General features: G+C 35.2%; 2 protein-coding genes across 5 annotated transcripts; one reads left to right on the plus strand and one right to left on the minus strand.

The window, feature by feature from the left end:
• Nucleotides 1–40,939: 40,939 nt before the first annotated feature.
• LOC120084760 (pectinesterase QRT1) lies at nt 40,940–46,544 on the plus strand. The gene is made up of 5 exons (XM_039040581.1): nt 40,940–41,301; nt 43,527–43,722; nt 43,809–44,012; nt 45,674–45,909; nt 46,136–46,544. The coding sequence occupies exons 1-5, from the start codon at nt 40,940–40,942 to the stop codon at nt 46,281–46,283; spliced, it is 1,146 nt and encodes a 381-aa protein (XP_038896509.1). The 3' UTR covers nt 46,284–46,544.
• LOC120086023 lies at nt 45,482–50,608 on the minus strand. 4 transcript variants are annotated; one of them, XR_005484111.1, is made up of 7 exons: nt 50,432–50,608; nt 50,090–50,342; nt 49,450–49,645; nt 48,175–48,876; nt 47,651–47,862; nt 45,999–46,233; nt 45,482–45,819 (listed from the first exon to the last, which is right to left on the minus strand). XR_005484111.1 is itself a non-coding variant. In XM_039042418.1 (6 exons), exons 2-5 carry the CDS (start codon nt 50,242–50,244, stop codon nt 47,671–47,673), a joined length of 1,245 nt encoding a protein of 414 aa, XP_038898346.1. In that variant the 5' UTR covers nt 50,245–50,342; nt 50,432–50,608; the 3' UTR covers nt 45,482–45,819; nt 47,651–47,670. The 4 variants fall into 4 exon arrangements, 2 of the variants coding, with proteins under 2 accessions (XP_038898346.1, XP_038898345.1); XR_005484110.1 differs by having other exon boundaries at nt 45,987–46,233; XM_039042418.1 differs by lacking the exon at nt 45,999–46,233.
• Nucleotides 50,609–72,089: the final 21,481 nt, after the last annotated feature.

The raw sequence follows: 72,089 nt of genomic DNA on the forward strand, positions 1-72,089 counted from the left end.
CTTTACAATTCTTTTAACAATTACAAAGTGGGTCGTATCCATAGTGTCACCAAGATAAGGCATCCAATCTTATCCCTATACTACAAACCTTTTTTATTATTATTCAAACATGATCCAACCTTGTATGACAACCACATACATGTTTAAGTTTATATAAAATAACCATAGATCTTAGTTTATTGGATTGAGTTAATGCCAAAAAAAAAAAAAAAGCCGAATAAAATAATTCATTATTTTATTGAATAAATAATTTGTATTTACAACTTTACAAACTATGAGAACCCAAGAGATTTAGAACACCAGTTCCAACAGATAATGTTTGATTGCATATTGCCTATTATTCTAGATTATCACACCTACCTCACCTTGGGGATGAACGGTGTTCTCCAACTGATGAAATCTGGTTTACCCTTAATCTACCAATAATAAATAGTATTTTTGGTGGAGGATTACCCATTCCACCTACCTCAGTGGTTTCTTCTATTGAAATGCATGTCGGAAATATGGGTAAAAAAAAATATGTTAGGAGAAAAGATTCTACGTTGTACGATTGATTGTAAAGGTATAAGTGTTAATGTCTTTTGACCTGACTACAACTATCACATGTGAGCACAGAATCTCTAAAGAAATGAACCTTTTACACATGCATTGACGATATCGTCCAAATTACCATTTTGATGATGAATGTATGATAGTCAATTAAGTTTACTTGGTATTGTCTCTTCTTTGTCAAACTCGACAACCATTCATTGTTCCTCGTAGTTAGATTATAAAGACATAAGGTCAAAATATATCCAACTACAAAGCATATTATTTTAGTGTAGGTAGCATTTACAGCACAATCCATTATACTGCCTACAAAATTAACATACATGTGGTGAGTCAAAGACATTACGCATCGGTATCTTCATCAGGACTGACTGGGTTGACGTCTACCTAAGCATATGAGGTACCACTTCGAAGCTCAACCGACTTGCCGCCTTTCCAGCTAGTAATGGAACAATCTTGTACGTCCCCACCTATACACAACATTAGCTCAGTATTTATTATAATACTTAGTTAAAAAGACAGTCTTGATTATGTAATAAGGGTCGTACCAAGAATGCAGAAGAAAAATTAGTGAGACTTTATTTCACTTTGAAACTTTTATTTGTTGCAAACATTTTCTTATAATAGTTTAATTTGTCTTTCAAAACATTCTTCAGACTTCTCAAAGTTCTAAGAAATAGGACGCTTCCCCAATTTATGTTATTGAAAGAATTAAGGTCTTTAACTACAGTAAATAGCGATGTGTCCCACTTCATGTTCACTCGGTCCTTCCCAACCATTGCAACCTCAAAGTAATAAACAAGAGACGCTTTCATTGTATCTTCATCATCTTCAAAGACAGACTTCACTTGTTCTGCTTCCATATCTGTACGACGTATGGCCTCTGAAGGGATCGAATCCTGCAGCAGAAGCATTTTATGAGAATATCTTGTGTCCCGCAATTCGATTTTTACATAAACAAGTTCATTCTATTAAAATAGAATATAAACATGTAAATTAGCATAATTTGGGAAAAGATTATAACCATTCTTTCCTTTGTAGATTCCCAAGCTTCACGAACAATCCTCTCAAAGTTCCAACAAACAACCCCTCCAATGATCTTGATCATGAACGATTTCTTGAATAATCTCGAACGCTACCACAAGAGTAACCTCGTTATTTTCTAAGATTCCAATAAAGGGGTAGGTGGTATACAACTATTGGAAGAAGGAGAGGAGAAAAGGTTTTGGAGAGTAGAGAGAATTTTCTTTGTGTGTACACTTGTGTATTGTGTATTGTCAGTCTCAATGTCTCCCAAAGGGATCATAGGGAGATCTTTATATAGAGAAGTGTCAAACTCTTTTCCTAATCATTTTCCTATTTCCCTTTTTCACAATTAATTAATTAACTAATATTTAATTAATTAATTAGCTAAATTAATTAAATAACACTTATTTAATTTAATTTGCATATTAATTAAATGGTTGTTTTCAAATATAGAAAAATGAACCAAAATATTTACAAAATATAACAAAATTTTAAAATTATCAATGATAGACGCTAATAGACACTGATAGACTTCTATCAGTGACATTGATAAACACTGATAGAAGTCTATTAATGTCTATCATTGATAGTTATAAAACTTTGTTATATCTTGTAAATATTTTCAACAGTTTTACCATTTGAAATAATTTTCCTTAATTAAATAACTATTTATATATTCAATCTAATTTAATGTATATATATTTAATTATCTTAAACATCGTTTATATATGTGCAATACCTCTCTATTAATTCATTCTTTGTGAATCTAGTTCACTTGAATTAATTAATTGAATCTTATTCAAATATTACTTTCCAATTTAATTTGAATTATAGATCATATCCATAATCAATTATATATTAATCACATTAATATATAGTTTCCTCAAATTAAGTTGAACAATTTAAATCATCCCTCTTAAATATCCTCTAGTGAGCTAACAAAGGACCTGATAGATTTGTAGATTAGAAACTCCAATGATATGAGATTAATTGACTAAACTTATTAACCAAATTAATCAATATTCGTTAACTGTGGGTACACTCCACTAAAAACCCACAGCTGCACTTTTCTCGCTACAGATATAGGCCAACAATAGCAAGTTAGTTATTCACGAGTGTTCGTAACTTCAACTGGGTCAAATTATCGTTTTACCCTTGGGTTACCACTGATTCCATAAGTATCAGTGCTTCTCTAATAAACAACTTGTTTATGGTCCAACCAATAAACATAAACCCTTCTCAAGCCAATGAAAGGGTAGGACCTTTTGTTCAAGTCCTGAAGACACCACTTAAGGGAACACTCATCTACTTACCCTTAAGGAGGGAAAGAGTGAGTTCTATCTTGTACTATTATGTTTCTAGCTTCCCATTCAGTCTTGTCCCCAAAATGGTACGCATATTGGGTTGACGAACTGGCCACCCTCACCCATACAAATCAAAGGACAATCCCTCGTGAATAGGAGTTCATAATATACTCAGGATTAAGACCGAGTTGTCTAGGTCATCCTATTGAAATAAGAACTTAACTAGTTAACGGTGTTATATCTAAAGGCTACTATTTTACATCTAGTCTTGTGCAAACTCATTGCATAGTATACCCTCACTCGTATGTCAACTAAACGAATACGTTGGATCATTGCGTTTGAATCAAATACAAAGTGGATCATATCCTAATTTTACACAAATAAAGTACACAACCTTATCCTTATACTATAGACCCTTCAGGATGTATCTTGAACATTGTGTAGGGTTGTATCAACAGTAGCGGAAGTACAAGGATCATCTAAGTACTCAAATTCACTAATTTTGGCAAAATATAAAGCATGCTTTTGCAAAAACAAGTGAGTTTTAAGACATACCTCTTGTAAAACTTCTTCAAAGCTCCTTCACCAATTGCTATCTTCTCTAAATCTTGTTGTAGACCACCTCAAGATCTTCCCCACTATTCTCTTGGTGCTCTAGATTGAGTTGTGGGACTCAAAACAAGCTTGAATCAAGGGTAAAAGAAGAAATGCTCACTGCAGAAAACCAGCTGAAGAACCCTTTCTTCAAACCAAATTTCTCTAAAAATCTCTACAGATTGCATGCCTGATTTTTGCTCCAATCTCTTCATTATATTGCAGATCAATATACAAAGAAAAGAGTTGCATGAGTTGCAGCTCATGCTTGGAGAAGACAACGGCAAAGAAAATGTTTCATGTGTGAACAACTACAAAGATGGATAATGGAAAATCTCTTTTTTCCATTTTAGTGTTTTGTTTTTTTTTTCTTTTTATTTTTATCATAAAATCAAATTTTGATTTTAAAAAATCTATTTTGATTTTAAAAAAGAAAAATTAATTAATTTCATAAATTAATTATTAAATAAAACTTAATTAATTTAATATCAAATATTAAATTAATTTTAACACATATCCATCTTTATATATTTAAATCATATTTAAATATATATAAATTCTCCTATTTCGTTTAATTCTCAAATTAAACATGTAATTATATCTCATATAATTACTAATTTCCTTAATTCTAATTTGAACGATTCAAATTAACATATCACGTTATTCTAGAGCTAGTCCATTACGAGCTAGTAGGGGGACCTTGCGGACCTACAGATCATGGGTTTCAACGATCTGAGATTAATTGGCTAAACTCATTAGACCAAATTAATCTCCATTCGTTAACTAATGGGTCACTCCATTAAAGCCCATAGTTGCACTCCTCTCACTGTAGACATATTATGTCCACATGATTTAACCATAATCAGTAAGTCGACCCTTCACAGGTTGTTCGTAATAACAGTTGGGTCAAATATCTGTTTTACCCCCGAGATTACATCTTATTCCTCAAGTCCCTACTGATCCTCCAATGAACAACTGGTTTGTGATCCAGTCACTAAACCAAACTCTCTCAGCCCAGTGAGAGGGTGGGGCACCTTGTTCAAGACTTGGATTCAATACTTGAGAGAACAACCTTTCTCCTATCCCTAAATCGGATAGGCGTGAACTCCGTCTTGCACCCTATGTCCCCAGCTATCTATTCAGTCTTACCCCTGAAATGGGAGTCTTATTGAGCCGACGCTGTTGAGCCAACCCTCAACTTTGCAAATCTAAAGGCAATCCCGAATAAACAGGAGTTCATAGTTAGCTCAGGATTAAGATCGAGTTACCTAGGTCATCTAGGTGAAATAGTCAGTATTAAACAGTAAACAACGTTATAAAGTAAGAGTGACTTATTTCTTGGTTCTTATCTTATGCAAACTCATTGCATAGGATACCCCCACTCCTCATATCGTAACATGTACGAACTAGGATCACATCATATGTAGCACTTTACAACTCCTTGTAATAACTACAGAGTAGGCCGCATCCAATGGTATTACCAGAATAAGGTACCCAACCTCATTCATGTACCAAAGATCATTTTGACTATTTACTCGAACCCGATCCACTCTTATGTCTCCACATAAAGTTCAAGTACTCATACAATAGTCATGGATCTTAGTTTATTGGATTTAGACTTTCATACAATTTATGAAATCAATAACAAGTATATTGATAATAGAAGATGTTTATTATTTTACAAACTACGAATTTTTAGGACATAAAACCTAATAATACTCCCACTTTGACTAAAACTCCAGTGGATCAATATATACAAATATATACAATGTTGAGTTTACACGGACAGAATAAAATTTACATATACGATAAACTAGGGCATTACAATACCCATAAATTCTCCCACTTGCCCTAGTGATACAAAACTCGTAGACCTAGTCCTACTAGGTGACCCTCGAACACTTTAGCCGAGAGGGCCTTCGTAAATGGATCAGCTAATTTGTCTTGGGAAGCAAGCTGAGTGACAATAACGTCTCCTCTATGTACAATGTCCCTGATGAGATGGTACTTTCGTTCGATATGCTTTCCCCTTTTATAGCTTCGTGGTTCCTTTGAACTTGCGACTGCTCCACTATTATCACAATAGAGAGTGACAAGCAGGTGCACATTAGGAACTACTTTCAGATCTCTCAAGAACTTTTTGAGCCATACTGCTTCTTTTGTTGCTTCGCTTGAAGCTACATACTTAGCTTCCATGGTGGAGTCTGCAATACAACTTTGTTTGATGCTTCTTCACACTATTGCTCCTCCGTTAAGAGTAAATACTGACCACGAAGTTGATTTCCTTGAATCAATATCGATCTGAAAGTCAGAATCAATGTATCCAGTAAGGATCAGATTCTTAAGACCATACACGAGCATATAATCTCTCGTTCTTCGAAGATACTTAAGAATGTTTTTAACAGCAGTCTAATGGTCATGACCAGGATTGAACTGAAATCTGCTGACAATTCCTACAGCATAGTATATATCGGGACGAGTATACAACATTGCATACATCAAACTCCCAACTGCAGATGCATATGGAATTCAATTCATCTTCTTAACTTCTTGAGGTGTCTTAGGACTCTGTTCCTTAGACAGGTGAATTCCATGCCTGAAAGGAAAAGATCCTTTCTTGGAATTTTACATTTTATATCTAGATAACATATTGTCTATATAAGATGCTTGAAATAATGCCAATGTTCTGTTCTTGCGATTCTGAACTACTTGGATTCCAAGAACATACTGTGTTTCTCCCAAATCTTTCATTTGGAATTGTGAAGCCAGCCATCTCTTAACGTCAGCTAGATATTCTACCTCATTCCCAATTAGTAGAATATCATCAACATACAACACTAGAAAAGTGACAGTTTTGTTGATGATTTTCTTGTAGACACAAGGTTCGTCAATATTTTGTTCAAAGTCATAAGATTTGATCGCAGCGTCAAATCTCATATTCTAGGATCTAGAAGCTTGTTTTAATCCAGAAATGGATCAATTAAGCTTGCAAACCTTTTGCTCTTGACCCTACTATATAAACCCTTCTGGTTGAGACATATAGATATTCTCTTCAAGATAACCATTCAAAAAAGCTGTCTTGACATCCATTTTCCATATTTCATAATCATAAAATGTGGCTATGGACAAGAATATTCTAATAGACTTTATCATGGCAACTGGAGAGAAAGTTTCTTCAAAATCTAACCTCTCTCTTTGAATAAACCCTTTTGCCACAAGTCTAACTTTGTAGGCCTGTACCTTACCAGCTTGGTCTCGTTTTCTCTTGTAGATCCATCTACAACTGATGATTTTTACCCCTTCTAGTTGATCTACAAGATCCCATATAGAATTGAAATACATAGATTCCATTTCAAGGTCCATGGCTTTAATCCATTGGTCTTTGTCCACATTGTTTATTGCTTGATTAAAAGACAATGGATCCTCTAAACCATCATCTGGTATGATGACTTGAGTTTCAGTTAAACCCATGTACCGGTCAGGGTTGCACAATCCTCCCACTACGACGAGGCATTCTCAACTCTTGAAAAGGATGTGAAGTATCAATTTCATCAACAACTCTTGTTGACGGACCTACTCTATCAACAACTCTTGTTGATACGTTTGTCGTTTCTCTGGACATTTCTTTTATTACTAGCTTACTTCGAGGTTGATGGTTCTTTATATAATCTTCTTCCATTGAATTTTTCGATACAAACACTTTATCTTCTTGAGGATCATAAAAGAGACCATCTTTTGTTTCTTTTGGGAAACCTACAAATAGGCATACTTTTGAACGGTATTCCAACTTTTTAGGATTTTGCACCAACACATGTGTTGGACAACTCTAAATTCTGAAGTGATATAAATTTCTTTTACGTCCTCTCCAGAGCTCGTAAGGTGTTTTAGAAATATATTTCAAGGGAACCATGTTTAAAATATACACCGTAGTCTCAACTGCGTGTCCCCAAAAGGAATTTGATAACTAAGTGTAACTCATCATGGAATGAACCATGTCCAACAAGGTTCTGTTTCTCCTTTCTGTCACACCATTCTGCTGAGGTGTGCTAGGGGTTGTGAGTTGAGACTGAATTCTATGTTCTATCAAATAGTTCTGGAATTCTATGTCCATATATTCACCACCTCGGTCGGATCAAAGTGTTTTAATCTTTTTACCTAATTGGTTTTCAACCTCAGGCTTATACTCTTTGAACTTTTCAAAAGTTTTAGACTTTTGGCGTATTAGGTAAACATGCCCATACCTGGAATAATCATAAAACTGATGAAATTCATACCCTCCTCTCGCTCTAACATTTAGAGGCCCACATAGGTATGAGTGAATCAGCTCTAGGGGTTCTTTGGCTCTAAGACCTTTTCCAGAAAAAGATCTTTTTGTCATTTTACCCTCGAGACAAGACTCACAGGGTGGTAATGAACTGTCTTCCAACTTGTTTAAGCGATCGTTCTTAACCAATCTCTCAATCCTGTTGAGATTTATGTGACCTAGTCTCAAGTGCCAAATATAGACATTTGGAGAAATCTTCCTCTTCTTATGAGTCCCAGCAGTTTTAAACATCTCTATGTTCAAAACAGCTTTGGCCTTAGTTGGTTTTAACATGTACAAGTTATTTTCTAATTTTGCAGAGCAAATCTGTTTATTTCCCATTTTGATGAACACTTCATCATTTTCAAAATAAACTTTATGATTTTGTTCTAGCAAACAAGAGACAAATATTAGATTCCTTTTCATAGAAGGAATATAATATACATTTTTTAAATAAATATACTTATCTCTTATGAATAACTTCATATTTTCCACTGCTTTAGCTGAAACAATCTCCCTGGTCCCTACCTTAAAGATTGTTTCACCTTCTGTCAACTGTATCCAAGAACTTGTTTCCTATGAGATAGTACATACATGATTAGCGGCACCTGAATCAATTAGCTAGATTTTATCGCTTTCCATTAAACATGCTTCGATAACAAGTAAATCATATTTATCTTCTTGTTCGAATTCAGCATTCTCATCTACATAATTCATAATTTTAAATGAGTTAGGAGATAGAGGACAATCCTCTATTAAAACTCTTTTGGTGTAATCAACCGCTAGTAATTTGTTTGTTGATTTGATTTTACTGTTAATAATATCGGAAGTGAGTATTCTAGAATTCGACATGCTCATAAAATTCAAACAAATTCTAATTAGAAAATTGTAACTAAATCCAAAATCAAGTTTTAGTAAAAAGTAATAATGTACCCATAACCATTATTTATTTGCAACGATACTTTAGTGAGTGAGAATATATGCTATCGAGGGCAGTCACATACTCCTTCACTAAAACAAACAATTTTGGCCAAACACTATCTCCGGAATAACTCTTATTTCTATAGTCGTTTAGTTATCGTTTTCGGTCAAGATCTTTACTAACAACTTAGTAATTCTTGTAAGTTTGACCCGCCATTTTCAAATCCTATAGGACAGTATGAATTTTCCTCTAAGATAGAAGACAACATCCAAGACGGAACTATAAGACCCTATTCATTTTACTGAAGCCTGTGTTGTTCCAAATCCTATGTTACAACCCTCCGAAGGGATAACCGTCACTAAACGACTAGCAAAAGGCCGCCTAAAGTAAACCAGCAAGCGCATCATAGGAATCTCACGATTCAGACTAATGGAGGAGACCGTAGGATATATTGACATATATCCTTCACCCACTTACTATGAACTACTTCCTCCGTTTACTTTGATATTGACTCAAACACTTTCCGAATGGAGGTCACTCCCAGGGTGACACGAAGCATCGTATGAATCTCACGGTGTAAACTATGTGGAGACGTGGCAGTTGAAAACTATATATCGTATAAAAGACTTATATTTGAATAACTTCCTTTTATTCACTGAAATCTAGATTTAAGCTAAAAAATACTTTCCGAATGGAGGTCACTCCCAGGGTGACACGAAGTATCATTTAAGTGATAAACCTACGATGTGTAGGTGATAAACCATTTTATTACCTCATATCATTCACGTATGCTCATAAAACCAGTTACCAACGCTCAATAATTCGGCCATAATCCTCAGATAGGAGGTGTTCCGTAACCTGTCAACTTAAGTACCCCCAGTCGTAGACAGGATTATATATCGGTTGAGTTTGTAACCTAGGTTTTATAAGTTTTAACAATTAAAATAGGTGGTCAACCTACGTGAGCATGCAACTATTGTTTATGGATTTTAAATGCCTAACCAAATTTTATAACAACTTATAAAACTTTAAACATGCTAAACATCCATAACATACATGAGGCATTCAACATTTAATATAACATTTATATTAAATACAAGAAACCCTAACATGCATACTATATATTATAACAATTATAACATACTTTCAATGCATGTAACATGCTTCATATGGTGGGATTTTAAATCTAAATGGCATACTATATGCACATACAAGATTTATTTAATTATAACATATATCAATTACATAAATAATTAAACACGGACTGATATGGTTTTATTTTTGGCAAAAACAAGCAAGCAGAAGCCTGACTATTACAAATCAGCTTCAAAACCGTCTTTGAATCGCTCGAACTGCTCCAAACCGAACCCAAGCATCTTGAACCAAACCATCAAAGTCCGAATCGGACCAGCCAAAAACACTTTAAGGCTTAACCGGATTGGACCTTGAGAAAACCGGTCAAACTGACTGCTCTCGGTCCAACCTCAAAGTCTTGCAAAGGCCGATCGTGCAGCGCTGAAGGTAATCGTCTAGCTCCATCGCCTTGAGTTGTGAAAACTATATGATCGCTTCGTGTTTGCCTCAACTAAATGATCTTTTAGCTCCATCGCATAGAACTACACGATCCCTTAGTGTTTTCCGAAGCTAAATGATCGCTTAGTTCTATCGTTTAGAACTACACGATCACTCAACTCCATCGCTTAGCTATCACATATCTATCACTTAACACCATCGTCTAGCACTTCATATCATCATTTAATGTCCATCGTAGCTAAACGATCGCTTAGCTCCATCGTATAGAACATCATCGCGTCGCTTAGCATTTCGTCTACACGATCGCTCAGCGCTATCGCGAAGCACTTCATCGCATCGCTTATGGCGCATCTTAGCTAACGATCGCATAGTACCATCGTATAGTAAATTCAATGTGTCGTTTAGTTCCTATGCCAAAGCTAAACGATCGCTTAGTGCTATCGTATAGCAACTTGAATGCATCGTTTATCTCCTACAAGTACACGATCATCTAGCATTCAACATCATAACGACCAACGCCCATTGCTACACGATCATCTAGCTTTTCTTCACATCGTGTATTTTCTAGAGCTAGACGATCGTTTAGCAACTGGAACCTCAACAACAATTCTGAGCAGAAGCTGAAAAACTAGAACAGCAGCTCGGCTTCCTTCACTTGTTTCTTCAATTACATCTTAATTTCGACTCTAATGACTCCAAATAAATTACAGACTCTTACTAACACATAAAAGCTCATCAAATAAGAACCAATTACAAATTTAAATGAGAAATTAAAGAGAATAAACAGCCAAAACTCAAAAAACCATATTAGTGCATCAGTTTCATATTTCTCATATAAAACACCCACTAATAAAGATTAAACCGAATTAAATGCTTATTTGATGCTCTGATACCAATTATAGGATTGTGTCAACAGTAGTGGAAGCACAAGGATCATCTAAGCACTCAAATTCACTAATTTTGGCAAAATATAAAGCATGCTTTTGCAGAAACATGTGAGTTTAAAGACATACCTCTTGTAGAACTTCTTCAAAGCTCCTTCACCAGCTGCTATCTTCTCCAAATATTGTTGTAGACCACTTCAAGGTCTTCCTCACTATTCTCTTGGTGCTCTAGATTGAGTTGTGGGACTCAAAACAAGTTTGAATCAAGGGTAGAAGGAGAAATGCTCACTGTAGAAAACCAGCTGAAGAACACTTTCTTCAAACCAAATTTTCTCTCAAAATCTCGATAGATTGCATGCCCGATTTTCACTCCAATCTCTTCATTATATTGCAAATCAACATACAAAGAAAAGAATTGCATGAGTTGCAGCACATCCTTAGAGAAGACAAGGCCAAACCAAATGCTTCATGTGTGAGCAACTACAAAGATGGATAATGGAAAATCTCTTTTTTCTATTTTAGTGTTTTGTTGTTTTTTTTTCTTTTCAATTTTATCATAAAATCAAATTTTGATTTTAAAAAAAGAAAAATTAATTAATTTCATAAATTAATTATTAAATAAAACTTAATTAATTTAATATCAAATATTAAATTAATTTTAACACATATCCATCTTTATAGATTTAAATCATATTTAAATATATATAAATTCTCCTATTTTGTTTAATACTCAAATTAAACATGTAATTATATCTCATATAATTACTAATTTCCTTAATTCTAATTTGAACGATTCAAATTAACTTATCATGTTATTCTAGAGCTATTCCGTTACAAGCTAGTAGGGGACCTCGCGGACCTACAGATCATGGACTTCAACGAGATTACATCTTATTCCTCAAGTCCTTACTAATCCTCCAATGAACAACTGGTTTGTGATCCAATCACTAAACCAAACTCTTTCAGCCCAGTGAAAAGGTAAGGCCCCTTGTTCAAGACCTAGATTCAATACTTGAGAGAATAACCTTTCTCCTATCCCTAAATCGGGTAGGCGTGAACTCCGTTTTTCACCCTATGTCCCCAACTATCTATCCGATTTTACCTCTAAAATGGGAGTCTTATTGAGCCGGCACTATTGAGCCAACCCTCAACTTTGCAAATCTAAAAACAATATTGAATAAACAGGAGTTCATAGTTAGCTTAGGATTAAGATCGAGTTACCTAGGTCATCTAGGTGAAATAGTCAGTCTTAAACAGTAAACTGCTTTATAAAGTAAGAGTGATTTATTTCTTGGTCCTGATCTTATGCAAACTTAGGATTCCCCCATTCCTCATGCCGTAACATATACGAATTAGGATCACATCGTATGTAACACTTTACAACTCTTTGTAACAACTACAGAGTAGGCCGCATCCAATGGTGTTACCAGAATAAGGTACCCAACCTCATTCATGTACCATAGATCATTTTGACTATTTACTCGAACCCGATCCACTCTTATGTCTCCACATAAAGTTCAATTACTCATACAATAGTCATGGGTCTTAGTTTATTAGATTTAGACTTTCATATAATTTATGAGATCAATAACAATATTGATAATAGAAGATGTTTATTATTTTACAAACTGCGAGTTTTTAGGACATAAAACCCAACATCATCTATTAGGTCAATTAATAGAAGATCATCTATATTCAAGAATTAATTAGAAATTAGTTTGAAACTTGAAGGACCAATTATAAATCAAATTTCAACCTCGAGAATAAGATCTATTACTTTTACAAATTTCAAAGCTTCAATAAATACTAAACTCAAATGTCCAAGAACCAAAAATGTTAATTCTGAAAACTCATCATCTATCTATCAAATTGTGTTAGTTTTAGTATAATCTATATATAATACTCTCGTATGTCAATTGAATTATATTCACTTTAATTATCAAATTATGTTTTACTTTCACCCTTAAAAGTAATATCATATGAATTAATCTTTCCCGACTAAAATACAGTTAAATCAGTTAATGGGCTTCAAAATTAATATATAAACAAAATATCAGTTAATGTTTGCACAATTATATAAATATTAAACTAAAATAGATGCTCATTCTTCATGCCTCCATGTGTCTTTGTACGTGTTGGCCATTTGTCTTACAATTACACATTATTATGTCCAAATAGGCCCACCTCCTACTTGCCAAATTGCCTATAAATAGAGGCATTTGGTGGGTTCATATGGGTGTGTGAATATTGGTGAGAAATCCCAACTTTTTTTTTTATAGAAATTAGAGAAAAATTCATAAATTCAAAATTTTCTTATTTTCTTTATTTTATTTAAGTTAATTATTTACATTATTTTAATATTATAATTTGTCGATATTTGTGCTCCGTTGTGCTTCTCAATTTTACAACATGTTATCAGTACGAGCTTCTATCGTTTTTTTCGCTAAAGGCAGGTCCTAAAGGTATGTTAATTTTTCCCTCTTCATTATAATTAATAAATTAAATGTTTTTTTACACATTTGATTTGTTGAGATTGATGCCTTAAATCTTGTGGGTCCTATAGTTTGTAATTGTAATGTACAAATAATTTATTTATTTAATAAAATATAAGATGTTTTATTCGACCTTTAGTAGCAACAACCCACAAAACCAATAAACGTCATCCAAGGTTATCATCTATAACTTAAACATGTATGTAGAGACATTGGATCGTGTTTAAGTGATAGCCTAAATGGTCTGTAGTAGATGGATAAGGGTGGATACCTTATCCAGATGACACTATAAATACGACCCTCTTTGTAGATGTTACAATTGTTGAAAAGTGCTACAAATGATCTAATCCTGATCATTCATGTGGACGCATGTGAGCGAGGGTATTCTATACAAAGAGTTTGATTTGTATGTGAAGACAGTTCTTTGATTTGTATGCGTGAGAGTGGTCAGATCGCCGATTAAATAACCCTACCATTTTGGGGATTCGTTTGATTGAGAAGCTGGGAACACAGCTACACAAGACGGAATTCACTCATTCCCTAACGTCTGGGTAAGTAGATAAATTGCAGCCTTAAGGGCTAATTTTGGGGCTTGAACAATGTGGCGCCATACACTCTTGGTCCGAGAGGGGTTTGGTCATAGTTGTACAGGTGGATCATGTTTAATTGATAACCTAAATGGTCTGTAGTATATGGATAAGGTTAGGTACCTTGTCCTAGTGACACTACGAGTATAGCCCGCTTTGTAGGTGTTACAAATGCTGTAAAGTGCTACAAATGATCTGATCCTGATCATTCATGTATTAGACATGCGAGCGGAGATATTCTATACAAAGAAGTTTGTATAAGACCGGACCACGAAATGCTTAGTCTCATTATATAACGTCGTTCATAATAGAGACTTCCATTTCACTAGGATGACCATAGATAACATGACCTAAATCCTGAGTGCTGCCTATGAAGGTGGTCCTTTGATTTGTATGGGTGAGAGTGGCCAGATCGTCGACTCAACAAGCCTACTATTTTAGGGATTCGTCTGATTGGGGAGCTGGGAACTCAGCTACACAAGATGGAATTCACTCCTTCCCAGAAGCAGGTGTAAGTAGATAAATTGCCCCCCTTAAGGACTAATTCCGGGTCTTGAACAATGTGGCACCACACCCTCTCTTGGCTCGAGAGGGGTTTAGTCATAGTGGGACTATGACTATTGTTCATTAGAGAGACCAGTGGTACTTAAGGAGTTAGATGTAACTACAGGGGAAAAACGGTAATTTAGCCTTGTTGTACTTACGAGCATTTGTGAAAGGTCATCGTACTGTTGATGGGTTATATCCAATGGACACAAAATATATCTGTAGTGCGAAGAATGTAGCTGTTGATCTTTAGTGGAGTGTCCAACAGTTAATGGATGGTGGATAATATAATTAAAGAGTTTAATTAATTATTCTCGTACCGTTGGAGCTTCAAGCTACAAGTCCATAAGGTCCCCTTGGTAGCTCAAAAGGATTAAGTTGAAAATCAGTTTTTGGGATAATTTGAATTGTTCAAATTAATAAGAAGGAATTTAATTATATATGATATAATTAAATTGATTCAATTATATGATATAATTGACATAATGTATTTGATACATTATAGATTAATTAGAGAAATAAATATTGAATGTGATTAAAATATATTTTCTATGAATAAGATTCATAGTTGTTAAATTTAATATAAACATGATTTGATTAAATGTCATAAAATAGAGAAAAGAAACTATAGTTTATATTGTATATGATCAATATTAAAACTATAGATTATAAATATAATATGATAAGTTGGTTATCATATTTATTTATATTATTAATTATTTGATAATTAATCCATTTTTCTCTCTAACCACCTTAGTGGGAGGTTAGTTGGTTTTTTATGGTAAATGAAATAAATAAAATAAGATTTTATTATTCCAAATCTAAGACACGTTTTGTGGAGAATCTATACGATAGATTGAGAGCCTATCGATAAGACTTTACTATCTACACGATTGAAGAATTTCCTATGCAATAGAGAGTTTCTTCCTCAATCGTCTTCCTTCTCTAAACTCAAAAATTCCCTCCTAACTAAAATAGCCAGAGTTCACCACTCCTGGATTCTCACCCTAAGAATACTAAGGAAATCAAGTGGTTGTGTCTTCCCTTTTGGTTCGAGTTCTCTTGCTGTTCAAGGAGTTCGTGATTGTTCGAAGTGTTCGTGACAATTCGAGGGATTTACGTGAAGAAGAGTTCTTCAAAGGTATAATCACTTGAACCCTGTTTCTTATTCAAAAGCATGCTGTAATTTTTGTTAAGATGCATAATTTGTATGTTTTACTGTAAATGTTTTTTTTCAATCGAAATGGGATTTGGACGATTCGCTTTCGCTCATAGTTTCTCTGTAATACGAGTTCCTTCAAATTGGACTATGACTTATTGTTCATTAGAGAGATCAATGGTATTTGAGTAGTTAGATGTAACTACAGGGGCAAAATAGTAATTCTGGCTCAGTTGTACTTACAAGCAATTTGTGAAGGGTCATTGCACTGTTGACTGGTTATATTCAATGGACACAAAAATATATCTGTAGTGCAAAGAGTGCAATTTTCAGTCTTTAGTGGAGTGACTGACAGTTAATGGATGTTTAATAATTTAATTAAAAGAGTTTAATTAATTATTCAAGTACAATTGGAGCTTCAATCTACAGGTCCATAAGATGTTGGGGTTGATGCCTTAAATCTTGTAGGGTCCTATAGTTTGTAAACATTGTATGAACAAACTCATTTTGTATTTAATAAAATATTTGATATTTTATTCATTGTCTATAAAATATATGATATTTTAATTGCATTAACCACAAACCAATAAACTAACATCCAAAGTTATCTTTGTAACTTAAACATGTATGTGGAGACATACGAGTGAATCATGTTTAAGTGATAACTTAAATGGTCTGTAGTAGATGGATAAGGCTGGATACTTTATCCTGGTGACACTACGAGTATGGCCCACTTTATAGGTATTATAATTGTTGTAAAGTGCTACAAATGATCTGATTCAAATCATTCATGTATTAGACATGTGATCGGAGATATTCTATATAAAGGAGTTTGTATAAGACTGGACCACGAAATGTTTAGTATCATTATATAACACCATTTTTAATAGAGACTTACATTTCACCAGGATGATTATATGTAACCTGACCTGAATCTTGAGTGAGTTGTGAACTCCTGCCTGTGAGGGTGGTCCTTTGATTTGTATGGGTGAGAGCGGCCAAATCATCGACTCAACATGCTACCATTTTGGGGATTCGTCTGATTGGGGAGTTGGGAACATAGCTACACAAGATGGAATTTACTCCTTCCCCGAGGCAGGGGTAAGTAGATAAATTGGTCTATGATTTCAGGTCTTGAATAATGTGGCGTCACACTCTCTCTTAGCCTGAGAGAGGTTTAGTCATAGTAGAACTATGATCTATTATTCATTAGAGGGATCAGTGGTACTTAAAGAGTTAGATGTAACTACAGGGGCAAAACGGTAATTTGGCCTAGTTGTACTTACGAGCAATTTGTGAAGGGTCATTGTACTGTTGATTGGTTATATCGAATGGATATAGAAATATATTTGTAGTGCGAAAAGTGCAGCTGTCGGCCTTTAATGGAGTGTCTGACAGTTAACGGATGGTGAATAATGTAATTAAAAAGTTTGATGAATTATTCACGAACCGTTGAAACTTCAAACTACAGGTCCATGAGGTCCCCTTGGTAGCTCAATAGGATTTAGTTGATAATCGGTTTTTGGATTAATTTGAATTGTTGAAATTAATAGAGGGATTTAATTATATATGATATAATTAAATTATTTCAATTGTATATGATATAATTGTCATAATGTATTTGATACATCATACTTAATGCGAGGAAATAAATATTTGAATGAGATTCAAATATATTTTCTATGAATGGGATACATAGCTGTTAAATTTAATATCAATGAGATTTATATTAAATGTCATAAAATAGAGAAAATAAACTATATTTTATATTGTATGTGATACAATATTAAAACTATAGGTTATATGTTATATTTGATATAATATATAACTTAATATATATATATATATATAATATGATAAGTTAATTATCATATTTATTTATATTATATTATTATTATTTGAATAATAAGGAAGGGAGTTACAACTCCCTTCCCCATCTTTTTTCTCTCCACCCACATTAGTGGGGTGGTTATTTTTTATGGCAAGAAGATTAAAAAGAAAAATAGTTTTTCTTCTTCTTGTACGTTGGAAGTGTTGAACAATTGAGAGAAGGATAGAAGTGTTCTGTGAGTTTGTCTTGTGTGAAAAGGTTCTCAATCTTCTTCCTCCTCCACATTAACCTTTCCCTCTTAACCAAAATAGTCAAAGTCCACTATTCCTGGGTTCTCACCCTGAGAATACCAAGGCTTCTATTGTGGTAGTGTCCGGGTATTTGGTTCGAGGTTAGCTTGAAGAAGGTCTTCAAGTTGTACGTGATTGTTCGAGGGAAAATTCGTGAAGAAAAGGTTCTACAAAGGTAATGTTTCTTGAAACCTTTTCTTGAAAAGCATGCTGTAATTTAGTTTTAAATGTATATCTATTTATGTGTTTACTGTAAACTTGTATTCAATAATTAATGGAATTTGATCGATCTGTTTCTGCTCAAGGTTCTCCTCACACAAGTTCCTTCATAAGGTCTCCTCTATAGCTCAACAGGGATCATTGAGCATCAATTTTAGATTAATTTGAATTGTTCAAATCTATTGAGTGAATTAATTATATGTGATGTAATTAATTTAAATTAATTATATATGATATGATTAATATAATTTATTTGATACATTATAATATAAAGTTTATTTTGAGAGAAATTAAATATTTGAATATGATTCAAATACTAATTATATGGATGAGATTCATGTAATTAAATTTAGTATAAATGTGATTTATATTAGATATCATACATTATTGAGAGAAATAAGAATTATAGGTTATATTGTATTTGATACAATATAAAAACTATAGCTTATGTGTTATATTTTGATATAACATAAAATTATACAATAAGTTAGTTATTATATTTTTATTTAGATTAATTTTTTTTATTTTAATTTAAATTCAAAATAAAAGGAGGGAGTGATTAAAAATAACTTCCCTCCCTTTTTTCTCTTTATTTTTTAACCGTGTGATGGTGGTTACGGAGATGAGATCTTCTTCTTCTTCTTCTTCTTCTTCTTCTTCTTCTTCTTCTTCTTCTTCTTCATCTTTACAGAGAAGGTCAATGTGTGTGTTTTACAGAACTCCCTACAAAAGAAAATCTACTCTAAAAAATCTCTTCCCCTCTTCCTAAAATATCACAGAGCCCACACCTCCTGTGATTCGCAGTCCCTATAGAAAATACGGATGCACTTGTGGTGGTGTCCTTCTTGAATTACTGTAGGTTTTTGGAAGGTTAGTTGTTTGTGGTTGTTCGTGACCGAAGAGGAAGAAATTCGTGAAGGCATCAATTCTTCAAGAGTAAGATTTTCCTAACCCTAATTTCTTTTTCCCCTCTCTTGCATGTTCTAAATTAATTGCTTTTGCATAATCCTTGTTCTGTCAAAATTTATATTCTGTGTAAAATTTAAAAAATTAGGAACGATCCCTGCTTCCGTTATTAGAACTTCACCATTCCTTCATGATTTATATTAAATTTCTGATATAAATATAATATCTTGTAATAGTGTTAAATAGAAAAATATTACAAAATTAGAAATTGTAGCATTTGTTAGTAGTGGTAATAATTATTTGTCATTAGTGTTTGATGATTAAAATTAGAGGGACGCAATATACGATGCATGTCTAAGGTTATGTGTTAGTTCTCATGCATCGGTGGTCATGCGTTGTAATGAGAATATGTGTTACTCTTATTGTAAACCCCCGAACTTAGGTTCCCTAAATAAACATATTTATAGGAATTATAATGGAAGGGAAGGAAAAAAAAATATATCAAATGAAGAAACTCAATCATTATTCTGCTGGAGGCACTAAGTGTGGAGTGACGTGGCAAGTAATTCTTTGAACTCAGGAAGCGGCAGAAAGATTAAAAAGGGAAGTGAAACTTCAAAAGTATGGTTTTGGTAATGGACAGAAGTAAATTTAGCGAATTCGGTGCCATTTGAAAGCTGGGAGAATCTAGTTTTCAAGATTTTCTTTCTGGAGAAAGGTTGCAAGAGGAGAAGAACAAAAGTGGAGAATTTGCAGAAAAGGCAGAACTACAGATTAATTAGGGCCTGAGGTGAAGTTTGAAAGTTCCAAGCCAAACTATAAGGAATTCTGGGTTGAAATTTTAAGAAAAGGAAGCTAACTCAAATCTAAACAAGTTTGTAGAAGGAAGTTTCTTGAAAAGAGCTCTGGATTTTGAGTTATAAATTTTTGAATTTATAACAGGGAATTGGTGTATAAGTAGACAGCTGCTTATGAGGAACAAGCAAGCAGCTCATCAGGGAGAATTATATCGAGATTTGGGCATGAGGATCTCGTTTATAAACGAAATCTCGCTGATTTTGTAAGGAGGATCTCGCTCTAGGGGAAAATCTTGCTAGGAATTGAAGTGAGTATCGCTAAGAATTTCACAGGAAAAGCTTGATCTTGCTCTAGAGGATCTCACTGGTATCGCTCTAGAGGATCTCGCTGGTATTGCTCTAGAGGATCTCGCTAGCATCGCTCAGGGGGATCTTGCTGACCTCGCGGATCTCGCCAGTAAAGTTGTCTGTATTGATGGAAGTTCCTTTAATAAATGAATTATTTGAGATATTTTACTAGGAGTTCTAAGTAGTTTAATTGGGAATTATATCTTTTCAGGCCAAGAAGAGCTAGAGGAAGCGTATAAACCAATAAGAGCCTGACAAACTGTGAGTGACTCAGTAAACTTAAGGTTTCCAATACTTATGCATTTATGATCAAGTAAATCACAGTGACATTAATGATGTATTTAAATTTCCTCAAGCAACAAATGGTTGGAGAATAACTTAATGCATGTTTCCCGACTTGTATGTGTGTAACACAGGCCAAGGTATGTTGTGTAACCATTACAAAAGCTGTGTTTCTGATTTTGATATATGGTTCCTAGAGGAAGGCTATGAGAGAATGAGTTTTTGTGTAAATGAGTGGCAATGGAATAACTTTTGTGTAAATACTAGGCAATGGAACTTAATTTGGTGTTACAAAATACACATTTGATACCTAAGGACGTTGAGAAGGTATTTAACCAATTAGATACCGAAGGACATTTGAGAAGGTACCTGGCCAATTTGATACCGAAGAACATTTGAGAAGGTATCTGACCAATTTGATACCAAAGGACATATGAGAAGGTATCATAGTAGCTCGATACTGAAGGACAAATTTGAGAAGGTATCTGAGCGGAAGTACCTAAATTATTATGGTACTTAGTGTGGCCACGTGCACGTAGGCAGTTATGAATGAAAAATCGAAGTATGGGTTTCTTGGTTGGTAATAAATGTTTGGGAGCTAGAGCGTTTAGGCTCGTTCTCAACCAGGAATAATAATGTTTAATGATGTCTGAGAATAGTTTACAGCTACATATAGAGACAAATGCTTGAGTTTACGCATTTGTATATTTAAATGTTTATAGTGATGCTACGCTTGTTGCTTTACAATTCTATAGTCACTCACTGAGCTTTTAGCACATAGAATTTCTGTGTTTTCTCTTTTCAGGTAGCGGTCAGTTTCCTCAAGATTGATCATACTGCTGCTTGCCACCGAAAGACTCGGCTTATTAAAAGACTTAGGTTGATAATCCGTTTCTGTACACATGTTTTGTGAGGGACCAAGGTTTCCGTAGAAATGTTTGGGCCACCTGTGAATATTTTTCTATAAAAGTGATGTCTTGGTTGAATGCTTGTAATTATGTAATCTTCGTAAGAACTTAAGGGGGAAGTTAGCTGTCTGCGTATATTACTAATAAAATGAATAGGTTGGTAACTAGATTAAAAGGCTTGGGTGGTGAGTCCTGGTAGTAGGGCTAGTAGCAACCATAGTTATATCCTCTTCCAAAATAAAAAGGGTAATCTGGGAGGGGGTGTGACACTTATATGCAATGACCATGCATTCCTGTCACAAGTTTTCTTGCACTCTCGTCAAGTATAACGAGAACGCAAGTTTCTCGGGTGAATCGAGGTTGAACTCAAGGACTTGTAGCTAAAGATATGCGGTGATGTGTTTGCGGCGGACGAATAAAAGAATGATGGGGGTTGTAAGTTAAGCACTACTCCTACTCCTAACTAACAGATTAAGTGGTGAGAATATGATTGAGAGGTGGAGACACAGCAATTGTTGACGCGTAGTAAATGCATGAAAAAGTAGATAAAATGTGAGAATGTCTTCATCGCAACCCTAAGCTTGACCACAAGGGCAACCCCAGCCAACGTAAACTAATGCGATCATGCAATACACGCCTGATGCAGATGCACGTGAAATGTAATAGCAAACGGAACTTATTCCTAAGTCTCCATTCTTGCTTATGCGATCTTAATCTAGCTCTCCCGAGCCTCGATTCTAACCTAGCTCTTTCAAGTCTTAGGTTCTTTCTTTAGATTCTCTCTCGAGTAGCTCTAAAGGTGTGATGGACGCATAAATAACACAAGATAACCACAAAAGCCTAGTTGACATAAGATTATTCCTATCTCTAGTGAATACTTGCTTACTTTGCTTAATGCGACCAACCACTTACCCTCCCGGGCAGTTGGTTGTTGCTAACTTTACTCATAGACAAGCAATGCGTCCGCCTATAGACAGGCGTTGCTACATCTTCACACTAAGAAAATAAGGTTTTCTCACAACACTCACGCAACGCACACCTCCCGGTGGTTTGCTACATGCTTCATATTCCTATGCCATATGATTAAGTATGCGATACTCTAATAGTCTCACTAAGTGATGCAATGAAAGGTGAAGATACTAAGTAAATGAAGATGGAAATGAAATCGAAGGAAAATATAGAAATGCATTGATCACAAAATGTATTGATTCCTTAAGCCAAAATGTAATACAATACAATATAAGAAACGAAGAGAAATGGAAAGGCTAGCTAGAGGCAATGCCATGCTTCCAGCAGATGTGTGTCAAGGCTGTCGGTGGTGCCATGGAAGAACAGTGGAGTAGACTCTCTCAAGCTCTGGCTCCGAAGAAGGCTTCGGTCGTCACTCAGAATGGATGAAGAAGATGGAGAACTCTCAAGCTATCTCTCACGCTTTCATCTGGATCACAAGGATCCACCCGAAGGTAAAAACTTGGATAAAATGAAATTCTGCTCAACGGCTTCTATTTATAGAGCCGGGTCGCCGACTGCATTAAAATGGATCTACTCTGATTCTGACATTCGCGGCGTGATGGTTCTTTTCTGCATTAAAATGAAATGTCAACATCATCTTTTAATACTCCCGAGATATGCGTTCATGTTGCATTCCACCAACCTTGCGTTCATCCCTCTATTATAGTTATCATTATGTAGCCGCAATCTCCTTACAATGTCCGCATTCGCTCGATAGTCGCAACATCTCTGCAATGACCGCATTCGCTTGACGACCGCAACTTCTATGTGATGGACGCGTGCGGCCGATGGACGCAACATCCATGCGTCGAACGTATGTGTTTGCCTTTGCAATAGAGAAATTCTCCGCATGCGATCGTCTTTGCGATAGCTCAGCTTCCACGTATGTGTTCGCTTCCTTCGTTAGCTACAAAGATAGACAATTGAACGCATAATAGTGGGTTAGCCGAGATTCTTAATACCGATCGACACAAACTCATTTTCTCATGAATTCCTAACATATTTGCCGCATATTTCACTTAACAATCCTCATAATTCTAAATAAAAGGCCTAAGATGACGTGCATTTCTGCCCGTCAGCATACCCCCAAACTTAGAATCATGCTTATCCTCAAGCATGCGTTATACTCAAGAAATTCTTAACTCACCCTCTGACTTTCCTTTGCGATGACCAGCCTCTCAGAATATAATTTACGCATACCTCTGACCATGGTCACAACACTCTCCTCTACTTCGGCTGCTTCTTCAAAAAGATCTTTACTAAGTTTAAATCCGGCAAGCCTTTGCTCAAAAACGTTTTATTCATTCCCAACAACTTTGCATTCAACTTTTAAAAATGCGTTCGTTCAAAACAGTTCAAAGCTTTGCGATTTCTTATTAAAATGTGGCATTGAACCTAGTTACGCTCTTCGTTTTGGCTTACCCCCACATGTGTCATGCGGGCATCCAACTTCGGTTGCATTCCATATTCAACTCAACTCTTGTCTTGATTGATTTGACTTGCGCCCAACATAGGAGTTGTGCTTATGCGTTGATCCTAGCGACTTACCTTCATTTTGGCTTGCTCCCACGTGTGTCATGCGGACATCCAACTACGGGTAAGTGCCTTTCAAAATTTAACTCTTATCAACATGGGTTTCCCCATTGCGTTGATAATGGAGTTGTTATTCTCTAGATATATATATAATATATATATATATATATTTAAGAATAGATGCATATGTATGAACGTAATTCTCCGGGATCTGGTTGCCAACCTCCCAAAACTTAAGGGTTTGGCAGCATTCTCACCGCAAAGCTAAAAAAACAGATCAACAAGAAATGCAGTAATCAGAATGTTTTGAGCCAAAGCGTTTACACATAATAAAGCTTAGACTGTCAAAGTTTGGAGAGCTACTAAAGTAAAGAAGACTTACAATGCTTAGTTAGCAGATGCGGTGAATTCATTACGTAAACATCGTAGAGTGCATCGGCAAAGGTAACGTAAATCAAGACTTGGAGAATTTCAAAAGGATAATGCATAAAAGAACAACAAGAAAAGAACCTTAAGTAGAATAAGCATGCGACTTGCTTGGTTTTCATGTGTCGAAGCCATGGCATTAAAGAGATGGAGGGAATTCTTTTCCGTTGTACGTGTGCACGCGAGGAGAATTATTGGTTTCACCTTCAAGGAGCAAACGGCACACAACCAAGGAAAGTAGCCGCATATTCCAAAATAATCAATAAAAATAAACTAAACTAAGTAAAGCAAGGTAAGATAGAGTAGAAGAACATCCCTGGAGAAATTGAAGTGAGGTCACCGCAAAGAGTCTTCCAATCAGGAGATTGCTCTCAACTGCATAGGCCAAGATGCCCTGACATGGAACTTCTGGCAATTGTTGGGCGCAGGTTTGTCACCACAGCGCATGTTAAATTTACCTCCAGCTCATTGAACTTGATTGCCCTTCTATCTTGGGGTCAATACTGGCTTTCGGCGCATCGTCTACACTTCAATATTGGTTGCAACTCGGTCACACAAGTTACAATACTCCCAAGATAAAAAGGTTGCCTGCAAAAACACAAAACTCAACAAACAATTAGTTGCCAAGTCCCCAACAACGGCGCCAAAAACTTGATGACTAAAATTAGAGAGACGTAATATGCGATGCATGTCTTAGGTTATGCGTTGGTTCTCATGCGTCGGTGGTCATGCATTGGAATGAAAATATGCGTTACTCTTATATGCAATGACCATGCGTTCCTGTCACAAGTTTTCTTATAACGAGAACGTAAGTTTCTCGGGTGATCCGAGGTCGAACTCAAGGACTTGTAGCTAAAGGTATGCGGTGATGTGTTTGCGACGGATGAATAAAAGAATGATGGGGGTTGTAAGCTAAGCACTACACTTACTCCTAACTAACAGATTAAGCGGTGAGAATATGATTGAGAGGTAGAGACAAAACAACTGTTGACGCGTAGTAAATGCATGGAAATATAGATAAAATGTGAGAATGTCTTCATCACAACCCTAAGCTTGACCGCAAGGGCAACCCCAGCCAACACAAACTAATGCAATCATGCCATACACGCCCGACGCAGATGAATGTGAAGTATAATAACAAACAGACTTATTCCTAAGTCTCCATTCTTGCTTATGCGATCTTAATCTAGCTCTCCCGAGCCTCAATTCTAACCTAGCTCTCTCAAGTCTTAGGTTCTTTATTTAGACTATCTCTCAAGTAGCTCTAAAGGTGTGATGGACGCATAAATAACACAAGATAACCACAAAAGCCTAGTTGACGTAAGATTATTCCTATCTCTAGTGAATACTTGCTTACTTTGCTTAATGCGACCAACCACTTACCCTCCCAGGCAGTTGGTTGTTGCTGACTTTACTCATAGACAAGCAATACGTCCACTTATAGACAGGCGTTGCTACAGCTTCACACTAAGCAAATAAGGTTTTCTCACAACACTCACGCAACGCACACCTCCCGGTGGTTTGCTACATGCTTCATATTCCTATGCCGTATGATTAAGTATGCAATACTCTAATAGTCTCACTAAGTGATGCAATGAAAGGTAAGGATGCTAAGTAAAGGAAAAGGGAGATGAAATCGAAGGAAAATATAGAAATGCATTCATCACAAAATGTATTAATTCCTTAAGCCAAAATGTAATACAATACAATATAAGGAAAGAAGAGAAATGGAAAGGCTAGCTGGAAGCAATGTCTTGCATCCAGCAGATGTGTGTCAAGGCTGCCGGTGGTGCCATGGAAGGGCGGTGGAGCAGATTCTCTCGAGCTCTGGCTCCAGTGAAGGCTCCAGTCGTCACTCAGAATGGATGAAGGAGATAAAGAACTCTCAAGCTATCTCTCACGCTTTCGTCTGGGTCACAAGGATCCACCCGAAGGTAGAAACTTAGATAAAATGAAATTCTACTTAATGGCTTCTATTTATAAAGCTGGATCACCGACAGCATTAATGGACCTGCTCTGATTCTGACATTCACGGCGCGATGGTCCTTTTTTGAATCTCTGCTACTAACGGCGTGGTAGGTGAAATGTCAACATCATCTTTTGATACTTCTGAGATATGTGTTCATGTTGCATTCCACCAACCTTGCATTTATCCCTCTATTATGGTTATCATTATGTAGCCGCAATCTCCTTGCGATGACCGCATTCGCTCGATGGCCGCAACATCTCTGCGATGACTGCATTCGCTTGACGACCGCAACTTCTATACGATGGACGCATGCAGCTGATGGCTGCAACATCCATGCGTCGAACATATGCGTTCGCCTTTGCGATGGAGAAATTCTCCGCATGCGGTCGTCTTTGCGATAGCCCGGCTTCCGCGTATGCATCCGCTTCCTGCGTTAGCTACACAGATAGACAATTGAACGCATAGCCAAGATTGTTAATGCTGATCGACACAAACTCATTTTCTCATGAATTCCTAACATATTTGCCGCATATTTCACTTAACAATCCTCATAATTCTAACTAAAAGGCCTAAGATGATGTGCATTTTTGCTCGTCATCAGTGCTTGATGACAAAATACACTTGGATGCCATAAAAACGTGATAATCAGAAAACAATTGTTCTTTCTAAAGCTCGTCATTAATTGATGCACTTGAGGCTCCAAAATTTTAAATGAATATATTAGAGAAGATATTTTTCTACATTTCGGATATGCTCTTGCAGTAGTAATATCGAGAGAAATATTTCAAAAGTATTATTCACTCATCTGATGTCTTCTCATGGCTTAATGAAATAGTGAGTTATTAATTAAAAAAAAATTATGAAACTCAGCCAACTAGAACAACAACATTCCCTAAAGTGAATGATGTGAATTTTAATAATCATGGTAGAAATCTTGGTCATGGTCGAGGTCGTGACCGTGGCAGGGAAATAAATAATTATTATCTTCGTAATGGTCGTTCTAATTATTCAAATTTCAAAAGAACCACATAAAATGATTATCACAAAGGAAAAACTCCACAAGATAAAATTTCATAAAATGTTGAAAATAAATGTTTCCAATACGAAATGACTGGACATTGGTCAAGTATGTATCATACGTCAAAAGACTTAGTTGATCTCTATCATGAAGGAACTCTTATTCAAAAGTACCTACAAGTAGAAGCGAATCTTTCCAATACATTCACTAGAAGAAATTCGGGCTTTAATGTCGGTTTAACATTAAAGATAGTGTTATTAAAACCCTTTAATGTCTGTTGCCTTTAATGTCGGTTTTAAACCGACATTAAAGGGCTTCAATAACACAGTCTTCAATGTCGGTTACAACCGACATTAAAGCCTGTGTTTTTTCCTTTTTAATTCTTAACCGACATTGAAGCTCGAATCTGTCCATTTTTTTTTAAATTTCGTTGTCGAATCCATTTTTTTGGTCAAAAAGTATAACATGACACATCATCATCGAACGTTATGGCTATGACATATTATTTATCTATGGATTGCAAATCTATTACATTTAATCCACAAATTCTGCTATAAAATTTTAATTTAAAAGGTCGTACAATAATTCAGCCCTTGAAAACACAAATTACAAGTAATACAAACATTATGATTTTACAAACATTATGAGTTTACTGTCCCTCTCCACGTTGTAAGTATGAATCCCTTCATATTCTTCATTTGAACCAGACCCCCCAACTTCAGTAGTGTCTGGTACGTATAGCATCTTTTGGGTCTTACCTTGTTGTTCAAGAAGGTTTAAGACAAAGGATTGAAAGTGAAAATGTGATGCAAAATTCATATTCAACTAACCATGTTTATTGGGAATGTGTATAAATGGTACATTCCAAGGCAAAATTCTTTTAACTAGAGTTCCCCAAGAAAAAGCATAAAGAGGTTTGCGATAACCAAAATCTTTACTCCTTTTGTTGCATTGCAAACAAGAAAACTCAGTAGTTGATAAATGAGAGAATCTTCTTATATTAACTGTGAGTCATACCTTTAAAACTTATTAAATTATGAGTCAAACATTCTTTTAGTGTTATTTAATTAGCTAATGCACATGTTCTCAAGCAAATCAATCGTTTAAGTTCTGGTATCTATCGCTTAGCTCTAACAGCACATCGTGTAGCTCAATCGTTTATGGTAGAAACGATCTCGGAACATATGGTATCGTTTTAGCTACCGCGGCCCATCGTTTAACCTCTATCGATTTTAGTGCTGATGCTTATCGTCTCTAACGCAATTTGCCTATCGCTTAAACGTCATCAGGCCTATCGCTTAGCATGTCCACTAATCGTGTAGCGCAGTCGCCATCGTCTAGCGCAGCACGGCTATCATCTAGCGCTTCATGCCCATCACGGTAGCGCCAATCATGTAGTTCTATCGCTTAGCGGGCCCACGCATCTGCTATACGATCATCCAGCGCCCGCCTACACAATCGTCCAGCGTCCGCGCATACTAACACGATCGTCTAGACGCATCGCTTAGATCCATTGCATCTTGATATTAACGATCGTCTACTCATCGTTAGTTCCCCGCAATTACTACAAAATCATCCAGGCGCCACGCCTACATGATACGGCCTTACCTCATCGTGTAGTGCTACCCACTTTGCTACAACGATCGTCTACCCCAACGCCTTGCGCTCAACAATTTCGCTTTTGTCACTGCTCATTGTTCACGCATACCCAATGCAGGAGCAACTCTTTGGCAATGATCTTCTTGCCAATATTTAACAAATTATCAGATATACAACAAAACCATTAATCAAATCAAATTTCAAAGGCGCCATAAGAACACATAAAAAAGTAGGCTCAAATCTAGGAAGCAGAGCAGCATATTGAAATGGAAACCGCAGCTGGCTTTCATTGAGAGCATATTTACAAAACAGTTGAAGAGGCCGTAACATAAGAAAAAAATTTTATGAGTTTAAAGAGACGTTAAAGAGAGAAGAAGCATACTGATTTTAGAACAATCGTAACAACCGGTGAACTTCGACTTCAGATCTGGACTTCAGATCGAACGACGGAACAAGCGACACCAGATAGCACGTCTTACCATGTCTAGGCATAGCACGGCTATCGTCTAGAATAAAACCGCTCATTTCCCCATCGGCGTGCGCCATCGTTTGTAGTTCTATCGCCTTAGGCGCCCGTTGCATCTGCTATACGAATCATCCAGCGCTGTACACCCCACCCTAGACCAGGCCTCTGCCTAGGAAAGGGCGTGACTTGCAGCAGTTATTCAACCATGTGGCTGACACTTACTGCCTACTTAACTGTGCGGATAACTCTGATACCAATTATAAACTCATATACAGCGGAATATTCTTTGAGGCTCAAAATTTATTAATTCAGAAACTTAACCATATTTAGAGTCATTACAAATATTTTAGATTTCACAAGTCCCAAAACCAAAAACCCTAGTCCCTATTCATGGAACAACCAATAACATGCTTGTACAATATTAAACAGTAACCACCTAAACAAACGGGTTACAAATTCTCTTTATCCTTTTAGTGGGCTAGAGCAGATGAGAGCTATTCTTTCAGGGATTTAACTTGCTTACCTGTGGGGGGGGGGGGGGGGAGAAAAACATTTGAAAACAGGGTGAGTTTGCGCCCAGTGAGTGACTTAAGAAAGGTAATTGATTCTCATGCAAAAATCTCAATAAAGAGTTTAACTGAAAAATAAGCTTCTACAGTATTTGTACTGCAATATAAATATTTTCCAAGCATAAAACATATAAAGCTGTTTTAATCATAAAACAGTAAAAATAATCCCAACACCAACTGCTAGTCAAGAGAGAACCCTTTTGCTCAATCTCTGACTCTAACTACCTACGTGCACGTGGCCATACTAAGTACCTTTATACCTTAGGTACTTCTACTCAGATACCTTCTCAAATGTCCTTCAGTATCTGGTTGGTTTGGTACCTTCTCAAACGTCCTTCAGTACCAATAGATACCTTCTCAAAGTCCTTCGGTATCTAGTTGGTCAGATACCTTCTCAAATGTCCTTCGGTATCGCATTTTAAGTAAAACTAGTCATAAATGACTTTCTCTCTTTAAAGCATGTAAAGTATAACACATATAAAAAACATGGCTTTAAAGGTACTAACGCATGCTGAGTATATTTAACACATATAAATCGCTTTTCAACAATTTCTCACACATGCATGCATTTAAAACATGACTTATGATTTGCTTGGAAATCACTTTGTAAAACTAGCTGGCATGAGAATAATCTTCTTTAAAACATGCTTTCTATAACACGTTGTAATCAAACATTTTAAGCAAATATTTTAGTCAAAATGTTTTAGCCACTCACCTTGATTGCTTAGGAGCTTTTCACTCTAGTAGCTCCCTTTTCTACTTCAGGCTCCCTTTTCACCCCTAGAATCCAGATTCAATTTATAGCTTAGATTACTCATAGTTCTGAACCTTATTTTGAGATACTTCCTCCTACAAGCATATTCTAAAATATCTCAGGAAGCTTACCCTAAAATGTGAGCTTAGAACCTCTCGTGGTTTGGCCGGAATCACAGAATCTTCAAGACTGGCCTAAGCTTATTCGACAGCCTGTCCCTTCTGTCTTCTTCTCAGTTTCCAGCTCGATCCCTTCGAGATTTTCCTCCGGCAGCCCTACCCTGAAAACTAGACTTTCAGAGCTTTTAGGTAGTTTTGGAATCACTCCAAACGCACAAGTAAATTGAGAGAACTCCTCGTCCCAAGTTGATGCTGCTTTCCAGACTTCACTGTCCAATGCGTCCTCTTTAAAATACTATGACCAACGAATGGATTTTGGCTCCAACGCAAGGTTTGCTCAACTTTCCCACTCTTTTTACAGTATTTTTTAATTGTGATCTAAAAATGAAGTCTCTTGGCTCTATTTATAGGCGTCCAGACCTTCTTCAAAGTCGACACCACCTACTTGGCTGCATGGCCAAGTGTTTCTTCCTCACACCACCAACACATCTTTTTGATCCGCGCAATCTAAGTGTCTTCCTCCTATGTAGCCAACGCATGAGCTTCCAATCTGATGCCACCACCTCAAATTCTTAAGGCTTAAAGCTTTCTTCCCAAGAAGACACATGGTTTGATGACGTTTCCTAGGTGATCTCATCCTTTATATGCATCCAACTCTTGGATGTTCAACGCATAATCCATACTCAATGCATAGCCTATCATCAACGCATAGCAAGCCAATTCACTATCATTACAATTCAACTTAGCCATCGCAATCCAACTTAGCCATCGCAAAGAGCTAACCATCTCCAACGCATAGGGTGACCGTCCATCCTCGACGCATGGCTCACTAGGCAGCATCGCACGGCTTGCTTGGCATGGGCGCATGGTGCTGGCCACCGACGCATGGGCGTGCGGCATAGGCTCTGTCTCTTATACACATCTAGATGTGTATAAGAGACAGGTGCTGAACAGGCTAGCCGCTCGACGCATGGGCGTTCGGCATATGCTGGCCATCGCTCGCTCGCTCGGCCGCATGGGCTGCGCGTTTGGCTGCATGGTAGGGCACCTCGACACACGGACATGGCTGCTCAGCAGGGCGCTCAATGCATGGGCGTGGCCACTCGACAGGGCACTCAACGCATGGGCGTGGCTGCTTCGATGCATAGGCAGGGGCGTCTAGTCGAGGCTACTCGACGCATGGCTGGGCGCTTGGCTGGCTGCTCGACGCATGGGCTGCCTTCCAACACATGCCTTACCTACCCTTGTGCTTTCCAATGCGTCATCTCCATTTTCCTTCTTCAACCGCATGCCCTCACCAACAACCCTTCCAACGCATCAACACCACCCTTCCAATGCATCAACACACTAATTTCTATACTTAGCCAAATTTTCAAGTTTTTTCTCAAAAGTTAAACTTCTAAATTTCCTCTTTTCTTCAAATCTCCACTCTTTTCTCTACCATTACACACTAGTTTCGACATCAACCTACTCACCACACTAGTCTTAGTAGGGAACATACTCAAGTAAAGAAATTAGGATTCGGGGTTCACAAGCGCCCGCCTACACGATCGTCCAACGCCCGCGCATAATCTACACGTTCGTCTAGCACTGAGAGGAAAGTTGAAAGGCGTAACATTGAGACATTTATACCAACTGTTGAGAGGCGTAACATAAGAACAAAAATTGTTGTGAGTTTAATAAAGGAAAGAGAATAAGAGCATACTGATTTGGACGAATGACGAATGGCGAACTTCAGATCTTCAAATCTGGACTTCAGATCGAACGATGAACAGCAGCACATGGATCCAGGCGACTTCAGATTTGGACTTCAGATCCAGGCAACTGGGTGCGGCGGCGCAGGTTACATGACGAACAGACCTGCACGGAAGCTAGACCTAAACCATGACTGACCTACACGGGTTGCACGGTAGCGTGGGTTATGCTACCCATTGGCAAAGGTTTGGAAAAGAGAAGTGAGAAAGAAGAGGTTCTGAAGAGGGAAGTGTGAGAATGAGAGGAAAAAGAAAATAGGGGGAAAGTGAAGAGGGAAAAATGAAAAAAAAAATGGGGGGAAATAGAAAATAGGGGGAGAGTGAAGAGGGAAAAATTAAGCGGGTCTTTAATTTCGGTTTAAAACCGACATTAAAGGTACCTCTACAATGTTGGTTTAAAACCAACATTAAAGATCCGCTTTTAAAAAAAACGAAATCGACATTATACATCCGATTTCACTTTTTTCAAACGACATTAAAAGCCAAAATTCTTGTAGTGGTTATGACAGAATTTCCACATATATATTCAAACATACTAATATGCATTCATAATGCAAAATTATTCACATGCTCAAACAAACAGTAAATAAGAGATCGAGAGATCATACCAGTTGAAGACTTATTCTTCACAGCAAATCTCGCTTTTCTGAGACGGTAAGCTATTGCTCAGCAAAACCCAATCGTCTACCTCGAACAGTTTCCACATGAACAGAAGAAAACGGGAAAGACACCACCACTCAGAGCCCTCAGTATTCTTACAGTGAGAATCCAAAGGGTGGTCTTTGTTCGGATTTGGTAGAGGGAAGGAGGAAGGGAGATCGTATACAAGGATCAAGCAAGTGGGAGATAGGCTCATCTATCGTATAGACAAAATGCTTAATCATTTAGGTGAAGTATACGATCGTGTAGGAAAAGGGTAAACGATCGTCTAAACGATCATATAGGAAAAACTAAGCGATCGTCTATAGATCGTTTAGTAACTATCGGGCACTAAACAATCGCTAAGAAAAGGTAAACGATCGTTTAGTAAATAGCGCGCGGGGGTGTAATCATTGAGCGATCGCTAAGTACTATCGTATAGGTAAGCGATCATTTAGGCACTATCATATAGGCACAGGTTTTTCTAAGCGATGACACTCTTCAACACATTGTTCGCACATCCCATGCTTAACATACCGTGAACTATTTAAACGTCTCAAAGTGATCTTTCAACTTACTCATCTGTTATGAAAATAGAAGAGACATCGTCCTATTACCCCTTTAACCATCCAATTAATAGACAACGAATATGATCACATCATATTCATAACTTATGAATTAATATCATATATTAATCATAGTATTTTTCCTCCACTAGATATAAATCATATTTATATCCAATTTTCTCCAAATTAATGTATCTCATACATAAAGTTAACTATATCGTATATAATTAACTAGTTCAATTATATCATATATAATCGAACTCCCTCTTGTCAATTTGAACATTTTAAACTGACCCAAAAACTAACTCTCAACTTGTATCCAAGCTACCAAGGGGACCTTATGGACCTATGGCTCGAACCTCCAACAGTATGTGAATAGCTGACTAAACTCTTTAGCCACAATATCCACCATCCGTTAACTGCCAAGCATTCCACTAAAGACCGACAGTTGAACTCTTCTTATCATAGATATATTTCTCCATTGGATATAACCAATCATCAGTACGATGACCCTTCACAAATGCTCGTAATTACAATAGGTCAATTTACCGTTTTACCCCTGTAATTACATCTTACTCCTTAAGTACCACTAACCCCTCTAATGAACAATACAACATAGTCCTACTATGTGTGAACACCTCTTGGGCCATGAGAAGGTGTGTGGTGCCACATCGTTCAAGCCCCGGGATCAGTTCTTAAGAGAGCAATCTATCTACTTACCCCTACTTTAAGAAAGAAGTGAACTTCATCTTGTGAAGCTGAGTTCCCAGTTCCCAAATCAGACGAATCCCCAAAGTGGTAGGTTTGAGTCAACTCTCTGGCCACTCGCATCCATGCAAATCAAAGAACCACCCTTAATGGCAAGAGTTTCCAACTCACTCAGGATTGAGGTCATGTTACCTATGGTCATCCTAGTAAAGTGAAGTCTTAATCATCAACGGAGTTATATGACGAGACATTAACACTTCGAGGTCAGGTATTATACAAACTCTTTGTATAAGATGCCTCCGCTCGCATGCCATCTACACGAATGATCAAGATCAGATCATCTGTGACAAGTCACAACACTTGTAATAATTCTACAAAGCGGGTCGCATCTTTAGTATTACCAAGATAAGGTTTCCCTCCTATATCCATATACTACAGACCATTTTGGTTGTCACTTAAGACATGATCCACTTGTACATACATGTTTAAGTTATATAAAGACAACCAAGGATATTAAATTTATTGGTTTATGGTAAAATAAAAATATCCAAATGTCCAAAGTCAAGAAGTGAAGTAAATATCATATATATTATACATCACAAGAGTTCTTACAAATTTGTTTATAAACTATAAGACACGAGACTTTAGGGCAAAAACCCCAACATATCAAGCCTCCCAATAGGAAAAAGGAAAAATGTGGAAGCAAATTTTGCACATCAGGATAATGAGATATTTGACCCATCCAATATAATAGATTTAGATATGACATCTTTTTTCAAATCTCCTAAAGAGAAAATTGGCACAATTGATGGCATAACAAGTGCTTCTTTTGATTTTGAGAATATTTAGTATTAACATTATCCATTTTTTTTTCCATTTTCATGTTTTTTTCTTGGTTAATGTTAACTTTTTTATATTTCAAGTGTTGTTTTTCTTATTGTAAGTATTTTATTTTAATGAAGAAACATGGATCATTTTCATATATTGGGTGATTCAAAAATGAGTAAAGAAGATCTATGTCTGACAGACAGTGCAACTACACATATAATACTTACAAGTAAAAAATAATTTTCCAAACTGACAATGCTGAAAGCAAAAGTCATTACAATATCATATTCTGCAAACCTAATTAAGAGGTTTGGAAAAGCAAAACTTATTTTACCTAGAGGAACAAAATTTACACATTGAGAATGCATTGTTCTCTAATCAATCAAAAAGAAATCAACTTAATTTTAAAGATACACATTGCAATGGTTATTATATTGAGACTGATAGAAAGAATAATATGGAGTATCTTTATATCATATCTACTGTCTTATATGAAAAATGTATACTGGAAGAGTTTCCTGCTTTATCTTCTGGATTATATTATACTCATATACAAGTAATTGAAACATATGCAACAATGAACCTGAAGTTCATAAATTCAAATGTATTTACTAGCATGACAATTAGGTCATCCTGGGTCTATAATGATGACAAGAATTATTGAGAATTCAAATGGACACCCATTGAAGAGCCAGAAAATTCTTCAATCTAATAAATTATCATGTGATGCTTGCTCTCAAGGAAAATTAATAATTAGACCATCACCAGCCAAAGTGGGAATTGAATCCCTGCATTTTTAGAACAAATTCATGGTGATATATATGGACCTATTAACCCACCAAGTGAACCAATTAGATATTTTTTGATATTAATAGACGCATCCAGCATATGGTCACTCGTGTGCTTATTATCAAGTCAAATCTTGTATTTGCAAGATTACTTACTCAAATAATTAAGTTAATAGCACAATTTCCTGATTATACAATTAAGATCATCCTTCTTGATAATGCTGGTGAATTTACATCTCAAACTTTTGATAATTATTGTATGTCAATTGGGATAAGTGTTGAACATCCTGTAGCTCATGTTCATACACAAAATGGTTAGCATCATTCATAAAACATTTACAGTTAATTCCTAGATAATTATTTATGAGAGCTAAGTTTTCTACATCTATATGGAGACATGCTATTTTGCATGTAACGTCACTTGTACACATTAGGCTAGTAGCTTATCATAAGTACTCACCATTACAATTAGCTTATGGCCATGAGCCAAATATTTCCCATTTAAGAATTTTTGGATGTGTAGTATATGTTCAATTGCTCCACCACAACGTGCTAAGATGGGTCCTCAAAGAAGGTTAGGAATATATGTTGGATATGATTCCTCATCAGTTATTAAATATTTTGAACCCCTGAAGGATGATGTATTTACTGCACGATTTTCTTATTGTCATTTTAATGAGACAGATTTTCCAACATTAAGGGAGGAATTATGAATTTGGAAAAAGAAATTACATGGAATACATCGTTATTGTCTCATTTAGATCTCCGTATAGATCAATGTGAACTTGAAGTTCATAAGATAATTCATTTGCAAAATATAGTAAATCAATTACCAAATGTACTTATATATGCAAAGAAAGTAACAAAATCACATATGCTAGCTTCAAATGTTCCATCAAAAATTGATATCCCAACACAGCAAGTTGTCACAAATGAGTCTGGAACACGCCAAAAGCATGTAAACCAGTGGGTTTCAAAGATAAAAATCCTCGAAAAATAATTAATAGTAAAAATATTTGGTTGATGATGTAAATATCCATGAAGAAATTCTTGACATGACTAGTGAGGAAGGTGAAATACCTAAAGATAATAATGAGATTTCAATAAACTATGTCATGACAAGAAAAATATGGAGTTAAGCTAATGTAATTATTGACAACATTTTTTAATATAATATTGTTCTTGATATTATATCTGAAAATGAGGATCTTGAACCAAAATCTGTTCAAGAATGCCAACATAGAAACGATTGACTTTAGTGGAAAGAAGCAATTGATGCAGAATTAAACTCACTTTCAAAATGTCAGGTTTTTGGACCATTTGTCCGATACCAGAAGGTGTCAAACATGTAGAATACAAATGAGTATTTATAAGGAAAAGAAATGAAAATAATGAGGTCACAAGATATAAATCAAGACTAGTTGCACAAGGTTTTTCACAAAGACCTAGTATTGATTATGAGGAGACATATTCTCCGGTGGTGGATACAATTACACTAAGATATTTAATTGGTCTGTCTGTATATAAAAGTCTGGACATGCATCTTATAGATGTAGTCATGTCATACTTATATGGATCTCTTGATAATGATATTTGAGAATCCCAAAAGAATATAAAGTATCTGAAACATATAAATTAGATTCTCGAGAATTATATTCAATAAAGTAACAGAGATCAATGGATTGAAACAATAAGACGAATGTGGTATAATCTCCTGAGTGGATATTTTTTAAAGAATGATATCAAAATAATCCAATATGCCCGTGTGTTTTTATAAAAAAATCACAATTAGGATTTGCTATTATAACTATATATGTTGATTATTTAAATATAATTAAAATTTCTGAAGAGCTTTCAAAGGTAATAGAATATCTTAAGAAAGAATTTGAGATGAAAGATCTCGAAAAAACAAAATTTTATCTTGTTTTGCAAATTGAACATTTAGCAGATGGAATATTTATTCATCAATCTATTTATACTGGAAAAATTTTGAAAATATTTTATATGGATAAAGCACACCCATTGAACATTCCAATGGAAATTCGTTCACTAGATGTGAAGAAAGATATATTTCGACCTCGAGATAATAATGAAGAACTTCTTGGTCCTGAAGTACCATATCTTAGTGCATTTGGTGCACTTATGTATCTTGCTAATAATATAAGACTATATATTACATTTTCAGTAAATTTATTAGTAAGAGATAGTTATTCTCCAACAAAAAGACATTGGAACGAAATTAAACACATACTCTGTTATCTCCGAGAAACGATCGATATGGGTTTGTTTTATTCAAATAAATCAAATTTTGATCTAGTTATTTATGCAAACTATGGATATTTATGTGATCCACACAAAGCTAGATCTCAAACAAGTTATTTATTCACATATAGAGGAACTGCTATATTACGGCGATCAGTGAAACAGACCATAATGGCTATTTCCTCAAATCATGCTGAAATTCTTGTAATTCATGAGGCAAATCGAGAATGTGTATAGCTAAGATCAATAACTCAGCATATTCGTGGAACATGTGGTTTGTCTTCTAGTAAAAATCTTCCAACGATGTTATATGATGAAGACAACATGGCATGTATAGCCCAAATCAAAGGAGGATATATTAAAGGAGATAGAACAAAGCATATTTAACTAAAACTTTTGTACACTCATTATCTGAAAGAAAATGGTGACATTACTATACAAAAATTTATTCGAAGAATAATATAGCAGGCTTATTTACAAAGTCATTATCTACCGCAACCTTTGAGAAATGGTGCACAACATTGGAATGGGACGACTCAGAGATCTCAAGTGATATTTCCATGAGGAGAGCAAATATATTGTATTTTTTAGGAGTATAAATTATATGAAATATGTACTCTTTTTCTTTCACTAAGGTTTTTTCATTGGGTTTTTCCTTGTGAGGTTTTAACGATACATATTTCATATATATAATGGACATCTAAAGGGAAATATTATATAAATATTACACTAAAATAGATGCACATCCTTCATGTCTCTATGTGTCTTTGTACATGTTGGTCATTTGTCTTACAACTACACATTATTAGTGTATATAAAATAAGTCCATCTCCTACTTGTCAAATTGCCTATAAATAGAGGCATTTAGTGAGTTCATATGGGTGTGAGAATATAGGTGAGAAAACTCAACTTTTTGAAGAGAAATTAGAGAAAATTTCATAATTTCATAATTTTCTTATTTTCTTTATTTTATTTAAGTTATTTATTTATATTATTTTAATATTATTATTTTTCGATATTTGTGCTTCATTGTCTCTTCAATTTTACAACTTACACAATAATAATAATAATAATAATATAAGTTCATGAATATTTCACATGGCCTGATATATGAAAAACAATTCTTTTTAAGTTAAAACTTCATACAATATTGTTATGAAACCGACCACACATGTTATTAAATCGGACCAAAGTTTTTTGTTTTGAAAAATTAAGGTTATAAATATTATTTTTACTCATGAATTTCTTTTTTTTTCTTTTTTTTTTTTTTGTAAATGTCTCATAAATGGACATCAAATTTTGAAAAATGTTTGTTTTTTTTGTAATTTCTTTGCAATGACTTTCTGTTCAAGAATTCCTAACCAAACTCCAAAAACAAACCTAATATCTCTTAAAATTAAAAACTAAATAGTTATTTAATGAAGCGTTAAGTAGTTGAGTTTTGTTAAGTGATATTAAAGCAAATATTGTCACAAGTTTTCTTCTTTGGAAAACCTTAAAAATCTTCGTTAAAATTTGGACTCCAACTACACTTGTCAATGCTAACTTAAAATATAATTTAACTAGTTAAGATACATATTCGTAACATAAACGTAAGAGAATTAAAATCTTGCCATTGTACTAGAAATATTAAAGAAAAAAAAACCTCCACTCCACTCCCATAATTATTAAATTTAAAACCAACTCAAACTCAAAACTCAAAAATCCTAAACGCATAAAAATTAAAAAGAATAAAAACCTCTACTTCCATAATTATAGAACTCAAAACTCAAAATCTTTTTTTAAAATTTAAAAAAAAAAAACAAACAAACAAACAAACTCTTTATCTCTCCCATTGTTGAAAATTTAAATGCATAAAAACTCAAATAATAATAATAATAATAATCTATTGTTCTATTTTCTCCTTCCTCTCGGTTATTGAATTTCGTAACACAATTAGGATCGTGTTTAAATGCTTCTTTATATATAAATATATATTTAAAAAAAACGATCAGTTGTTTCTCATAACACACAAAGTAGTGGGTTTCGTGGGAAGTTTATTTTAAACTCCCAAATTCTTTCATTATTCAAATTTAAACCCCTCAAAAACCCCTTTATTTCTTTTTCTTTCCCATGCAAAGACAATTTCCATCAAACAAAACTACATTCTAAACCCTCTCTTCATTCTTAATTTTTAAATAAACCCCTTTTTCAAAACTTAATTCCCCCTCTTCTAAAACCCCTCCCATTCAAAGATCCTTTCATATTTCCTTCCTTTTAACACCTTAGATTCCACCATAATTCATCAACATTTAACTCTCAAAGTTATTTATTATTATTATTGTTGTTGTTTTTTTGTGTTTAAACTCCTTTCTTCCACACCCTTTTAACTCCTTCCACTTTTACTTTAAAATCAGCATTAAAAATCAAAGCTTTTTGGAGATTGGTTTTGATTTTGATTTTTCTTGATGATGAAGAGGTTCTTGTGTTTCCTATGTAATAATAACCATGGGTTTTTCCCTCTCATCTTCATTCTTGTTTTTCTTCTCTTGCGTGTCGCCGGAGAGAGCTCCATCAGCAACGGCGGCGCTGGTGGTGGTGGTGGTGGTGTTACAGAGAGATCATATGGTATGATCAGTTGGGATGACTTGCGTGTCGATGTTTCGCGGCGGCAGGGGATTAGCTCCGGCAATGAGTTGGGGAATGGGACTAGAATAATTGTGGTGGATAAGAATTGCTCCGGCAACTCCACGACGGTGCAAGGGGCGGTGGATATGGCTCCTCATAATAACAAACAGAGAGTTAAGATTTATATTCTTCCTGGTATTTACAGGTTCGTTATATATACATCATCAATTTTTACTTTCTTTTTTTAAAATATTTTTAATTTATTTTGTGTAATATTTGGATTGTATCAGGTTGCGTCCGTTTTTATGCAAATCAATCCAATCATCGAGTAAAAACAACTGAAAATTTTTTCTAATAAAAGAAAAATAAATTTGATTATCATGGGTAACAAAGTATTCTTTCTAGAGTTTGAAGTATTTATCCATGACAGATGTTATGTATTCGTTTGGAAAATACCCATATAATTTGGAATAGGGAGATTTAAATCACAGACATTGTGATTATTAGCGTACTAATATATCAATTGAGCTATGCTTGGTTCTTTCAAAATTTTTGAACAAAAGTAAGATTTTGAAAATATATAAATATGACCGATGACCTAGAAGAAAATTTGGATCACCATAACCTAGGTTACCACCACATTGTTACAAGTAAAAAAATTTTAGGTTTTGAAATATTTATGGAAAGTCAATTGGTTTTGAAATATTTATGGAAAGTCAATGGGAATATTCCAATTTTTGAGAAGTTAAAAGTATTTTGAAGCCAAAGGTCTTACAAGCATATCTTTTATAATTTAGCCAGAAGATTAAAGTTAAAATTGTGGACTATATCATTATAGGTCATTTTCTTATAATAACATTGTAGGTGGCCTTGGAAGTATATTATAAAAATTTTAATTATGGTATACTTTAGATATCTCTAATTAAAGTTAAATTAGAACTTATAAAAAAAAAAGGGTTAAATTAGAAATGACACGTAATATTATAGTAATTGAATGCGCTAGAAATAATTAACTTGTATAAAGTGGTCTGAGACTTCTCTGACGAGACGAGAATTCATGGAGACTTTTCATCTTGGGACCTTTTCTGTTGAATAGTTGGGTTTGATCCTCTTTTGTGTTTTGTTGCCTGTTTGGTTTGGTTTGTTTCTTTTGGTCTTTGGTCTGTTTTTTTTAGATAAAAAGATTCCTAAAACAGTTTGTGAATATTATTTATTTATTTATTTATTTATTTTGAGAAGGTGAATTTATTTGTTTATTTTGTGAATGATGAATTTAGGTTATATTTAAGGTATGATGATTGAAATTAAAACTTCTAATTTTGGATAAGTTGATAAGTTTAGGGGTGTGGTTGGGTTGAAAGACCTTTTAGACCCAACTCAATTATTCGGGTTGTAAATTTCTTCAACTCAAATAACCCTTATTAAAAAATAAACACAACCCAAGCCCAACCATAAAATATTTGGGTTGGGTTGGGTTGGTTCGAGTTAATCAGATCATTTGTTTAAAATTTTGTTCTAAAAAGAAGCACAAGTAAATATGTAAAAATCTTATTTAATTATTTTCATATATTGAATTAAGATTAATAACTCAATTTCAATTTATATAGTGAAAATTTTCTTTCTAAAGTGTAAAGAAACTACTTTTAAGAATGGTTGAAGAATAAATTATTAAAAAAAATATTGGATTAAATAAAATTAAAATCAATATATGTATAAATAATTGTATTATATGTAATAAAAAAAAATATTTTAAAGTTAATAATAAATTCGGGTTAGTTTGGGTTATATTAGGTGAACTCATGAACCAACTCAACTCATAAAATTTTTATTTATTTGAACCTAATCCAACCCAAATGAGTTGATAACCCAACCCAAATCGTACGGGTTGGGTTTGGTCATCGGTTCGATTCCGATAGCCGGCTTTTCTCTATTTATTTGATTTATCAATTATGTCAAAAATCAAATAAATAGAGAAACGACTTCTTACCCTTTTTTCAAAGGTCACCGATCTATCATGTCGTAGGAACTTCCCTTTATGACTAAAACGAAAGGAGAGGTTCTATTTCTGTAGAACAAATCAAGAATCAAGAAAGGAACTCTTACTTTTTTATATCATTTACATATACAATAGGATCCGGATATTGATCCAAGTCATCTAATTCAAACTAAGGGGTGCGAAACCAAGGAAATTTGTATGAATAATATTTGAAAGGTTAAATGATCAATTTGTGTCCATATCGTTAAAATTTAGTTCAATGATTTATAAGTAGAATTTAATCCTATTGTAAGGATTATTTATGAGGATTTTATCCAATAATAGACCGTGTGGACTAAATTCTAACTTTCTCCGAACTATAAGATTAAATTTGTAATTTAACCAATTTAAAACTAAAATGTTGCTCGATAATATCTCTTTCAACTTTTGTGTAGAGAGAAGGTATACATACCCATCACTAAACCATATATTTCCTTAATCGGAAATAAGAACCGAGTTACAGATACTCTTATTACATGGAACGACAAAGCATCCGACAAAGATATCAACGGAGTCGAGCTAGGGACGTATAGAACAGCGACGGTTGCGATCGACGCCGACTACTTTTGTGCAACGGGAATCACATTTGAGGTTAGCAACATAAAGAAACTAGGGAGAATATAGCATAATGTAATAATATAAAGATAGTATGATAAATTGAATGTTTGATTTTGTAGAATACAGTTGTTGCAAAGCCTGGAGATAAAGGAAGACAAGCTGTAGCTTTGAGAATAACAGGAGACAAGGCAATGTTTTATAGAGTAAAATTCGTAGGAGGACAAGATACACTTTTGGATGATATGGGCACACATTACTTCTATCAATGTCACATTCAAGGAAGTGTTGATTTCATTTTTGGTACAGCTAGATCACTCTATGAGGTAATCACTTCAAAACACACATATATATTCTTGTTTTATCATTTAACTTTAGACCGGTTTTTTAACTGTTTAGGCCCCATTTAATAACGATTTGATTTTTGGTTTTCGAAAACTAAGTATATTTATACACATTTTTTTACCATGTTTTGCATCTTTCTTATGTACAAGAGTTGAATTCTTAGTCATAGGGGTGTTCGTGGGTTGGATTGGCTTGGATTAAAGGACTTTTTAGACCCAACTCGATTGTTTGGTTTGTTAATTTCTTCCACCCAAATAACTCTTACTAAAAAATGAACCCAACCATGAAACATCCGAATTGGATTAGTTCGGATTAATCGGATTATTTATTTAAATTTATGTTCTAAAAAGTAGGATATTGATACAAAAAAAATTGATTTAATTATTTTCATATATTGAATTAAGATTTAAACATAATTTCAATTTATATAATAAATTTTTCTTCCCAAAGCACTAAAAATCTATTTATAAGAGTTATTGGAGAATAATCTATCCAAAAAAAATAAAACTTAAATAAATATATGTATATATAATTGTATTGTAAGTTAAATATACTTATATATATACAATAAGTTCGGGTTAATTTAGGTTAATTTATGTTATTTTAGGTGAACCCATGAACCAACGAAAAATTCATTTATTTGAACTCAACCCAACCCAAATGAGTTGAGAACCCAAACCGCATAGGTTGAGTTGGGTTGGTTGACTTTTTTGGGTCATCAAAATTTTTTAATACCTCTAGTACTTTGAAAGCTCCTTTTTGAAAGTCACTTTTTTTAGTTCTCAAATTTTGATTTTGTTTTTTAAACCATCAATAAAAGATAGATAACAAAGAAATTTAGAGAGAAAGTAGTGTCCATAAGTTTAATTTTCAAAAACAAAAACAAAAACAAAAAATAAAATAATTACCAAATAGGACCTACATTTTTTAGTTTTCAAAATTTGGCTTAATTTTATAAAACGTTAATAAAAAGTAGAGAGCAAATCAAGAAATTTAGAGATAAGAAGAGTGTTTACCGACTTAATTTTCAAAAAAAAAAAACCTATCTAATTACCTAAAGGGGTCTTAGTGTTTGGTTTTTAGTTTTTAAAAATTAAACCTAATAACACTCCTTACATCTCCAAATTTCTTGCTTGGAAAAAGTTGGTTAGAGAATGATTTTCAATTTTCACAAATAAAATTGATTAAATTGCAAATTTAACCTCTATGATTTGGAAAAAGTTAAAATTTAGTCCATGATTTTAAATTAGAATTTAGTCTCTATAGCTCGATAAAACACTCAAAATGGTCCCTATATTAAGAACTACGCATGAGAATTTTATCAAGCCATATAGATTATTTATGAGATTTTGTCTAACCATAAAAACTAAATTCTATTTTTTTCCGAACCATGGGTACTAAACTTGTAACTAAAGCAATAAAATATATGTGACATTTGATGCGACAATGGTTTGAAGTAGCTAAGACGATCTGTGAAGCTTAAGCATGTCACAATAACTAAAGTCTAAACTAACACTCTTGAAACTATACTGATCGAATTAAATCTTAAGCACTAAGAAGATCAAACTAACAATATATCCCATCTTTTTTTAATCTTTGGAACCTCTTCATCTGATATTGATCTTCTCTCTTGAAAAACCAGCAATGTGTCATAACTTCCACAGCAGAGAGCTCTGGAGCAATAGCAGCCCATCATCGGGCCTCGCCAGACGACGACACTGGGTTCTCCTTCGTCCGCTGTGTAATTAATGGAAGTGGCAAAGTACTCCTGGGAAGAGCATGGGGGACCTATTCAAGAATAATATATTCTTACTGTTACATTGAAGATGTAATAGATCCATTAGGATGGGGTGACTGGAATGACCCATCAAGACAAAGGTAAAAGTCAAAAGTGTACTCCCACTCCCCACCCCCCCCCCCCCCACACACAATTAGTTGGGAGAGTATAAACTGACCTGGATACTCACAGATATTAAAAAATACCTCCACCTCTTGAATCAAGCTAATCTGGTATAATTTCACCTCTTGAATCAAGCTAATCTGGTATAATTTCACCTCTTGAATCAAGCTAATCTGTATAATTTTTCAATTGTTATGTACACAGGACAGTCGTTTTTGGGCAATATAATTGCAGGGGCAGTGGAGCTAACAACAGAAGGTTGGGTGCCATGGGCAAAGACTTTCACTACGAGGAAGTGAGACCTTTCGTAGATAGGAAATACATCAAGGGAGAACAATGGCTTAACTTATGAGTTAACACCAAGAAATATCAACTTGACACTTTCAAAACTTACACTTTGTTCTCCCCTTTCTCCAATACAATTACATTATAACCAAAAGAGTAACTAAAAAACTAGCGTGAGCATTTCATAATTCTTTCAAATGGTTGTCTACTCCCTTTTTTGTTTACTTTATTGTAAAGTTTCTTAAATAACAGAGGCATGATTGAATTATTGGATTGATTGTGGTCCATTGCAGAGAAATCCTTTAACAATAACAATTTGAAGGGGGGGGAAAAAAAAAGACCAATCGTATGGATTCATGTTTTTTCAATGTTCCAATGATCAATTCATGCAAACCTTAAAGAGTATATGATTGATGTATAACAATGACTAGCATATATATATATATATATGTATATATAACTATGACTAGCATATATATATTATATATATATATATATATATATATGAACACACACGCGCACACACACCTCTTCTTTTAACTTTTGTTTGAGGATGTGTTTTAACAACTATGCCCAAGTTGACCTTATGACCACCTATTTATCTATATAATAATCTACTTTCTAAAACAATGTTGAACAAAAAAAATCTTTTCAAAATATAGATTAGAGTTCAATTTTGGTTTTCATAGGTTGAAGTTCGTTCAATTTTAGTCTTTGTACTTTCAACAAATTTTAAATTTAGTCTCTCAAAGTTTTATTTTATCAAAATTGGTTAAATAAAAACAATCATTTTTATGCAATAAAATGTGAATATGTTAACAAGATTTATAGTAAAAATGCTAATATAAATAATAAAAAAGTTTTTAAAAGATGAACAATAAACTAAAAGTAGGGACTAAATTTAAGATTTATTGAAAGTACAGACTAAAATTTGACATTTGAAATTACATATGAAATTACATAGACTAAAATAGAACCAGTCTCATAATACAGGTACCATAATAATATTAACCTAAAATTTACCGATCAAGGTCTTAATTTGAATTGACTAGTTAATTCTTTTTAATACACTGCAAGATAATATGTTCTAACAATAGAACAATTCTCTATGAGCTCGAAAAAATGAGCCTATTGGATGACAAAAAGTTTCTTAGATTCATGCGTGGGATTCTTCAGGGTCTTCTAAGGCATTAACATGTTCTGATTATATATTAAGTTGAACCAAAGGAATAAAGAAACTTCACTGCATCATGAGAGAAGGACAATTTACATAGGTATGTTGCAAGTGTTTCAACACTTCAAAAAATGCATGCTTGAAGAAATGGCTAGTCTCTAGGGAGGAAAATAACAGAAGCCTCCCCAGTTTCAAAAGGCAAGATGCAGCTTAATTTTCTTACCAATCAGCTAACTTATCATGTAGTTTAGAAGCCTTACAAGGATATATCAGAAGCTTATCAAGTGCCGAGATTTGGTCCTAGAGTCGACACTGGTTGGCCATGAGAATATCTCCATTGATCACATGCTGAGCATTTCTCCAACTTCACACTGTTCTCTAAGGTGCAGAATTTACATGACCAGAATTTGTATCTGGTATCAGCATCTTTTGGCTTTTGCGAGAAACAGAGCTCACACATTGGAGCTAGTGGCTGCACGACAATGAACATTGAAATGGGAAAAAATATCAGTGAGAAGCTCGGCAGGATGATAAGTAATAGATATGCCCATAATGATATTTTGAAGTAAAATTGTACGAACTTTAAGATAAATATGAATTTGATTAATTGAGGAAAGTTTCCACATACATTTCTATATGTAGCAATGTTAAGTTAGAGAAAAGGACCAATTTATGTGCTAGTTTTTACAATCCCACTGCAGTCCAGAACATGTATTGAGGAAAAGTATAGATACTGCGCACAGATAATGGTTCAGTAGTAATAAATTATGAATACAACACATACTGGATTCAGCAAGGTGCAATTTCCACATTCCCACATGGAAAGTTCTCCGGGATGAATAGTTCCATCATGACTTGGCATCAAATTAGAGGATGAACCGGACAAATCTATTGAGCTAGTTTCTGCAGAAGATTTTGGAAATAGAACTCTATCTGGCATTTTATGACGCTTATTTGATTCAGCACCATAGTCAGCAGAGGAACCAGGAATTACATCATCTTTGGATAAATCAACAAAATCAGGTTTCAGATGACCATTGGAAGACTTGTTAGAACTCCTTTCTGACTCACGACTTCTTTTCTGGCGTAATGCATCCATACCATTACTTAAATTGCTAAAGGGCCCTGATTTACCTGCTTGAGAGAAATGCGCTGCTTCTGATGGAAAATCGGGGCAACAATCCTCATCCACAGGCATTTCTTGAGATGAAGCACACCAAATATCATCCTGAAGCCTCCTTTCTGCAGCCATTGCAGCTGCTTGTACAGGACTTAGCGCAACCATGATGTTGCTATCACCACCAAGCCGATTAGGTCCAGATGGAAGTAGAGATCCCAAATGTCTTCTTCCTTCTGCAGCAGCTAAAGAAGATTTGTGGAGGGAAGAAAGAGGGGGTTGGCGCACATTACCACCCAAACGCCTTCCCGGGAGATCAAATCCCTGTGCTGTACCACTAATTCCCTTAGCCATCAACTCCTCACATTCCTACATTTACAAAAACCATCAAATTTGATGCTTGATAAGAGGCCATGTACAATCAAAATGAAAATTTCCAAGAATAAAATAGAAAAATACAAACACGGGGTTATGTTGAAGAATGGTCTTGTCAGTGAAACATATGCCCATGAATTGCAAACAGAACACAAATTTACAGTCAGTCAGTAAAACATGATGAACATTTACGTAATGCAGAGAACTAAACGCAGCAAAATCCTGTCCAAGTACACAATTGGATGAGCCCCTCTCCTTGCATCACTTAATAATAAATATCAAGAAGACAATGCCACTTCTTTAATCTTTCATCAGGGCCAATTGTTTAAACCATTATTATGTCCATCGATTGGCATGCAATAGGATCATAATAAGGGCCAACCAGAAACCATACATATTGATATGGTCTGTTGAACTTATACCACGAAGGTGAATGTAAATGGAAAGGATGCAAATAAGTGAACCATAGTCCTTTGACAATGTATGAATATCATTCTTTGTGTCTTTTAAAGATATTAATTATAAAATCATATTGCGAAAGAAAAAATCAAAACATAAATGATACACCTTTCTAAGCTCATCCCAAAGCTTGTAGAAATTGGCATTGTGAGGACCATGAAGATTGTGGCAAAGCTCATGTAGCATTGTATCCAAAACTTGATTGAAGGGGTAGAAATCTCCATCCCTATTTGGCCTTCGAAGCCTCAACTTCACATGAATTCCACGTCCCACATTTAACCCTAAAAGTGCTGGATTTTTTGGGCTGCAAATTTGTCAACAAACATAATGCAGGAAGAAATAGACACCAGAATAGTTGACTCGACCAAAAGTACATAAAGAACAGAGCAACAACAGTGAGAAATTCATTATTTATTTCCCTCAACAATCACAAGAATAAAAAAACACTGGGATAAACAAAGAATGAACATTTTGTGCAGTTTGACTTGGTTAAACAAATTTCTCTTTTCATTATTCATTGCAACAAAAACTAAATGAAATGAAAGTTGAATCTTCAGTATTTTTATTTCATCACATCCATCAAGAAGAATGCCAAAAATGAATAGATATAGAATCCAAGAGAAAACCCAAAAAAAAAAAAAGGAAAAAAACCCTACAATCCTTCCCTCATTAGGAACAAGAAACAACATGGAGGAAACTTCGGCCTACACAGGAAAAAAAAAGGGTAAAGAGCCTTGTAATCATTTACCAAAACTCCGAAAGAACCTTAACTCGCCATTTATGTCTACGCATAATGGGTTGGACTTGTTTGGCAATTCTCTCCAGAATCTCCTTTGCTTCTTTCTCTCCAGCCTTCTTCAGGGCTTTAATTTCCCAAACTTTGTTAAGGTCGCCCACATCCATGCTAAGAGATGGAAAATTCGAGATCCCCCAATCGAGTAAGGTCACGAAACTTCAGAAATCACATTATCCGTGATTTCTGAAGGAACTGGAATCGAAATCTGTTAATTTAAAAGAATGTTTGAAGCAGATTAGGGATTATTCGGAACTCGAATCGACATTGAAATTTGGAAGAAGAAATATATTTCACCTTGATCGAGAGTTGGCGGGAGTTTTGAGTTCGCTCGACGGCAAGAAATTAAGATGAGGAGCGGCCGGGTGAATTGAGGAAATTCAAAGAAGCGATGTATACTATTTACTCGAGATTTAAATGGCCATGAAATTTAGAGGTTTAGATGGTTATAGACCGCTCATACTTGGTGTTCATTGGCGATATATCATTATCTTTATTTTCAAAATGTTGTTTATATATAACATTAGATATTATTGGTGTTTATTGGTGGGTTTTGGAAGATACGTACGTCGCCAAATTCCATGAAAATTGGAGAAGGTAGAGAATTTTGATAAATTTTTTATTTTATATTTTGCTAATTTATTTTGTTTTGTTTATTTATATATTATGTTTAATTTATTATAATATTATATTATATTATAGTTATTTTAATATTATATTTTATTGGTATTCTCGTGTTCTCGTTGTGCTCCTCAAGTTTATCAGCACGAGCTTCTTTCATTTCCCCTGCTGAAGGTAGGTCCTATAGGTATGTCGATTTTTTCCTTCTCATTATATTTAATAAATTAAATGTTGTTTTACATATTTGATATATACTAAATTTCTAATATAAATATGATATTTGGTAATAGTGTTACCATGAAAAATATCATAAATCAGAATTTGTAACATTAGATATTAATAGTAATAATTTTTTGTCACTAGTGCTTGATGAAATACATCTAGATGCCATAAAAATGTGATCATCAGAAAACAATTTTTCTTCCTAAAGCTCGTCATAAATAGATGCACTTGAGGCTCCAAAACTTTAAATCAGTATGTTAGAGAAGACATTTTTCTACATTTTAAATATGCTCCTGCAGTAGCAATATCGCGAGAAATATTTTAAAGTATTATGCACTCATCTGATGTCTTCTTGTGGCTGAGTGAAATGACGAGTTATTGATTAAAAAAATGAATCTTAACCAACTAGAGCAACAACATTCCCTGAAGTGAATGTTGTAAATTTTAATAATCGTGGATGAAATCATGAATCTCGACCAATTAGAACAACAAACATTCCTTAAAAAGAATGCTATGAATTTTAATAATAATCATGGTTGTGGTCGTGGTCAAGGTCGTGACCGTGGTAGGGGAATAAATAATTATTCTTTTTGTGGTGATCATTTTAGTCATTCATATTTTTTATGGACCACACAAAATGATGTGAAGGGATTGGAATTCCCTGCAGTGGAAGCAATTAGACACATTCATCTCTAAATTTTATTTTACAGAACGTAGAAAATTCAAAGTGACTGAAACCATGGAAAAACACAAACCTAAGCATGCTTTCTATGGTGCAAATTAGAGAGGAAAGGATTAAGAAATCACTTACCTATTCTTTGTTCTTTTCCAATTCGCGTCGTCTTCTCCCAATCCTACGAACACTGCAACCAAACACCACCACGGGGTCTTCCCCGTTATTCTCATGGATGGGAATCGTGCAGAGTTGTGGGCTTACACATAAGTTTGGCAGGAGGGAAGGAGAAAAGAATTGAGAGAAAAAAAATCTTCTCTATAAACAACGCCGAGAGAAGGAAAAGAACAAGAGAGAGAATCAGAGGGAGAGAAATTTCTCTCTCCACATTTATTATGTGACAGAATGAGAGATTAAGGGGTGAGAGAGTTGTAACTCCTGTCCCTTTACTAAATTTAAAATAATTAAATTCAAATTCTAAATTTGAATTTAATATATATATTAACTAATTTAATATACATTTAAATTATATGTTATATCACATATAACATAAAACCTATAGTTAATATTATATCACATATAATATAAATTATAGTTTATTATTTTCTCAAATACTTAAGGTATTATATGAATTAAATTTATTTTAATTTTAACCTATAGTTTTTATATGAATCATGTTCATATAAATAATAATTGAATCATATTCAAATTATAACACCTCTTGATAAAATATACAAATTTAATATGAATCATATTCATATTAATTTTAACATATAGTTTCTATATGAATTATATACATATAATTAATATCTAAATCATATTCAAACATTTATTTCTCTCATAAACTAGATAAATTTAATATAAATCATATTCACATTAAATTATAATATTGGATTTTATGTCCTAAAACTTGCAGTTTGTAAAATTAAACATATTCTATTATCAATAAAGATGTTATTCAACATTTCTTCAATAAAGTTGTTATTAAATCTATTAATTGCATTCATAAGTCTAGATCCAATAAACTAAAATCCATGGCTATTATGTGAATACTTGAATTTTGTGTAGAGACATAAAGATGGATCAAAGTTCGATTAAATAGCCAAAATGGTCTATAGTATATGATTAAGGTTAGGTACCTTATTCTGGTAACACTATTGGATGTGGCCTACTATGTAGCTATTACAAGTTGTTGTAAAAGTATTACAAACGAAGTGATCTTGATTCGTTTATGTATTGACATGAGGTGTGGGGGCGTCCTATGCAATGAGTTTGCATAAGATCGGACCAAGAAATAAGTCACTCTTTATATATAATGTTGTTTACTGTTTAAGACTAACTATTTCCCTTAGATGACCTAGGTAACTCGATCTTAATCATGAGCTAACTATGAACTCCTGCCTATTCGGGATTATCATTAGATTTTCATGGGTAAGGGTTGGCTCAACAGCGCCAGCTCAATAAGCCTCCCATTTCAGGGGTAGATCGGGTAGATAGTTGGAGACATAGGGTGCAAGATGGAATTCACGACTACCCGATTTAGGGATAAGAGAAAGGTTATTCTATTAAGTACTGAATTCAGGTCTTGAATAAGGGGCCCCACCCTCTCACTGGCCCGAGAGGGATTCGGTTTAGTGATTGGATCATAAACCAATTGTTCATTAAAGGATCAGCAGGAACTTAAGGAACAAGACGCAATATCAGGGGTAAAACAACATATTGACCCAGTCGTTATTACGAAAAACTTGTGAAGGATCGACTTACTGGTTATGGTTAAATCATGTGGATACAAATATATCTATAATGAGAAGAGTACAACTATCGAGCTATAGTGGTGTGACTTGATAGTTAACGAATACTGATTAATTCGGACTAAAGAGTTTTAGCCAATTAATCTTAATCGTTGAAGCTCATGATCTGTAGGCCCATAAGGTCCCTCTACTAGCTCGTAAAACATGAACATCTTGAATTAATAAATTGAGTGAATTTGGAATGATATCCATTTGAATTGTTCAAATTGAATTAGGGTTTGAATTTGAATAAGTTCAAAATCAAATTATGGTTTATTTAATTATATTCGATATAGTTAACGTTTAATTTATTGAAATTAAACGAAATTGGAGAGTTTATGATATTGAAATATTGATTTAAATATTAATTGCATGAATAGGATTCATGTTTAAAATTAGATGTATAATTGATTTGATATTAAATTAATTAATTAATTAATTATGTTTAATTTAAAAATCAAATTAAATTTCAATTTTAAATTCAATTTAAGAAATTGGATTTTGATATTTTGAATTTGATTAATTGTGAATTAATTAAATTATTTTTTAATTAATTTTTGAATTAATTGAATTTTGAAATGAAAATTTGGAAAAATTGGATTAAGTGGGTTTTTCCCACAAATACCTCAAGTAAAAGGTGTTCTTCCTACAAGCATACAAAAATCCCACTTCAATTATTGAAGCAGCTGCTGGCAATGAAGTTGTTGAAGTTGCTTGCATGTATTCAGTGATTAAAAACACTGAATGATGAAGAAGGAAAAGAGAGAGCTGGAGAAATTAGTTTTACTAGCTTATCTTCTTCTCCCTCTCAAACCCATAAATACCTTCATCTAATTCACTCAAATTCGAGTTCCATCACTCAAATTCAAGCCTGAAAATAGTAGAGAAGATCTCTTGGTGGTTCACTGTCAATTTGGAGCTGAATTAATGTGAAGAGCAGCTTGGATAAGGGAGAATTCATCAAAGGTATTTGAATAGAAACCCTATTGTGTTTTTCTTGAAAAGCATGCTTTTAGAATTCAAATTAAATGTAATTAGAGTGCTTATTGATTCTGTTTGCTTTCGTTACATATTTGTATATTACATCATATAACATATAGTTTTTAAATGAATCATACTCATATAATTAATATTTGAATCATATTCAAATATTTATTTCTCTCATAAAATTATATTTAAATTTAATAGGAATCATATTCACATTAAATTTTTACATATAGTTCTTATATGAATCATATTCATATGACTAATATTTGAATCATATTCAAATATTTATTTATCTCATAAAAATGCATCAACATACATTATATTATATAATGTATCAACATATACTATTTAATTGTATCTTATACAATTAATTCCCTTTAAGTAATTTGAAAAATTCAAATCACACCAAAATGATTCTCATCAGTTCTCATTAAGATAATAAGGGGACCTTATGGACCTATAGATTGAAGCTCCAATGATACAAGATTAATTTATTAAACTTTTTTAATCAAATTAATCAACATTCATTAACTGTCGGTCAATCCACTAAAGACCGACAGTTGAACTCTTCGCACTATAGATATATTTCTATGTCCATTACGTATAACCAATCAACAGTGCGTTGACCCTTCACAAATCACTCGTAAGTATAGTTGGATCAAATTACCATTTTACGCCTGTAGTTACATCTAACTCCTTAAGTACGATTGATCCCTCTAATGAACAATTAGTCATAGTCCAACTATACGGAAGAAGTGAATTCCTTCTTATGTAATTGTGTTCCCAACTCCCTAATCAGATGAATCCCCAAAATGGTAGGCTTATTGAATCGGCGAATCTGGCCACTCTCACTCATACAAATCAAAGGATCGCCCTCAAATACAAGAGTTCATAACTCATTCAGGATTAAGGTCAAGTCACTTATGGTCATCCTGGTGAACTGTAAGTCTCTTCTAGCAACGACGTTATAAAGAGAGACTTAACATTTCATGGTTTGGTCGTTATACAAACTCTTTTGTACAAGATACCCCCACTCACATGTCTCCACGAGAATGATCATGATCAAATCATTGTAGTAGTTTACAACTGTTGTTACAATTGTAAACTACTACAATGATCATCCTGGTGAACCGTTGTTACAATTGTAAACTATTACAATGGTCATCCTGGTAAACTACTACAAAGTCAAGTCACTTATGGTCATCCTGGTGAACTGTTGTTACAATTGTTGTAAACTACTACAAAGTAGGTCGTATTGGTATTACCAAGATAAGGCACCCAACCTTATCCATATACTATAGACCATTTAGGTTATCACTTAAACATGATCCACTCGTATGTCTCCACACACATGTTTAAGTTACATCAGATGACCTTGGATCTTAGGTTAATGGATTATTGTACAAGTAATTTAACATTAATTAACCATTGATTCAACTAACATAAAATTACGAGGCTTTAGGACATATACCCCAACATGATGATCACAAAAGAAAAGCTCCACAAGACAAGGTTAAAAAAGTGTTAAATAAATGCTTCTGATGCGGAATGACTGGGCATTGGTCACGTACCTATCATACGTCAAAACACTTAATTGATCTCCATCAAACATCCCTGAAGAAAAAAGGAAAAAAATGTGGAAGCAAAGTTTGCATACCAGGATAATGACATATTTGACCCATCCCATATGAAAAATTTGGTTGTGGCAAACTTTTTTGAATCTCCTGAAGAGAAAATCGGCAAAATTGATGGAACATCAAGTGTTTCCTTTGACTTTGCAAATATCTCGATTTAATTTTGGTTTTTTTTTCATCTCCATGTTTTTTTCCTTTTAGTAGATGTTAATCTTTGTATATTCCAAATGTTGTTTTCTTATTGTAATTATTTTCTTTTAATGAAGAAACCTGGATTATTTTCGTATGTTGGGTGACTAAAAAATGAGTAAAGAAGATCTATGTTTGGCAGACGATGAAACAATACATACAATACTTACAAATAGAAAATATTTTTCCAAACTGACAATGTTGAAAGCAAAACTCAATACAATATCAGATTCTGCAAACCTAATTAAAGGATTTAGAAAAGCAAAAATTATTTTTCCTAGAGGAACAAAATTTACAAGACAATGCATTGTTCTCTAGTCAATCAAAGAGAAATCTACTTAATCTTAAAGATATATGTTGCAATGATTATCATATTGAGACTAATAGAAAGAATAATATGGAGCACCCTTATATCATATCTACTGTCTGATATGAAAAACATATACTGGAAGAGTTCTCTGCTTTATCTTCTGGATTATATTATACTCATATATGATTAATTGAAACATATGCAACAATGAACCTGAAGTTCATAAATCCAAATATATTCACAATTTGGCATGATAGATTAGGTCATCCACGATCTATAATGATGATAAGAATTATCGAGAATTCAAATGGACACCCATTGAAGAGCCAAAAGATTTTTCAATCTAATGAATTATCATGTGATGCTTGCTCTCAAGGCAAATTAATAATTAGACCATCACTAACCAAAGTAGAAACTGAATCACCTGCATTTTTAGAACGAATTCATGGTGATATATGTGGACCTATTGACCCACCAAGTGGACCATTTAGATATTTTATGGTATTGATAGTTGCATCTAGTAGATGGTCACATGTGTGCTTATTATCAAGTCGAAATCTTGCATTTACAAGATTACTTGCTCAAATCATTAAGTTAAGAGCACAATTTCCTTATTACACAATTAAGACCATTCGTCTTGATAATGTTGGTGAATTTACATCCGAAGCTTTTGATTTATTGTATGTCAATTGGGATAAGTGTTGAACATCCTATAGCTCATGTTTATACACAAAATGGTTTAGCAGAATCATTCATAACACGTTTGCAATTAATTGTAAGACCACTGCTCATGAGAGCTAAGCTTCCTTCATCTGTATGGAGACATGTTATTTTGCATACAGTGACACTTGTACGCAATAAGGCAATAGCTTATCATAAGTGCTCACTATTACAATTAGCTTACGGTCATGAACCAAATATTTCCCATCTGAGAATTTTTTGATGTGCAGTATATGTTTCAATTGCTCCACCACAATGCACTAAGATGGGTCCTCAAAGGAGGTTAGGAATATATATTGTATATGATTCCCCATTAATTATTAAATATCTTGAACCCCTGAAGAGTGATGTATTTACTCCACGATTTGTTGATTGTCATTTTAATGAGACAAATTTTTCAACATTTGGGGGAGGAATTAAGAAGTTGGAAAAAGAAATTACATAGAATGCATCATTGTTGTCTCATTTAGATCCTCATACAGAACAATGTGAATTTGAAGTTAAGAAGCTAATTCAATTTGTAAAATATATATAGCAAATCGGTTACCAGATACATTTATAGATGCAAAGAAAGTAACTAAATCACATATGCCAACTATAAATGTTCCATAAAAGATTGATATCCCAACACAACAAGTTGTCACTAATGAGTCTGGAACATGCTAGAAGCATGTAGACCAGTGGGTTCTAAAGATGAAATCCTCAAAAAAGAAAAATAATTAATAGTAAAAAAAACTTGATTGAGGATGTAAATATCTATGAAAAAATCTTTGACATGACTAGTGAGGAAAGTGAAATGCCTAAAGATAATAATGAGATTCCAATAAACTATGTCACGACAAAAAAAAAATGGAACTGAACTCATGTAATTATTGACAACAATTTTGCGTACAATATTGCTCTTGATATTTAACTGGTCTGACTGTATATGAAAATTTGAACATGTATCATATGGATGTAGTCAAAGCATATTTATATGGATTTCTTGATAACGATATTTATGTAAGAATACCATAAGGATTTAAAGTACCTGAAACATATAAATCAAATTCTTGGGAATTGTATTCAATAAAGTTACAGAGATCGCTATATGGATCGAAACAATCAGGAAGAATGTGGTACAATCACCTGAGTGGATATTTGTTGAAACAAAGATATCAAAACAATTTAATATGTCCATGTGTTTTTATAAACAAATCACAATCAAGAATTGCTATTATAATTGTATATGTTAATGATTTAAATATAATTAGAACTTCTGAAGAGATTCCAAAGGCAATAAAATATCATGAGGAGTGGGGGCGTCCTGTGCAATGAGTTTGCACAAGATCGAACCACAAATAAGTCCCTCTTACTTTATAACGTTGTTTATTGTTTATAGACTGACTATTTCAAAACGATGACCTTAATCTTAAGCTAACTATGAACTTCTATTTATTCAGGAATAACCTTAGATTTGCATAGGTGAGGATTGGTTCAATAACGTCGGCTTAATGAGCCTCCCATTTCAAGGGTAAAACCAGGTAGATACCTGGGGACATAGGGTGCAAGATAGAATTCACTCCTACCTGCTTTCAGGGATAGTAGAGAGATTGTTCCCTTAAGTGTTGACTTCAAGTTTTGAACAAGGGGCCTCACCCTCTCATTGGCTCGAGAGGGACTCAGTTTGATGATCGAATCACAAACTAATTGTTCATTAGAGAATCAGTGGGACTTAAGGAACAAAAGGTAATCTCGGAGGTAAAACTGTTGGGATTGGTGTTCTAATTCTCCCGGAGTCTCGTTGTTTTGTAAAGATACACATTGGTCAATGAATAAAATAAGTGTTTTTTAATTCTGGTATTTACTCATATCCAATAAACAAAGCTCCTTGGTTATCTTATGTGAACTTAAGCATGTATATGTGATATACAAGTGGATCATGGCTTAAGTGATAACCTAAATCGGTCTATAGTATAAGGATTAAGGTGGGATACCTGATCTTGTTGACACTACGAATACGACCCACTTTGTAGAGGTTTGCAAGTGTTATAAACTACTATAGATGGTAGATCCTGACCATTCGTGTGGAGACGTGGAGCGAGAGTGTCCTATACAAAGAGTTTGTATAAGACCTAGACCATGAGATGACTAAACTTTGTATATAACGCTATTGATACTAGAGACTTGCATCTCACCTAAACGACCATAGGTGATACAACCTCAATCCTAGTGTTTTGTGAACTCGTGCCTTTGAGGGCGATCCTTTGATTAGTATGGGTGAGAGTGGCCAGATTGCCAACTCAACATACTTACCTTTTTGGGGACTTGTCTGATCTGGGAGCTGGGTACTCAATCCACAATATGGAATTCACTCCTTTCCCAAAGTAAGGATAAGTAGATAGATTGCTCCCATAAAGGCTGATTCCGGGGCTTGAACATAGTGGTCACAGCTTCTCTTTGGAAGAGAATACTCAGTCATAGTAAGACTATGATTTATGTTCATTAGAGGGATCAGTGGTACTTAAAGAGACAGATGTAACTACGGGGGCATAACGGTTATTAACCCAGCTGTACTTACGAGCGATCTGTGATGGGTTGTCGCACTGCTGATTGGTTAAGATGAACACATAATATATCTGTAGTGAGGAGAGTTCAACTGTCAGTCTTTAGTGGAGTGCCTTGCAGTTAACGGATGATGGATCCCGTGACTAAAGAGTTTAGTCGGTATTCACGTACCATTAGAGCTTCAGATCTACAGGTCCATGAGGTCCCCTTGGTAGCTTAGATTCATGTTCAAGGATAAGTTCTTGGTGTTGATTTGAAATGTTCAAATTGACAAAGAGGTATTTTGATTATATATGATATAATCGATATGATGTATGAGATATATCTAGTGGAGGATTGATGTAAATGAGATTTGCATTAAGTACCATGGAATAGAAAAAGAACTATGGTTCATATGTTTCATGAGATGAAATATTAAAACTATAGGTTATAAATATAGTATGATAAGTTGGTTATCATTTATATTTATAATAATATTAATTATTATACAATTAATATTTTTTTTCTTTTAAATAACCAAAATAGTGGGTGGTTATTGATCATGGTAACTGTGAGTTTAAAAGAAAATCAGTTTCCTATTTTGAAAAAAAAAAATTACAGAAGTTTTCACAAAAGTTTGAAAAGAATTTGAGTTTTCTCTCCGGCGAAAAGAAACTCATGTAAGTCGTCAAGTAAATACATATTTACTAAACGATGGCTGGGCTAGGTAAACGATCGTGCAGGTGCTAACTAAGCAATCGTGCAATGTTTACTAAACGATCGCATAGCTTTGCTAGACGATTGCTGGCCCAAGGTAAACGATCGTGTAGAATCGACTGAGCTAGACGATAGAGCTAAACGATCGCATAGCTTTTGCTAGACGATCACATAGTTTTATCTAAACGATTGGGCATCGACCTATACGATAGGTCTCCGACTTCTCCCACTTGCCCAGTCGTGTATGCGATCGTTCTTTCCTCCATTCGTCTGCCTCACACTAAGTCTGAACAGAGCCCAACCTCTAGATTCTCATACCGAGAATACCAAGGTCGCCTTGTTGTGTGGTGTCAGACTGAACTCGACACCGTCGAGGTTTTCTGGAGGTCGTTCGTGGGTGCTGCGGAGGTCGTTCGCTTGTTGCGAAGGAGTTTCGTGTTGTGGAGGAGTTCGTGCCCAGGAGATTGTTAAAGACGAGCGCGAAGTGTCTGTGTTCGTGCGGTGTTATAGTCGTGTAGATCAGCGCTCGTGGTTGCTGCTTTGATCAGGGTGCGCATCGGGAGCGTGGAGACGTTTCTGCCAGTAAGTTTTTCCTTCTGTACATTTGATGTTCATGCTGTAATTTCTCTGTTCATTGTATAACCGCTTGTTTAAAAGTCGACTGTAAATGATTTGTTGATTCATGATTGTAATTTGGAATGGTCTTGCTTCTGCTGCTCATGAAAATCTCGAGTGTCAATTTCCTTCAATTGGTATCAGAGATAGGTTCTCTGATATTCCAAATTACAGATCTGAATCCAACAGCTTTTACAGTAGCGGTGGGTTTTCTACATTTGTAGTTAACCACTTTCTGCATTTATGGATGAATTGATGAATATTTTGGGTTTAAATTGCCTTTTTGTTAAAGCTTTTGTTATTACAAAGTGTTAATTGTCAGGGCCCCTGTGTTTTTTAGCGAAATTAACTTTGCAATCGATTCTGTAATTCGAAAAGTTCGAGTTCGTTGAGTCGTTCGTGATGAAGGTTCGGCGCATGGCAATGCAGTTTTCAACGAAGAAAAAGATCAAGCGTTGATCGGCTCATGTAGCCTCAAGTAAACAGTCGTTGGGATTTAACTAAGTGATCATTTAGATATTTTTTCTAGACGATCGTGTGGTATTTTCTAAATGATCGTTTAGCTAATGTTAAGCGATAGGGTAAATCATTTACCATATTACGTAGCGTTGGTTGTGCGATCGTGCAAGCGCTGGAAGTAGATGATCGTAGTGGGAGCATGCGATGCTCATCGTTTAGTAGAAGGCACGCGCTAAATGATCGTGTAGTTAGCAAGCTTTATCGCTTAGTTACTACTTGTTCGAGCGCACATATATGATACGGAGATGCTAGCTAAGTGATTGCTTAGGCAATGGTGCTTCGCGACATCGTAGTCGCTTAGACGATCGCGGAAGGCAATCGTTGTGTGGAGCGCGCTAAGCGATTGTGTACTTCAGGCTTCATCGCTTAGTAAAGGTACATGATCGTGTTGTAATGGCTAAACGATCGTTTGGGTTTTCCTAGACGATTGTATAGTAATGCTAAACGATCGTTTAACTCTAGGAGCGCTGGTAAGCGATAGAACGAAGGTTTTGTTTTATCATGTAGACGATCGCGGGGTGCTTAGTACACAATGGATGGTTGAAGAAGCGATGCTTTGCCGAGTGGTTCAAGACCCGGTTCGCCTGTTTGAATCGGAGACTCCTTGTCTTTGTACTAGTTAGCTTTCCCTTTTGTGTTTTAAGGCAATTTTACCAGGTTCATCATCTTTTATTGCTTATACATGTGATGTATGGTACTTATATGTCAAAGTGTTTGTCATATAGTTAAAAACCTACCTTAAGTTGTGCAATTACTCATGCATCATGTATTATAAAAGTTATAATATTGCATGAAGAAATTACTTGAAAGCATGCGTATGCATCATGAAATATAAGAGTTATATTTTGCATGCATTGAGCATTATCATGCATCATCCTTTTATTATAAATGTTATAGTCTAAAGGTGAATGGAAGCATGTTTTTGCTTGTTTCATTGCAGTTTTGTATAAGTATTATATAAAAGAAGTAGCAATGAATGGGCAATGCATTGAGCATGACACTTAGGCCATTTATCAGCGTTATGAATTTCTTGCATGTGTTAGCTTTGCATTGTGGTTATTTCCATTTATAAGTGTTATAAAGGAAATTAGACATAAAATCAATAATTCAGATTTGCATGTGAACTTAGGGTGAACTCAAGTTTTTTAAAGGGGTTTTAAAATTGGATTAAGATAGACCTAAGTTCAAGTGGTTCTAAAGAGTTTAGTAACCTAGCTTAATCTTTTAAAATCGGTTTAATAGGATTAAATTTGTTGGAATAAAAGATTAAATTTGTTGTAAACCTATCTATAAGGAACTTTTTGTCTAAGGCGGGTTCTGGCTAGGTTGGGGTTCTTAAGTTAATGGAAACGTAATACCCCTACTTGGAAACCTACCTGGAAAGGTGAATTAGATAGATTTTCAACAAACATGCAACGTTTTGATCAAAGACTCCGTTAAAGAGTTTAATGGATGATGGTCAAAAGTTGTTCAACTATCCAAGGTAAAAGTTACTCTTGGGAAAATCTAAAGTCACTTAGTTAAAATCCTTAGCCGTGTTTTTTCTAAGTAAACTAAACCCTAGGTTATAAAATACTCAGTGGGAGGAGGAGGCGTATCAGATATGTCTATGATTCCACTCACGTTTCTCCCTATATGTTCATACTGTGAGATTCATGCTTGGCCTCGAGATGCCTCAGGATGCATCCCCCTTCGGATGGTGTTTGCATGAGTCAATATCAAGATGGACGGAGAGAGTATTTATAGTAAGTGGGTGAAAGGTGTGTGCCAACACATCCTATGGTCTCTGTCATTGGTTCACGCCGTGAGATCATTCTGTACGCCCTCATGTCGCCTTCGGAGCGGCCCCCTTTGGATGGGTTTTGTGCAGTTGGTCAATATCAAGGTGAACTCTAGAAATGGATAGGGTCGCTTTAGGTTTTGCCCCAATCGGNAGCGGCCCCCTTTGGATGGGTTTTGTGCAGTTGGTCAATATCAAGGTGAACTCTAGAAATGGATAGGGTCGCTTTAGGTTTTGCCCCAATCGGATTTTTTCCCTTCAAATTGGCTTTTTAGGACGGACCTCTAGGGCTTAAAATGGTGGGTCACACTTACGTGAGATTGTTAAATAACTTAATGATCTCTTGGCCAAATCAATGATGGTTAGTCGTTATAGGAGCAAGAGTTTTTCTGGTATTAATGACTGGTTGAGACCTTCTCCATTCAAAGGAGGGATAACTGACCTCCCTTCGGCGGCTTTTATCCTAAATCTTTGAAGAGTCATTGCGAAACTAGATGTCACACGGGGTTCATGTTAGTTTTGCTAAAACCTTATTGGATGTTGTTTTGTTTTACAACGGGTATTTGCTTAAAACCTAACGTAGGTCAATGTGTTTTTCTTTTTAGCAACTCGTTAGTATTTTCGTTTAAAGCTTTTAAAAATGACTGATTTATTATAGTGGAAAGAATCGTGTGAAACGAATTTCGTGGCAAACGACCTCCATCCCACTACTCTCTAAGGAGACAAGACAGTAAATATGATTTATTGGTCTTGGAGACATGTCTGGTAAAGAATGATGATGCTGCCTGGATTCTAGATTCAGGTGCTACCAATCATATCAGTTCCTTTTACCAAGGATTTATTCCTGGAAAACATTGCCACAGGGAGAGATGACTCTTCGAGTCAGTAATGGTGAGGTTGTTTCAGCTGTTGCTGTAGGCAGGTTGAAGTTATTTGTTGACAAGAAACGTTATCTGTTACTGGATAATGTTTTTGTAGTTCCTCATATTAAAAGGAACTTAATCTCGGTTTCTTGTCTCATTGAACAAGGCTATACTGTCTCCTTTTCTGAGAATAAGTGTTTATTTTCAAGAATGAAATGGAGATTTGTTATGGTTCAATAGAAAATAACTTATATGTACTAAGGTCGTTAGTCATAAAAGCCTTGTTTAACACTGAAAGGTTTAGTACGACAACAACAACTAAAAGACCAAAGATTTCTCCAAAGGAAAACGCTCATATTTGGCATCTAAGGTTAGGTCACATCAACCTTAGTAGGATTGAGAAGTTGGTGAAAAGTGGACTTCTAAAGAGTTTAGAAGAAAAATCCTTGCCGATATGTGAATCATGCCTCGAAGGTAAGATGACCAAACAACCTTTTACTGGAAAAGATTATAGAGCCAAGGAAGCCTTGGAGCTTGTACATTCAGACCTCTATGGTTCGATGAATGTTAGAGCTCGAGGTAGGTATGAATATTTCATCTCTATCATAGATGATTATTCAAGGTTTAGGTATCGCTTTCTAATGCAATGTAAGTCTGGAGCTCTTGACAAGTTCAAGGAGTATAAGGCTGAAGTTGAAAAACTCTTTAGGTAAGAAGATAAAAACACTACGATCTGATCGTGGTGGAGAGTATATGGACCTCCAATTCTAGAACTATATGATAGAACATGGGATTGCATCCCAACTCTCGACCTCAGGTACACCTCAGCAAAATGGTGTATCAGAAAGGAGAAATAGGACCTTGTTGGACATGGTTCGGTCTATGATGAGTTATGCTCATCTTTCAGACTCGTTTTGGGGTTATGCAGTGCAGACTGCATGTTATATCTTGAACAACATTCCCTCAAAAAGTGTTTCGGAAACATCTATTGAGTTATAGAAAGGCCGTAAAGGTAGTTTACACCACTTCAGGATTTGGGGCTGTCAATCACATGTGCTAGTGACTAACTCAAAGAAGTTGGAACCGCATTCGAAAGTTTGCCTCTTTGTGGGCTACCTCAAGGAAACGAGAGGAGGATACTTCTAGGATCCAAGTAATAACAAAGTGTCTGTTTCTATTAATGCTATCTTCTTGGAAGAAGATCACATGAGGGATCATAAGCCACGAAGTAAGCTCGTTTTATGTGAGATCTCAAGTGAGACTGAGATTGCTGAAGGTTCAACAAGATTTTTTGAACAGGCCGACAGATCAACAAGAGTCGTTAAGGCCGGGACGTCTAGTCAACCAGCTCAAGAGTTGAGACTGCCTCGACATAGTGGGAGGGTTTTGAACCCACCAGATCACTACATGGGTTTGACTAAAGCCCAAAACGTCATTACAAATGATGGGGTTGAGGATCCATTGTCTTTTAAGAAAGCAATGGAGGATGTTGACAAAGATGAATGGGTTAAGGCTATAAACCAAGAAATGAAGTCTATGTACTACAATAACGTCTGAGAGCTTGTTGATCCACCTGATGGGGTAAGACCTATTGGGTGTAAATGGATCTATAAACGAAAGAGAGGTGTAGATGGAAAGGTGCAAACCTTTAAGGCTAGGCTCGTGGCAAAGGGTTATACCCAGGTTGAGGGAGTTGACTATGAGGAAACTTTCTACCTATTGTCATGCTAAAGTCTATCAGGTTTCTCCTGTCCATAGCCACATTTTATGATTATGAAATATGGCAAATGGACGTCAAGACTGCCTTTCTGAATGGTAATCTTGAGGAGACCATCTATATGACTCAACCAGAGGGGTTCATAGTTCCAGATCAAGATCAAAGAGTTTGCAAGCTTAATAGGTCCATTTATGAGCTGAAACAAGCATCTCGATCTTGGAACATCAGATTTGACACTGTTGTCAAGTCGTTTGGCTTTGGCCAGAACGTTGATGAGCCCTGTGTTTACAAGAAGATCATCAACAGCTCAGTAGCTTTCTTGGTACTGTATGTGGATGATATCCTACTCATTGGAAATGATGTAGAATATCTGACTGACATTAAGAGTTGGCTAGCTGCCCAGTTCCAAATGAAAGATTTGGGTGAGGCACACTATGTTCTCGGGATCCAAATCATTCGGGATCGTAAGAACAAACAGTTAACCCTGTCTCAGGCATCGTACATTGATCAAATGTTGATCAGGTACAGGATGCAGGATTCCAAGAGGGGTTTGTTACCTTTCAGGCATGAAATCGTTCTTTCTAAGGATCAATGTCCTAAGACACCTCAAGAGGTTGAGGAGATGAGACAGATTCCCTATGCTTCTGCTGTATGAAGCTTGATGTATGCTATGTTGTGTACTAGACCCGACATTTGCTATGCAGTAGGGATTGTCAGTCAGTATCAGTCCAATCAAGGATTTGATCACTGGACGGCGGTTAAGACAATCCTCAAGTATCTTCGGAGAACAAGAGACTATATGTTTGTGTATGGAGATAAGGATTTGATCCTTACAGGATACACGAACTCTGACTTTCAAACTGATCGAGATTCTCGCAAATCGACATCGGGGTCAGTGTTTACTCTGAATGGAGGGGCTGTAGTTTGGCGAAGCATCAAACAAGGATGCATCGCGAACTCCACTATGGAAGCCGAATACGTAACGGCTTGTGAAACAGCTAAAGAGGCTGTTTGACTGAGGAAGTTCCTTACAGATTTGGTAGTTGTTCCAAATATGGATTTGTCGATCACGCTGTATTGTGATAACAGCGAGACTGTGGTAAATTCGAAGGAGCCTCAGAGTCATCGTCGGGGTAATCACATAGAATGGAAATATCATCTGATCAAGGAGATTATGCGTCTTGGTGATGTGATAGTCGAGCAGATCGCATCGGAGCACAACGTTGTTGATCCCTTTACAAAGGCCTTCACGGCTAAAGTGTTCGAGGGTCATCTAGAGAGTCTAGGTCTGTGGGAAATGTGGCATCTTGTCTAGGGCAAGTGGGAGATGATACTGGGATATGCCCTAGTTTATTGTATATTGTACATTTTATATTGTGTTGTACATTAGTCTCCCGAGTCATAAGAACAAGTGGAAGATTGTTGGGATTAGTGTTCTAATTCTCCCGGAGTCTCGTTGTTTTGTAAAGATACATATTTTTCAATGAATAAACTAAGTGTTTTTTAATTCTGGCATTTACTCATATCCAATAAACAAAGCTCCTTGGTTATCTTATGTGAACTTAAGCATGTATATGTGATATACAAGTGGATCATGCCTTAAGTGATAACCTAAATCGGTCTATAGTATAAGGATTAAGGTGGGATACCTGATCTTGTTGACACTACGAATACGACCCGCTTTATAGAGGTTTGCAAGTGTTATAAACTACTGTAGATGGTAGATCCTGACCATTCGTGTGGAGACGTGGAGCGAGGGTATCCTATACAAAGAGTTTGTATAAGACCTAAACCATGAGATGACTGAACTTTGTATATAACGTTGTTGATACTAGAGACTTACATCTCACCTAAACGACCATAGGTGACATGAACTCAATCCTAGTGTTTTGTGAACTCGTGCCTTTGAGAGCGGTCCTTTGATTAGTATGGGTGAGAATGGCCAGATTGCCAACTCAACATGCTTACCTTTTTGGGGACTTGTCTGATTTGGGAGCTGGGAACTCAATCCACAATATGGAATTCACTTCTTTCCCAAAGTAGGGATAAGTAGATAGATTGCTCCCTTAAGGGCTAATTCCAGGGCTTGAACATAGTGGCCACAACTTCTCTTTGGAAGAGAATACTCAGTCATAGTAGGACTATGATTTATGTTCATTAGAGGGATCAATGATACTTAAAGAGACAGATGTAACTACAGGGGCATAACGGTTATTGGCCCAGCTGTACTTATGAGCAATCTGTGAAGGGTTGTCACACTGCTGATTGGTTAAGATGGACACATAATATATCTGTAGTGAGGAGAGTTCAGTTGTCGATCTTTAGTGGAGTTCCTGGTAGTTAACGATGGTGGATTTCGTGACTAAAGAGTTTAGTCAATTATTCACGTACCGTTGGAGCTTTGGATCTACAGGTCCATGAGGTCCCCTTAGTAGCTTGGATTCATGTTCAAGGATAAGTTTTTGGTGTTGATTTGAAATGTTCAAATTGACAACGAGGTATTTTGATTATATATGATATAATCGGTACGATGTATGAGATACATCTAGTAGAGGATTGATGTAAATGAGATTTACATTAAGTATCATGGAATAGAAAAAGAACTATGGTTCATATGTTTCATGAGATGAAATATTAAAACTATAGGTTATAAATATAGTATGATAAGTTGGTTATCATTTATATTTATAATAATAATTATTATTAGACAATTAATATTTTTTCTTTTAAATAATCAAAATAGTGGGTGGTTATTGATCATGGTAACTGTGAGTTTAAAAGGAAATCGATTTCCTATTTTGAAAAAAAAAAATTTATAGAAGTTTTCACCAAAGTTTGAAAAGAATTTGAGTTTTCTCTCCGACGAAAAGAAACTCACGGAAGTCGTCAAGTAAATAAAGATTTGCTAAATGACGGCTGGGCTAGGTAAACGATCGTGCAGGTGCTAGCTAAGCGATCGTGCAGTGTTTACTAAACGATCGCATAGCTTTGCTAGACGATCGTTGGCCCAAGGTAAACGATCGTATAGAATCGATCAAGCTAGACGATCGAGCTAAACGATCATAGCTTTTGCTAGACGATCGCATAGTTTTATCTAAACGATTGGGCTTCGACCTATATGATAGGTCTCCGACTTCTCCCACTTGCCCAGTCGTGTACACGATCGTTATTTCATCCGTTCGTCTGCCTCACACCAAGTCCGAATAGAGCTCACCCTCTGGATTCTCACACCGAGAATATCAAGGTCGCCTTGTTGGTGGTGTCAGACTCAACTCGACATCGTCGAGGTTTTCTGGAGGTCGTTTGTGGTGCTACGGAGATCGTTCGCTGTTGTAGAGGAATTCGTATTGTGGAAGAGTTTGTGACCCAGGAGATTGTTGAGAACGAGTGCGAAGTGTTTGTGCTGTGTTCGTGCGATGTTGTGGTCATGTAGATCAAGCGCTCGTGGTTGCTGTTGTTCAATCAGAGTGCGCATCGGAGTGTGAAAATGCTTCTGCCATTGTTAGTACAATTTTTTCTTCTGTACATTTGATGTTCATGCTGTAATTTCTCTATACATTGTATAACCGCTTGTTTAGAAGTCGACTGTAAATGATTTGTTGATTCATGATTGTAATTTGGAATGGTTTTGCTTTCGCTGCTCACGAAAATCTCGAGTGTCGATTTCCTTCAAAAACAACCTTTTGACTTAGCCATTATTACGAACAACATGTGAAGAGTTTAACTTACTAATCATGGTTATATCGAGTGGACACAATATATCTACAGTGAGGGGAGTGTAACTACGAGCTTTACTGGAGTGATCCAGTAGTTAACGAATGGGGGTTAATTAGGTGTAAAGAGTTTAGCCATTTAATCTCGGATTATTGGAGCTCATGATCTGTAGGCCCACTAGGTCCCCCTTCTTGCTCACAACGGATTAGCCTTAGAGTAGCGTGATAAGTTGAATTGAAACATTCAAATTAGAATTAAGGGAATTAGTAATTAGATGTGATATAATTACACGTTTAAGTTTGGAATTAAATGGGATTGGAGAATTGTTTAATATTTAAATATGATTTAAATATTAAATTCATGAATAAAGATTCATGGTAATAGAATTGGTGACGAATTAATTTAATATTTGATATTAAATTAATAAAATTTACATAAGGAAATTACATACTTGTTTGAATTTACATAAAATAACCTCGGATCTTAGTTTATTGGATTGAGTATATGCTTATAAAATAACACTTATTTTATTAATAACAATATGTTTATACACCGTTTACAAACTACGAGATTACAAGAAGATTTAGGACATCATTCCCAATAGGAACATCGTTCAAAATTATATCTATTCGTGGGTTACCCTAAAGAAACGAGAAGTGGTCAGTTTTATGATCCGCATGATGATAAGGTAATTGTATCGATAAATGCCACATTCCTAGAGGAAAACCACATAGGAGGTCATAAACCTCGCAGTAAACTGGTATTGGAAGAGATTTCAAAAGATGTTATAAACGGATCAATAAAAGTTGTTGATCAGACTCGCTTATCAACAAGAGTTGTTGAGTTGTTGATAGATCAATGACATCTGGTCTATCACATCCTACTCAAAAGTTGAAAGAGCCTCGACGTAGTATGAAGGTTATGAGTCAGCGTGACTGATCTATGGGTTTAACTGAAACCGAAGTCATCATACCTGATGATGGCTTAGAGGATCCATTAACTTATAAACAAGTAATGGATGAGTTGATCGAGATCAGTGGATCAAAGTCATAAACCTTGAAATAGAGTCTATGTACTTTAATTCAGTCTGGAAACTTATAGATATACCTGACGAGGTAAGACCTATCAGTTGTAAGTGAATCTACAAGCGTAAAAGAGACCATATAGAGAAGGTACAAACCTATAAAACCCGATTAGTAGTAAAGGGTTATACCTAGGTTGCGGGGTGGACTATGAAGAAAGTTTCTCACCTATTGCTATGATTAAATCGATAAGGATACTCTTGTCCATTGCCACTTTTTATAATTATGAAATTTGGCAACTAGATGTCAAGACTACCTTTCTAAATGGCAATCTTGAAAAGAGTATTTATATGGTCCAACCAGAAGGGTTCATTGAATAGGGTCAAGAGCAAAAGGTTTACAAATTGAAGAGATCTATTTATGGATTGAAAACAGACGTCCAAATCCTAGAATATAAGATTTGATATTGTAGTCAAATCTTATGGCTTTGAATAGAATGTTGATGAACCGTGTAATACAAAAAGATCATCAACTCCATTGTAGCATTTCTACTTTTGTATGTAGATGATATCCTACTTATTGGGAATAATTAGGATACCTAATTGACATAAAAAAATTGGTTAGCAACCCAATTTCAGATGAAAGATCTGGGAGAGGCGCAGTATATTCTTGGGATTCAAATAGTTCGAAACTGAAAGAACAAAATGCTAGCTATGTCTAAACATCTTACATAGACAAGGTGTTGTCTAGGTTTAAGATGCAGGATTCCAAAAGAGATATTTTATCTTTTAAGAATGGAATACATTTGTCAAAGGAACAATGTCCTTAGACACCTCAAGAAGTTAAGGATATGAAACGGGTTCCATATGCATCAACAGTCTGAAGTCTGATGTATGCAATGCAATCAACTGGTTCAAATACAAGCACACCGAGCCTTGAACCGGTCGAATCAGACCAACTAGCCATCGAACCGAATCCAAACCGCTCGAACTAACTGAATCGCAACCGAACCAAGTGAGCCACGAACCGAACCGAGCCAGAACTGGTTGGTTTTTTTCGCATTGCAACACGGAAATAACACAACGATTTTCTTCATCGCATCGTTGCAACATTAGGGCACAACATTGCAACGCTGCAATACAGTCCCGACTACACAATGATCTCCTTTGAATCTCCGTCGGAAAAGGTCCCATTTTCTCTAGATCCGCATTGGGAAAGCCACAAACGACTCAAGGAAAATCACATACAGACTCTATACCAAAGATTATGCCCCAAAACATGGGTTTTTACATACCAAAATGTAAATGAAAGCAATAATAGTGACCAATCCAAAAAA

The sequence above is a fragment of the Benincasa hispida genome, chromosome 9 (genome assembly GCF_009727055.1).
Source record: "Benincasa hispida cultivar B227 chromosome 9, ASM972705v1, whole genome shotgun sequence".
Taxonomy (NCBI): domain Eukaryota; kingdom Viridiplantae; phylum Streptophyta; class Magnoliopsida; order Cucurbitales; family Cucurbitaceae; genus Benincasa; species Benincasa hispida.

Bases quoted from the DNA above. Each gene is read 5' to 3' on its own strand.
- LOC120084760 (XM_039040581.1), top strand. From the start codon at position 40,940: ATGAAGAGGTTCTTGTGTTTCCTATGTAATAATAACCATGGGTTTTTC. The intron at 43,723-43,808 runs GTTAGCAACATA...TTGATTTTGTAG, and splicing joins CAACGGGAATCACATTTGAG to AATACAGTTGTTGCAAAGCC. The intron at 45,910-46,135 runs GTAAAAGTCAAA...TTATGTACACAG, and splicing joins AATGACCCATCAAGACAAAG to GACAGTCGTTTTTGGGCAAT.
- LOC120086023 (XM_039042418.1), bottom strand. From the start codon at position 50,244: ATGGATGTGGGCGACCTTAACAAAGTTTGGGAAATTAAAGCCCTGAAG. The intron at 48,877-49,449 runs GTGTATCATTTA...TTGTAAATGTAG, and splicing joins TTTGGGATGAGCTTAGAAAG to GAATGTGAGGAGTTGATGGC. The intron at 47,863-48,174 runs GTATGTGTTGTA...ATTGTCGTGCAG, and splicing joins ATTGCACCTTGCTGAATCCA to CCACTAGCTCCAATGTGTGA.